Source organism: Cupressus sempervirens, chromosome 3 (assembly GCF_028749045.1).
Source record: "Cupressus sempervirens isolate cs-2001-9-10 chromosome 3, ASM2874904v1, whole genome shotgun sequence".
In the NCBI taxonomy this organism is placed as follows: Eukaryota; Viridiplantae; Streptophyta; class Pinopsida; order Cupressales; family Cupressaceae; genus Cupressus; species Cupressus sempervirens.
In genome coordinates, this window is record NC_143120.1 from 837365131 (window position 1) to 837437219 (window position 72089).

Here is a 72089-nt window from a genome sequence, read left to right on the forward strand (position 1 = left end):
GAAAATATGTAATAGTAATATATTCTAATATTGACAAAATATAACAATAGTAAATGAGATTGCATATATAATATAGTACTTTATATACAATATAATAATAATATCTTTTTTTAAATATTATATATATATATATATATATATATATATATATATATATATATATATATATATATATATATATATATATATATATATAATCAATTGATAATGAGCGGGAAAGGGAGCGGGCCTAGAGTTTTCAAATAGAAGGCTTCCTGTAGATGCGGATGCACTGCAGGGGCATCTGAGATTGGTGAGGGAGAAGGGAGCGATGATGATGAGGATGATGTGAAGCTTGGTGTTGAGGGAATCTAGTTTTGTGGGCCTTTGGAGGACTTTTTTCGGTTGGATCCGGCTATCTTGTTGTCTCAACGCTCTTTGGTTGTTGGTTTGAAAGCATGGGGTCTTCAGACTCATCATCTTGCTCGTGTGTGGTGCAGTCCAGCTGGGAGTTTTTTCCTTTGGGTTGGAACTCCTCTTGGCTATGGCCTTCTTTTTCTGAGAAGGATATGCAGAGATTGGGGTCTGGTATTCGATACCTTTCCTGCTGGAGACAATGTTGACGGGTTCCTTCTGGGTGTCGCTCCTTGTTGGGGACAACTTTCTTCTGAAGGTTGCTGTCTGGTTTTTTTGAAGGTTGGCTCTGGCCTTCTAGGTTTTTGGGGTGAGAGGTGTTCCGCCAGATGTGTAGCTGGTTGTGATGGCAACATGGGCAAAGGTGGGAGTATTGGGTTCCGAGGCTTGGTCCAAGGCCCTCATTCTCCTTGGTTCATCTTACCTTGGAATGACTTTTTTTGGATCAAGGCTTTTAGATCCTATGTCTTCCCCAGTTCTGGTGTGGAGTTTTACTATCTGCATGACTCTCCTTGTTGTTATGTTGGTAATGGTCGGGTTGGAATGGTTCCTCTCCCCCTCCATTTGCTGGATGTCAGGATGGGTTGCTACCTTCGGGGCAATCTTAGGTTGTGGAGGCTTATGCGGCTGGTTTCTCTTGGACACTACTAGTTTCATGCATTAGGCTCTTGTGTCCTAATGTTGGTTAACCATGCTTGGGTTCCACCACTAGTGGGTGGTTGGTTCTTGGGTGGGAGGGCTATTCTTTGTCCTCTCATTATGAATAAAATGTTGTTACAGAGGTGGTGGGCTTGGTTTTTTTGTCTCCGCTCCTTCTCGCAGTGCTTCTATGGAGGTGAAGCTATCTCCTATTGAGGTGGAGATCTTGTGTGAGTTGTTGGGTGTGGAGGTGACTCCTATTGCGGGGGACATTTTCAAGGCTTCTACTTTTGATAGGTTGGGGAGATGGTGGTTCCACCTTCCTAACCTTGATGTTTGGATCCTTGGTGGGAGGACTCCCCTTTGTCCTCTCATTATGAGAAAAATGTTGTTACAGTGGTGGTGGGCTTGGATTCTTGTCTCTACTCCTTCTTGCATGGCTTCTATGGAGGTGAAGCTATCTCCTATTGAGGTGGAGATTTGGTGTGAGTTGTGGGAGACTCCTAATGAAGGGGACAATTTCATGGCTGCTTCTGCTGATAGGTTGGGGGGTTGGTGGTTCCATCTTCCCAACTTTGTTGTTTTGATCTTCCCTTGCCCTGCTTCTGTTGTGGGGGACCCTTTCACTATTGAGGTGGGAAAGGAGACTACTGTGAGTTGGAAGATCTTTGAAGGTGTTGGCCTAAGAAACGGGCCAAGAAGGGTTTGGATCTTTGGTTCAGAGAAGAAAGGGCAGGCAACTTGCTCCCTTGTTTAGTTGTTCTTTTGTTTGATGTTGAAAGGACCTCCTTCTTCCTAGTCCTTGTCGTCTTGTGTTTGGAGGTATGCTTGAAGTTTTAAAGGGCGCTTCCAAGCCCTTGGCTTTTGTGATTGGATGAATGCTGAAAGTTTTAAAGGGCTCATCCAAGTCCTTGGTTCTTGTCTTTTGGTTATGTTCCACAGCTGTTTGGGGGCTTGTCCCAAGGTGTGTCATTCTCAAACCTTTGTCTTTGACGGAGTTAAGTTAATATTGTAGATCCTTGGTGATCTTGGATTTGGCACTAGAGACTGTTAATTCTGTTTAGCAGTATAGTGCGAGTTGTTTGTACCACGGGCCAGCACCCTCTTGCTGCTTAACTTAATAGAAAACAATATATATACATATATATATATGTATGTGTGTGTGTTGTCATATATTGTTAATAGAGATATTTATATAAATGTAATGAAATATAATTACATATTTCTTAGTCAAAAGAAACAATATAATAAATTCAACTTATTAAATTATTTTTTGATAATATATAAAATTTATAAATAAATAACAAAACTTTATAAATACACTAAGAATCATTTGACATCTGATATGTATAGAAATAAATCTATTATATTTATCCGTATGTCATAGAATTCATAGTTTCTACATAAAGAAGAAAAAGTCAAGTGTTTTTAAGGACCTTGTTTCTTAAGACAATCTATGACCTTCCATCACAAACCTCATAAAATTACTCCCAAAACAGGTCCTCAGATGCATTGCTGGTAATTAAAGAAGATGGTCGAGACCAGCAAGAACAGTGGCGTTGCTCCAGGCAGGATGAGAACTGTCATCAATATCAGCATGAGTATTTCCTCCAGCAGCCTGGTGAGATTCTCCTCCTACCGTAGCATTGCAATCTGGGCATTTTGATTTTTGCATTGGGCCACCGCATTCCCCTACAACATAGAAATGGCCATTTGGGCATTTATACCAGTGCCCTCTTCCTCCGACTTCCCTCATCATCACATTCACTACCTCTTCTATAACTTCTCGTCCACTTTCCAGGTTTCTTTTGATTTCTTCAGTTTTTGCATGGCCGGGGGTTTGCTCCAGAATAATTTTGCAAATTGTCAACCCTGTTTTAAGGTCTTGGCAGGAATGGCGAATTGACACCCACTGCAATAGTGACTCAATTGCTAACTCGTTTTCAGCTTTAATATTTCGATAACTGTTGTTGAAATTCACATTTTCTATGCTGGAAGCAAATTTCGGGATTAGCTCTGAAATTTTTTCTTGGATTCGAGCTTTATATGAACTGCGTTCTAAAATGAAGAACAGATGCTCTGTGGCCCGCTCATAATCCCTTAGTCCACTGAGGGCTTTAGCCATTCCCAAATGGGCTTCAAGAGACCCCGGATTGTACCGGAATACGTTATTGAATTCTTGAATTGCTTTGTCATAACATTTTTCCTTTAACATTCTGTTGCCCTTGTTCAGATTTTTAAACCCTAGAATTAACTTCTTGACTTCTTCAATCTGCTGCAGCCTTCCCTTCACAATGTTTGAATACCGCAGTGATTTTCTTATGGGTGTTCTACATTCAGGACTGCAAAGTGCAAACCATTTCGCAAACAATATGAATACTAATCAATAATTTACACAAAGTGCAAACCAAAACTAATAAAAACACGAGTTTTAAATATAGAAACTTAAACTAGGGAAATTAAACTCACCATTGTTTAAGCTTGACAGCAACTGCGCCAGGCTCAGCTTCAAGGACTCTCTCGTCCATATTCATCCATGTATCAAGTCCGCTTACTTCAAATACATGCTCACAGTCTATAAGATGAACGAATCTATCTGTGACTTCATACTCCTCCAAAGTCATCTGAGTAACGACATCAACATGCTTGGGATTGCAGGTCCTACAAAACTTGGGACAGGGCTCCCCACAAAGGCCTATACACGGGTGTCCGCAGCTTAGAATTTCCTGGCATGGCTCATCACACGGATCTCTTGAGCAGATCTCATGGCAGAGACGATCACAAGTATAATGTTGGCAATTCCATTCACATTTCTCCTTGCACGGAATGCATAGTGCTCCACATAGACGAGTACAACGACTGTGCAAGCACCGCTTCTCACAAGGATGCATGCACGGCGGACATGTTTCTGAGCAACCAGCCATGCATTGGTGACCACAGGGAAGGTCCCTGGAGCATCTTTCATTGCAGGGAATGTGAGAAGTGCCTTGCTTACATGCCCCACAAGTTCCTCTGCATATATGCTCACAACCAGGACTTAGAACCTTACCACAAGGCTCTTCACAGGAGAAATTAGCAGGGTCTTCACAGCAAGGCAAAGTTGCCTTATGGCCGCAAGGCAAATCCTTTTTAACTAATTTCAAACACGGTGAGCAGGGGCATCCACATTTTGACTGGCATAGGTGACCACAATCAAATATAACATCACATGGCTCAATGCAGAGGGCATTCTCCGCAGGACTAGAGCAATGGAGAACTAATTGATGACCACATTTAGGAAGAACTTTGGGTACTGGAACCCTGCATGGAGGACAATCTTCAGGGAAGTGACAAATCACCGTACACTGATGACCGCATGAGTTTTCAAATTTGTTAGGACAAGGCTTGTGGCAAATTATTCTATCGTGATTTGAGGGGTGGCACCTCCTTGGGCAAGCATGGCCACACTTCAACTGATATTCACAGGGCCTGCTACAACCTCCATCTTCCACTAGCCTGAAATCTTCAGCTTTTGAAACTTTTGTTTCTGTTTGGGGATGGTTATGACAAACTAGTGAAAGGGCAGGTCCAATGGATTTGGCAGTCCCCAACTTCTGAATAACTGATTCCCATATATCACTTTTAGAGGCTAATAGCTCTGCATTCCCAAAGATATATAGCCCCATTTTGGCTCTTGACAACGCCACACACACTCTATTTACTACTTTCAGAAACCCAATATTTCCCTTGGAGCCTCCCACCCCAAACATTTTATTGCTCCTTACCAGAGATAGTATTATGATTTTGCTTTCTTCTCCCTGGTAATTATCCACAGAACAAACTCGTGGACTCTTCAATGATTCAGGGCCCATCATCTCTATTTTAGTCCGACTAAGAATACGGTCCTTGAGATTTTTCTGAATCTCACTCATCTGACCTTTATACATGGTCAGAATTGTTATGTCGCTGTTTTCGTAACCTTGTTTTAGGAGATAAATGCAAAATTCCACAATGAGCCAAGCTTCCTGCACATTTACCTTGCTGCTGGCCTCACTTGTCTCTGACTCCATAGCTTTATGATCCAAGAAAAAGACATTGTTTTGAATGCCTTTAATATTCTCAAAATTCTTTACGCTCTCATGATCTTGCAAGAAAGGATAGAGGTCTGATATTAGTGCAGAGATTGTAGGCCTCATTCTTCTTTGACATCGAAGAGCCACATGCTCCACCCCACCCTTTATCAATCGCTCAAAGAGAGATATCTCCAGCTTGTGCTTGGTAGCCAATTCATACTCTGCAACAGATGGACGCAATTGCAAGTGATCTCCCAACAGAATGAGATGCTTAGTGAAAAACCCAAGACATGGCAAAATGCTTGCTTCTAAAACCTCAGCGGCCTCTTCTATTATAACTATTTCTGCTCTCAGGCCCTGAAGAATGTCATAGCTTTTAGCAGCTGCTGTGGTTGTCATACCTATTACATTGGATTTTCTTAAAATATGGAGAGAGATCTCATCCTCCAGCTGTTGCATCTGACTACATACATTCTTATAAGCTTCCGTTAAACGCTGAAATTCTGCTTTATTTCTTTCTCTAATTTGGTCCAACCAGTATTGAAGAAGCTTATTTCTTGAATTTTCAGATAAAATCCACTCATTATTAGACCATAGACTTTCATCCGAGGGAACATCTGTGGAATATTCATCTGCTTGCACTACACCCAGACCACTAGAACAGGCATCTTCATCTGCTGGCAATGCCTCATCAGCAGTGGTATCTTCATCTGCTGGCATTACCCTCACAGCACTACCAGCAGCCTCTTCATCTGCTGGCAATGCCTCCTCAGCAGCAGCATCTTCACCTGCTGCCGTTAACCCTTCAGCAGTTGTATAATCTCTAGATTCTTCATAGATACTGGAGCATTCACTACCGTGTCCACCAGATTCAGTGACCTCATCAGGCTGGTCTACAAGCGAAGCAAAAGTATTGCATGTGTCTAGAGCCATGGTTTCTGCAACCTTTTGCTTCCCCTTACTTTGGTGGTTCCTTTGTTCAGCCTGTTCTGCAATCTCTTCTAACCACATTCTTTGTAGGTTTTGAGATATCTCATCATTAGGATTGAGGGATTGAATACATTGCTTTAAGGACATGTTCCTTAGCATTTTCTTGGAGTGATGTTGTTGGTTCACAAGGCCCAAGCAGCGTTGAATCTGCAGCTGCAAGTTGATTTTTGTGTGTACAAGTTCTCTGTACCTTGTGCGAAGTGAGGGGGGAATGGTGACTCCACGTCTGACTTCCTTCAAGTTTCGTTTCTGCATAATTTCACTTGAAGACCTACTTCCAAGTCGAATGATGTTCGGTTCAATGGGGTAAAGGGATTCCAGGAACTGATCAAGTGCATGGTTTGTATAACAGATCACCAGTATAGGTCCCTGCTTCACATTAGAAAGAAGAATGCTGGCAATCTTCAAGCCAACATAAGTTTTCCCAGTACCAGGAGGGCCTTGGATAAGAGCCAGCCTTTTTGTTATGCCCTGTTTTACAGCTTCCATCTGGCTTTCATCCAGGCTACAATCCCAGTGAGGCCATACCTCTCTCAAGATCCAAACTATGCCTGTTCCCAAGCAGCTACTGATGTTTGAAAATGTACTCTTGAAATCATAAGCATCCTGTTGTTTCCTCAGTTTAACATAAGAAGGTTCCAAGACATGAGATTGCAATGATAACAAATGCTCCGAGAAAGGAAGCTCTTCCATTTCAGGCCTTTGAAGACATTTCAAGACATGGTGATAGGCTTCAAAATAAGCTGAAGTGGACTCAATCATTTCATATGTTTTTTCAATTTGTAAATCTGCGGGGCCCTCTTCGCTGCTTGGGATGAGCTTTAGAACAAGAATTCCCTTTTCTTGTTGTTCCTTGACGATTCCCCATAAATAGGTACAGAAACCGTCACAGGAAATGCAGACCAGTGAACCAAATAAGAGCCGGTCTAATAAACTCCACTTAACTGCTTTATTCTTAGAGATTTCTAATGAAATGCAATGTTGCACACCCTCATTCCCCACCTGTAATCGAATGAATTTTACTTTTGTATACCTTCTTATGTTGCTTGGGATTAAATTCTTGCGGAAATCCTGAATTGCCCGTCTTACTGATGTGAAGCAATCTTCACGGATCAAATGGAATTGTGTTGACAGATATTCATCCACGCTATTGTAACTCTCACACACTCGATTTATCGGTACTTTTCTGGGACGAGGGCAAGCTATTTCCTCCTCACTTGGTATTATTGCACACGTCCTAATAGATTCCTGCCCACATCCAACCAGTGGTAAAATTCAAATCAAGAAACACCATAACAATACAGGCCATAATAGTTTTGCTTCAATGCATTATTTGACAACTAAGAAATTCATTTTAGATTTTGTGAACATAAAACCAAAGATCATAACTAAAACATAGTTAATTGTCACGGCACATTCAGGTAGAATGTTAGGTACTTATGCATTGTTAAGCTTTGGACTTGAGCTATAAGAAATAAATTTGGTTCTCAGAGCGTCGTCACCTCTGTTCTTGAAAGTATCTTTATTATTTCAATTTTGTATGAACTTGTTAGTTTCACAAACAGTTTATATTTTATGTTAGAAACCGGTCATAAACTATTCCTTAACTAACAAAACAAATGAAGAATAGACTCATGCAGGGGAATTACATTGGAGGAACTACTGGTGCTTTATATGGTTCTCCACGTCCTGGGCTAGCTTTTTAAAGATCATTCAGGTGGATGTCATGGAAGGGTTTGTGTTTTTATTTTGATTTTGAGGATAGTTTCATTATGCATAGAGCTGAAATAATTAGTTCTGCGGACAACCTTTGGCTTGGATCTCAATTTCATGTATCCAGACTTTTGAAAGGTGAGGATGGTGGATTGACAGTATGCCCTGCTGGTCTCTCTACGGCCAGTGCATTGCATTCTCCTCTAGCCTACATAACCCACTGTACGAGGTGTATTTGGCATTTATTTAATTCATCTGTATAGAGCAGGGCTATATAGAGGCTCAGTTCTGAAAATGAAGTATTAACCATGTGTTCTTTAGCTTCAATTCATAAAGCTTGCTGTTTATTACCAGTTTTAGTGGGGTATGGACAGAGCCCTTTTCTTTGCTCAGCCTATTCTAGCCTTATGGAGAGTTTTTTGTGTTTGCAGAGGCTGACATACATCACTTATTAAGATTGGACTCTGCTATGGCAACACGATTCATTGGTTTTAATTCACCGAGTTTGGGTGGTAACAGAATGTCTTAAGAGAAGCTCAACAGTGATTGGATGAGTCTCTGTGGAGTGCAAAATCATAGTGCTGCTCTGGCTTCCAACTCTAGCATACGAATATGAGAATTCGAACTGCAACAAATTGTACACCTTTTCATTTTCTTGAACAGTTGACCTAAATTTATACAATTTCAGATTGCATTAGGGTTGAAAGCATATTCACCATGGCTTTCGAGCAAGGACTCCCTAGTTATTTATTTTCAGTATATTGAATCACTATTGATAGAAAGAATGATTGAATCATCCTTTCATTACTTTGATTGTGCCTGTAATTGGATTGTTAGTCTACTAAGTCTTGTAGATATATTTTGGTATTATTTATATATTTTAGTGGTCTCTATGTTGTTTAAGTTGTTTGTTGTAATCAGTTGTTTTTTTTTTTTTTTTTTGAAGTAAAAGGGTTTAAGTTATTTTGTTTTAAAGGAGGGTATCTAAAAATATAATAAGAATAATAGCATGGATGCAAATTTATCTATTTATATTAATTTATATTCATCAAGTCCTTCATTAACAATTCTTTTCATTCAATTTAAATATAGCATATATACTATTTGAAAGAGTAAGCTTGAAGATTATGATATTTGGAACATTTTAAAGGGGTAAAGTGTTAAGTTGCACTTACCATAAATATTACATGCAAACAAGTTCTACTATTGTATCTCTTCTTTCCTATATCTATATATCTCTCTACCAATTGAGAGCTCATGAACAAAACAAATATATGCAAAAATTGATGATTTTTTTCTTTTTTTCTATTTGACCTCCCACACCTCTTTAGCATTGAGATTGCACACTAGATGTGTTTGCTGATCTTAAACCATTCATTGTATAGCATGTTGGTATGTGTTTCTATTTTTGGGAATAATTTTATATTATTATAAAGATGAAGCTAAGGGAGGGGATTTTTGGTTGGGAAGCTTTGACATTTCTTCTATTAAACTAACATTTTATAAATAACTTTGAGCAATTTTTTTGGTTATATATTTTTATAATTTAGTTACATTGTGGTGAAATTATATATGTATTATAATTTGTTTGGTTAAGGTAAAATGAAGATTTTGGAAAGGTCGAGTATTTTCTACAATCATAGAAAATCAAAACCTATTTTTAAAAACCATAAAAATTACTCACAACAAACAAAAATAATATAATGTCATAATTTATTATTTAAATTGCATACTCTTCATTAATATTTTAGAAGTAAAAAATTAACATCATTATTCTTAAAAAAACTTTCAAATCATTTTCAAATTTTTACCAATTTTTTAAAGAACCAAATGACCACAACAAACAATTTGGTTGGGTTCAGTGGGAAAGGTGATACTCGATCCTTGCTTTGGAAGGAATACCTCTCTCACAAGAGCAATTTGCCTACATAGTTCAACCAATACAAAGCAGGCTAGGGCATACTCAGGTAGTTTCACAGGTTTATTTTCAAACCCTCCCACTTTGATGTAGGTGAAGCATGGAAATTGGATGAAGAAGCTACCATTATCATTTACTAATTGCATGGCCTCCTTGGACATCCTTTTGTTTGGGTTCCCTGCCAATTCATAAGTTAATTAGCTTGTAAAACCATCATTGACTCTCCTAAAAATTTTGTAACATCTTTCTCTGTATAGATGGGGATGATACTCATAGATTCTCACATTTTCTGTGTATGGTTATGGTGTACAATCCCATTTATTCTCATGTGCATACCAAATAGTGGAAGAGATACAAGGTCATGTAGAAAACTCGATTAACTACTTGGCCATTATTCATTTGGTCATGCATTTCTTCCATTTTAACTTCTTCCCAATCTTTTTTTGGAAAAAGGGGTAAAAATTTATTCAATCAAGTCCAAATTATAGAGCAAAGGCCAAAGGCCCACAATAACACTACATATTCATGTCTTCCAATAACAGCTAATCAAAAATCCCACGATACTCAAAAGGTAACTCATCCCTACCACTAATATCCCAACTAACCACATTCTTTGAAGCCAACTTTGCCAAATAATCCACCACTCTATTCTATTCACGAGGGATGTGATGAAAGGAGACAGAGTCCAAGGAACTACAAAGACTTAGAATTTGTTTGGTCAAAGAGGCTAATTTCCAATTAACATCCTCCAAACTCTGGTTATTTAGCATGTCCACAACAATTTGAGAATCAGACTCACAGATGATCTTCTTCCAGCCTAAAGAGCATCTTCTCTCACAATAATCTTAATAGCAAGGGCCTCCATCAGATTATTAGAGTGTTGACCCTTGTAAATAGAGAAGATAACTTCTTCCCAATCTCAAAAACAAGTGCCTCCTAAAATAATTTGGATAAGAAATAAACCCAGTCTTGGAAGAAGAAAGCTTGATTTGAACCTCTTACTCTATGTAGATGTATAATGAAATCCTTAATAAGTGGAATCATATGCTCTCTAGTAAGAGATATAGGTTGATGGCCTGCATTTTCACCATTCCAAAATTTTGAAAAATATTGTGAAAATCAGGTGAATGTATACAATTAGAGTTTTCATGTATTCTATTGCAAAGTTTTTAGCAAGAAAACCCTAAATTGGTTAAATCGTACCCTAGGTTGGGTTAAGATTTTAAGTTATCCTTTATGACTTAAGGTTATATTAAAATGTTTTAACCATGTCATGCACATAGCTAATAATATTCTATCCTATTGTTGACACTTTACTTTTCCTAAATCTTGTATCTGAGTAGGAGGTTGTCAGTCTTGATACGAATATTCCTTATTCTTCCCTGATCTCAAGACTAATTGTCAAAAGTAGAGTTAGTAGTCTATGAAACAAATGTCCCAACCTTATGCCCAAGGATCAAGCATATCATCGTAAGTTTATTTTGTGAAGGTGAAATTATTTCCTGATATTACATTCCAAGGGCTGAGCATAGGTTCATAAGTTGAAGTCCTTATGTTAAAAAGTGAGTCCGATGATACAATCTAAAGGGAAAAGCTTAGTGCGTAAGTTATGTTGCAAGAGTCATCCAAAGATACGATTAGGGTTTGAGTGTAAGTGCATAAAAGGTAATTCCCTTAGAGTATGAATTCTCTTGATCTTACATTCCAAAGGAAAGCATAGAATCATAGGTGTGTTATAAAGGTTGTTCAATGCTACAATTAAAGGTTAAGTGTAAGACCATAAGGTTCATCTTAATGCTTTTGAAAGTTACAACTGAAGTTGAACGTAATATCAGGGGATCATTTTCAAATAGCTCCAATGCTACAATGAAAAGATACTAACTGCTAGCGTAGGTTTGCAGCTTCAAGGGGGATATAGTAGTTAAGGTCTTTGACTATATGATAAATTCTTGAATGTAAGATCTGAGGTCTCTAGCAATAAGGTTCATGGGGTTATGATGAGAAGAAAGATCCAATGGAGCATAAGATTGGAACCCTAACAAGAAAAAGTGCATAAAGTGATTTCACAAAATAGAGAAGGACAAGAGTTTCTAGCCAATCTGAAATTTTGGCATAAAATAAGAAGGCTTAATTGGTTGTTAACATCACCAAAGTTTTGAAGTGACACTCCTAATGTAAGATCTGGATCATTGTGCATGCAAACATTTAATGGAGTAAATGAAGTTGATGGAGCATGCTCATACATAAAGACATTCTCTGTGATCAAGAAAACTACCATTTGTACAAGTTAGAGAAATCATTGAGTTGCAAACTGTTCAAGCTATCAAACTGCTAAATTGTTTCTTGTGAATTTTAGAATCCAAGGTTTATTTGTAGAGAAAAATGTCTAAGATTGAAGGTGATGAGGGACAATCCAAGGGCGTGGAGGTAGTCCAAGCACCAATTTCAAAAATGGGCAAAACCAGGCAGAGAAAGATGAATAAATATGCAGATGAATGGGCTCGACTCTTGCCTAGATCATCAAATGTTATTTTGGCAAATAGCCACAGTTTCAACAATCCATTATATATATATATATATATATATATATATATTGCAGAGATGCCATATGCCTAGACACAAATGGGTACGAGTTGTTCATGTTTTATATAGCAACAGATTAAAGAAGCCCCCAACCTCAAACCCATGGTAGAGGAATTTGGAAAAGCTCATATTTCCAGAGGTATATGTAGATGTAGATCTACTAAAAGCCCTCATAACATCATATAACCCTACAAAAAATCCTTCCATAAATAGGATAGGAGCATATTGTGTACACTTGACCATGCTTCTTTGATTGAAGTTTTTGGGCTTGGAGGCCAGATTAGTCTAGAGGTTGACATCTAGGATTTCTATGAGAAGTTTGAAAATAATGTCAACTTTTATACTAGCAAGGTGATGATCCACCACATTCATATGAGCTTAAATTAGTTGGAGACATCCCAAAGAAGGTGGATAAGATGCTCCCTGTGAACAAGTTCCAAAATTATAAGTAGAATACAATTTATGGCTTGCATAAGGCACTCGAGAGTGATGGTTTAGATATGGTGTATGGAGGACCTTACCTCATGGCTCTAAATATTCAAGACTATTTCACAAATATTGAATATGATTATGTGAAATATATCATTGAGAAAATGCAAGAACAAATTGTAGCTACCCAAAGGGGAGAATTTGGAAACTTCAAATTCCATAATTATTCATTGCTGATGCATCTCATTTTGTACAAGAATATTGGCTACTTCAGCACAAACTTTATAGATTAGACTTTAGATCTTGATGAAGATTTTCCAATGTAACTTTGGACCTAGGCATTGTTGAAGTAAAGGGTTAATTTAATTTAATTTATTAAATTACCTTTATTCCCTTCTTAAGATTTTCCTTTATGCACTTGCATTCATATTTAATAATTAAATAGTTATTATTGAATGTCATTTACCTCTTAGGGTTTCCCCCTTCCTCTTCTTTGTCTTTTCTTCTCTGTGATAGGTTCTTGCATGCAGGTGTTCTTCCAGTTTTATGGATTTGTATTGTTCAAATCCTTCATGGTATCAGACCCTGACCTACTATAGCTTGTTCTTATTTGGAGAAAAAGAAGAATGAGGGTTTGAAAAAATAGATCTTTCTATTTTTGGGTTTTTTCTTAATGAAAATAGGGGGGTCTCTGAATTTCAAAGCACTTTGAGGCGAAACAAACCTCATGGTTGGATCCAAAAGACATCAAAACCCCTAATTTCATATAAAATTTGTTGATTTTGGACAATGTCGACTAGGGAGGAATATTTTGTTTTGCATAACAAGGTTGTCACAGCCTTTGGTACACAATCCAAGGGATATGATATTTTTTTAATTAAAAAGAAGTTTTCAACCACACAACGATTTACTAACCATGTGACAGTGTTCCTCTAACCACCTACGACTTCAACATAATCGCAACGACACTACCACGACATCACTACAGCACCGCTTGCCCTGTGTCATCGCTCAACCTCACTTTGTCACTCCACCCTAGGTCGTTGCTCCACGGTGCTTAGCTCTTACACTTTTCTCCTCCTCGTAGCATCACCAGTCCTCCACCATCAGGTCGCTCACCTCCATTTGCTAGTCTACGGTCATGTGGCAAAGCTAGGGGTCTTAAATTTTAGCACCTTATAGGAAATTTTTGGGCTCAAATTTATTTTTTGCAAATAAAGAGCACCTGTTGGCATTTTGGCTCTAACTTGAGCATATAGAGGTATTTTTTGGATCCAAAAAAGAGCAGTAGAGAATTGATTCCAAGATAGACATGATGGTGAAGCTTTTTTTTTTTTCTAGTTTGGTAACTATTTTTTTTGCTCGAAATTAGATGATGTTTTCTATCTTCTAGGGGGGAATAACTTGCTTTTCTTAGCTTTGTGTTTCAATCTGACAGAAGCATCAAAAAGCTCTTCTCGAGCAAATTATCTGTTATTTTCATCATAAGTTTTCAAAGGTACATGTGAATCTCAAACTGAATCTTTTTTGCTCTTTTCTTGTATACACATTCCTTCTAGCAGCTGGGGTTCAATTTTTTGCATTGTATGAGGTGTTTTGTATTATTATTTCTATTAATTACATCAGTAAACCATTAATTAATTAAAAAAAATCCAACACCTTCTAAAACAATGGTCGAGACCTCTTCTTGTCTAGAACTTCTAATACCTCATACACATGGAAGTCCTTGATGACATGACTTCTCTAGTAAAAAAGGTTGTGGTCTTGTTTAGACGCAGTGCAACCAGTTTTACAGAGGCCTTTTGAGGTCATATATCACATGAATAAGATGGATGAGGCAATGGCGTTGATTTCTTTATAGGTATTTGACAATCTATAGTTTCATCTCTATGGATGCAATACCCCTCTAGCTATGTGGACCAAGCTTGATGACTTGTTTGGTATAGTGAATGAGTTTAGGACAGTTTAGATTGAGGAAGAGCTTACCTCTCTTGTACTAGATTATTTTCCTTCCATTGAGGACTTCTTGATGAAGTTCAAACAATAGAGATCCTTATTGCAGGATCGTGGGAAAACCAAGACTAACATTGAGTGCATTTACCTGATTCTTTCTAAGCTTTGTGGAAACTTTCATATTTTTGCTTCTACTTGTCATTCCACCATGGATGCTTTGGGTACTAGATTTACCCTACCATCCTTTGAGATTTTTTGTGATCATTTGACTCAAAAGCAATCTAAGCTCTCCCAGTTATTCTCTCATAGGCTCATAGACATGCGTTGGTAGCTCAACCATCTTCTAGGAAGAAGGAAAAGAAACATAAATCACATCCTATAGAGTCTCAGATTGATTCTAGCCCTTACATATCATTAGGTCCACCTCCTCCCGAGGGGAATAAATGAAAGCCAGATAGACCAAAGTGTGCTTATTGTAATAAGCCCAATCATGATGAGTCACATTGCTATGAGAATAAGTTAGATGACTATACCAAACAGGCTTTAGATTTGATAGCTCTCCTTCAGAAGATAAACATTGATATTCCTTCTACTTCTCATAGATCTTCATCATCATCATTTCAATTAGATGGTAAAGACATAGGAAAGGGTCATGCACTATGTGCAACTACTATTCCACATTCTTTTAGATGGTTATTGGATTTAGGTGCTTCATACCATATGGCATCTTCTTAGGATTTGTTCTCTTCTTTTGTGGCTTCTCCTACTCCACACATTTTGATGCAGAATGACATTGTTATGACGGTATGTGGGAAAGGTTCTATTGACATTGATGATGGTACATTTCATGATGTACTATGTGTTTCATATTTTTCCTCTAACCTTCTCTCTATTTACCATATTACACACACTGGGACAACAAAGATAGTTGAGTTTTCACAAGATTCAATGCACATCAGAGATAGTGAGACATGCAATATTATTTCTATAGGGATTGTTGACTAGTCTTCCCGCCTATACTCTTTCTCTCATTTTGGTTGACCATCTCCACTATCAGAGACCCACTCTCCTTCTTTACGAGAGACTACTGAGGTGAAGTTGGGTCACTTGAACTTATGTGTTAGTCCTGAGACTAGCGTTGTGGCTTCTACACATCCACCTCCTATTCAGATTCCATCTATTTCATAGGATTACTCTTCAGTATTGCCTACCATTGTAGCTCCATTCATTAAGCCACCTATTATAGTTGTTCAGGATACATCACAGGACACACATCTCCTCTTAGATGATAGATTCAACACACCTATTATCCCACCTCCATTGGAGATTCCATTTCAAGATTCTCATGCATTCTCCTTTGAGCATTAGCTAGGACTTTCAACTTCACCTTACATTTAGGGGTTTCATCCTTGTTGTCCACTGCCTTTTTTTCTTTTAGATTGGAGCCACATTGGTCTGTTCATCAACACAAGAGGTTTGTCATTCTAAGAGGTCTATGGAGTCTCAAGCCTCTATCATGGGGGATTCATTGTACTTATAGTTTTGAGAGAGTCTCTTGAGACATATCATTTATACTTTTTCTTTCTATCTCTTTTTGGAGTAGGGTTTTTCTCATGTGGTTTTCCCTATTTCTCTGTTTCATATAGTTTTGGTTGTGATTGGGTACCTCATCAGGCCTTATTGTCGATGTAGACACCTAAAAACTTTTAGAAAATAAAGTATTTTTATTTTCTAAAAAATTCCTGATGACATCATCATTTATTAATTAATTAATTAATTAATTTTTATGCCATTAAATCCCTTTATCTTAATTAAAAATATTTAATTAAGGAATCCCTCCCAAAAATGTTTAAATCTTATTTAAACATTATTTCCTTATTTATTAATTATTTAATTAATAAATTGACCAAAAAACCCAAAATAAATAAAAAAATTATTTTTTGCCCAAAACTTGGCCAATTTCCTTAAGACCACTAACCTCTTCCAAAATCTTCTAATCCTTCTTTAATTTTGATTAAAGGCTAATCCCATCATTTCCTACCCCTAATCCCAACTCAAAATATTTAATTAAGATTAAATATTAATCTTCATGTTTATTAAAAAAGTTTTAATAAATATCTCCTCAACCCAAACCCTTGAAATAAATAAAAATTTATTTATTTCCTAAAAATCTAATTTATCCTCATCCTAAGAAGTTCTAGACTCTTCTAGAAAGTCTTCATCCTCATCCTAGGAAATTCTAGACTATTCTAGAAAGTCTTTATCCTCATCCAAAGTCTAGACTCTTCTAGAAGATGTCTTTAAACCTAATCCTAATCCCCTCCTAACCTTGTCACATTCCCTTAACATGGGTTAAAACTTAGTAACCCAAGCCAAAGTTAACAAATATCTCCTCCTTCACCCACCCTCATTAAATGCCATCCACTTGCCTATCTCTAAGCTAATCCTAAACCATCCTAATCCATCCTCTAATCATTTGCACAATCCTAAGCAAGCTTAAAACCCTCCTAATCAAGCCCAAGTCGAAATTGCTTTCATCTCCCTCAAAATATCTCAACCATAAAACTTTATGAAGCCCATTAGGCCATAAATGACTCTTCCAAGCCCTTTTATTGCTCTTACAAGCCATTATGAGGGTCTTTATGAAGATTTTATCCCTTGAGCTTCCTTTGTTGACTCATCCTTCCCCTTTCCTCCATCCTCTCACCCTATGACATGTGTCACTCCCTGATTGGCTGTAAGGAAGCACAATCCATGTGCTCTCTTCTCATGCAATCTGAGCCCTCCATGAGCTTTTTCCCATCCTTGCATCTTAGCCCTCAATCCCTCAAGCCTCTTGCCTATAAATTGGATCCTTCCCCTTTGCAAAATAACACAATCCATGAAGTAAAGTCATAATGCCATTTTACATCAAAACCATACACTCACACCCAAATTCCAACTCCATTTGAAGCCCTTTTTGAAGCATAAAGCTTGAGCATACATCCTATCTATTTAGACAAAGCCACTCAACAAGAGAGCTTCTTATTGAGAGAGCCCATTAATGGCTCATATTCTCAATTGAGAGCTCATCTTAGTCTATCTTGAAGTTTATGAATTTTGTTTAGTTTGTAGAAGTTTTATTTAAATTTGGTTTCTATTAGCATACTAACATTGCTCATATACATTTTGGCACGTCCGGTGGGACCCCACATGGGTCATCTTCATTAGCTTTTTTTGTCAAATTTTGTATGTCATTTGCTAATTTTGGCTAATTTTGCTTATTTTTGTGATTGGTAGGATTGTATAAATTGATTTTGTAGGTCCAAATGAGCATGAAGAAGATAAAGGAACTCATAGTCTATCTCATAGTATTTGCAGATATTTCAAGCTTATAGGTGGACAAAGCACTTGGAATTCTTCTTCCTCTTCTTGTCTATATTCTTCTTATTCCATCTACTTCTTCTTCTTCTTCTTCTTGTGGGAGATCTTGGCCATTTTTTTTTAAGGAGGAAAAATCATACACACTTCTTTTTAGTGCTTAAAATGAACCCCCAAATCATACTTAAATCCATTAAAAAATAAAAAATTTGCAAAAAAGAAAAAATCTTTTAACAAGTGAAACTAAACCAATCCAATCATTTGCATCCTTGCAACATCAAAGTTTTAGATGCATTCATGCAAAGTTAGGAACACTTCATTTTTGAGAATTTAAAAAGAACTTCAAGTTTCCATTTCAAAAGGTTCAAAATCAACACTAAGTGCACACTAAAATCTAAATCAAACTCAAAGCATCAATCAAGGATAAAATGAACCTCATTTGCAAATATTTTAAAGTTCTTTTAAAAATCTCATGAAAACAAAGAGTCCTAAATGGTTGCCAAAAATTGTCCTAAAAGCTTTGTTATTTGTTCCAAACAAATGTCTTGTTGCAAAATCTTGAATGTTTCTTAGGTTTTTCATGCATCAAAACAATCTAGGAATATCATTTTTGGGCTTAAAATATGAAAACTAGAACAAAAAATCTTGAATGAAAACCAAAGTCCAAAGAGTCATTTTCACTTTTGAGTCCAAAACAATCTTGAATGGTCTAAGGTTAAAACAAAGCACTTCAAAGTTCTTAAAACAACACACAAAATCTCAATCTTGAATGCTCAAAGGAAAAAACTTGAATGTTTAATCACTTGTCTTTGAATGCATGTTGCTAAAATCACTCTTGAGTGCCATGGATTAAAATCAAGTTTTTTTTTTTTTATGAATGCATGATTAAAACAACAAATCCAATCTTGAATGCCATAGATCAAATAATCATCTTTTGGGGCATAAAAAGAATCCACATTTTTGAAATCTTCTAAGTTATAAAAACTAATAAAGATGCTTTGAGTAAGTTTGTAGTTGGACTCACCCTCTTTAATCACCCATCAATTTAACCTTGGTTGCAATCTCAGTGCCATCTATGGGGATGGGTCTACCTAAGAGGGTGTTAAGTGCTCCACAAAGATCAAACTCCACTCACTTGGGTCTTTAGTAGTTTTTCTAAGTTAGAAAATCCCTTGAATGCACATTAATCTCGCTCACACTTCATTTGGGCATAAAAATTGGACAAATCTTGACGTGGAGGGCCTCCGGGCGCGCGCTTGGCAATCGAGTTTCACACATCTTTGTTTTGGGCTTAAAGCAAACTCACACTCAATCTTGAATGCCTAACAATCAATGAACATTGCATGGTTTGGATGCATTTTCAAAGGCTCTCGCATTTCTTATGTTGACAATCTCTCGACTTTCATTATGCTGACGATGCTGTCAAATCGGAATGAACATTGTATGCCATAATCACAAGTGTCTTCAATCATAGCTTACAAAATCTAAATCATCAATTGGAATGAATGCGTATCTTTTAAAGCCCAAGATCATGTATGTGGTCTTGTTTTACACTTTTTAGGAGGCCTGCTTGGGGATTTCATCACCCCTTGGGACGACCTCAAATCTTGGGGATTTCATCACCCCTTGGGACGACCTCAAATCTAGCGTTCCAACAGAGTATAAAAATTAGGAGGTGAATCGAAAGACACCTCTCTTGGAATCAAGATTTTTGTCACTCGGGCTAAGCCTCAAGAAACTTTATACCCTTGAGAAGTGAAAGAGGAGAAGTGGGTTACCGCTCCTCTCGGCTGTGTGACGTCTTTTTGGTTTCATCTACGGATTTGGGCCTCATGTACCTTGCGTATATCGAGGACTCCCTTGCTATAAAAAATTTCATCCTTGTAGAAAGCTTCCTAGGATGTTGGTGTGTTTGATGTGCTTGCTCCAAAATTTTCGTCTGCTTGTTTGTTCATAGCTTTTGAATGAATATTTGCCAACTTTGGTCAAAATCTCAAAAAAATAAAAATCTCCCAGCTCAAGGCATACTTAGCGTAGTCACTGCCTCATCAGAAAATCATCCAAGCTCCCCCGTTGCAACCGAATCTATCTAGTTCCTTGCTTTAGAACAATCCCAAATCCAAAGTCTCTCCAAATCACCCCCCCCAGCCAGCTAGCAACCCAATCCAAAATCACACCCAAGCCTTTAGAGAGTTGTTGTCATTCTGCTAGAATTTGCTATCCAATCAATCCGACCAATCCGCCAGCCTCACCAAGGTTATCCCTTTGATAGAGCTTTGTCTAGGGTAATCTAGCTTTGTCAGTTGTTATCCCTCATCACCTTGAGCTAAAGGTTGGGATCCACAAGTGGTCAATCTCGTGTCATGCCCATAGGATCATTAGTCTATCCTTAAGTTGACACAATCTCCACCAATCCAACACATAGGAAAGCAAAACTCTCACCTTTTGACAACATGCCCTTGAAGTATTCCATCCACAGGAAAGCCAAAAATCTCTAGCCAATCCTCCTTAGGTCTATCATACAGCTTTGACTCTCCCTAGGAAATCCTTCATCAGCCAATCCAAAATCTACACTTAATCCAAATCCAACCATGAGCTTCTGTGTTCATCCATATGCAAGACCCCATCCCCATCTAACTCATCATCAAAACATGAAATCCCAAACCTATCATGATGTGTTCAGTTGTATTTTCCTTGCTCCCACAAACTCCTATTCCAATGATGATGAAAATCTTGTTGACTATGATGAGTATATTGAAAGCCTTAGAAACATTCCCCCAAGCATCCCCCAAAATCCACATATTCTTCCAAACTATCTAGTCATGCCATCTGATATCCCAGCTTCTCCTCCATCACCCAATCAAACAAGCTTCCAATCTTCCACCCCCATCACACTAGCTATTCCTGTCAATCCACCTCCACCTCCGACACACTAGTCTCCAAGGAATCTCCTAGAGGAAATACAAGAAAAGCCGCCTCCAATAGTCGATAAGACATGTCATCTAATCCAACCATGTGAAGTAGTCAATGATGAAGCTTCCTCATCTATAATATCACCTCCATCTCCCATAGCTACCATCCCCATACCATCCATCAAATTGCTTAAAATCCTTCCACTTCCCACAAGCATCAAAATCCCACCACCCATCGAATCACTCCAAATCCCATCCACATCTCCTCCTCCAAGCATTATCCAAATCCCATATAATGAACCTCATGCATCCAATCCCATCCATTCCTGTCAAGATCTTGTCCAAAAGCATGTTGAAATATCCTCTGACAGAATAGCAGATCCTGCCATCCCACTTATTCCCCTACATGATCCACTTTTACCATCCCCTCCATATCTAAATCCTACCATCTTACTTACTCCATCTCAAGATCCCTTTCCCTCAGCCCACCCAACTCAAGATCCTATCCTCCCATCTCCTCTGCTTCATGATCATACATCTCCCATAATCCATGATGATAGGTCCATCGAAAAAGAACTAATTATCATATCCGAAACTCCAACTCCTTCAGCTAGTAATGGACTCACATCTTGTGTTCCAAATAAAGAACATCATATTGAAAAAAGAAATGAAAATGTATTTCTAGATGTTGGTATCCCCGCTATTCCTGCATGGTCCCAAGTCCTTCCATCTCCACCCCAAAGTTCCCATCCATCTTATTTCGCATCTATTTTGGGCCCTCATCCTACTCCTTATCTCCAACCCTCCATTTTGGGTCCATATATCCCTTATCTAAATCCCACACCCTTTCCATCCATTTTGGGTCCTTACATACCTAATATGAATCCTTTATCCCCTCCATCTATTTTGGGACCTACACCTTCCTCATTTCCATCTATTTTGGGCCCATATCCTTCCTTCCCTCCATCCATTTTGGGCAATTATATCCATCCATATCCTATGTTCCAATCTATCCTTCCATCCCCTCAAATCCACCAGCTAGATCATCAAAGGCACTCACCCTTGAATCCCTTCCAACCTTTAAACCCTATCACTCCATCAATTATCCCTCCATCTCCTCCATGCTCTTGTTCCCATCCCATGGCTAATAGAAGCATATTGGATGCCAAAATACAAAAGCATAAATCCAAAAATCCACAAAAATCCAAGTCTCAACATGTCCCTTCTAAAATACATGTTCAAAACAAGAAAAATTTAATCCCAATCAAAGAAAAAGTCAAGAGGCCACAAAAGCCCAAGCTAAAAAAGTCAAAAATCATGTGGATACCCAAGATGCTCATAAAAGAAATGCATCTCAAAGAAAAATCTCAATTGGCATCCATTCATGCTACTCAAAAAGCCTCATCCATCCATCCTTCATCCAAATCCCCATATAAGCATCCTTCATCCCCCCAATCCACTTTTCGTCCATATGCTTCTTATCCTAAATTTCCCATCCTCCATCTTCCAACTCTACTTTTAGTCCTTATCTTTCTCTTCCTCCATTTTCTCCTCAACCTCGCTCAAAACCATCTTTCCCACTACTTTATCACCTCTCAAGGTGTGTGCCAATGATGATCTTTCCATTTTCCTCATCCATTTACCCACAAGCCTTATGTCTTTGCATCCATTATCTGTCAAACTCCCACCCACCATTCCACTTGTTCAATCCAATCCTTTTTCATCCATTCTACCAACATCTATGAGCCAAAAACAGCTGAAGAAAGCCCAAATCATTCCAGCTAAGTCCAAAGTCAAAAAGTCAAAAAGTCAAAAAAATAATAAGAAAAATAAAGCGTCCATTGGTAAAAACTTGGCAATTCAAGCGCCTTGGACAAGTACCATGATGAAAACTTGGCAAACAAGCGTCATGCATAATCCCACCATCCCTAGCTTAGCCTATCACCCTCATGCTTTTGGTCATCTCTTGACATCCAACTCCATCTTCCAATCTATCCACCTATCCTCTACCCTCCATCTTCCATCTCACACCATCCACTTATCTCCTACAACTTCAGCCAATCATCCCAGCTATCATCCATCTCCCTAGCCCCTTCAACTTTTTCCATCCTAGCTTCAATCCTATCACATCCATCATAAGACCTCCTTCCGCATGTTATCTTCTGATTGGCGACACTATATTCCTTGGAGATCTTGTCTTGTCCATCCTCCCTTGTCATTGGTATCTAGCTCTAGGCTATCCTCATGCAAACCCAATGTCATCTCTTTATATCCATCATAATCCTAGCTATCTACTATCTTATCCAGCCATCTCATCCTGCTCCTCTAGATATCCTTGGTCACAGAATCTCTCCTCATCATTGGATGCATCCTACCAAATCCATATCTTTTTCTATCACCCCACCCTTAGCTTTCGCATCTTGCACAACATCGAACCATCCCGCTATCCTATCATCCTGAGCTTTTGCCTGCTTGTAACTATCTTGGTTAGCTTCAGCTTGTAAATATCTTGGTTCATTAGCTTGTACATCCTCTTTAGCTTAGTACCATTGTATCTATCCAGCTTTTGTGTCAGTTTCTCCTTGATCAGCATCTTGCACACATCACACATCTTGGTTAGCTATTCCAATGCATCTTTTAGCTAGATTTCCTGTCACCAAAGTGTTATCGTTCTTAGTTTAGCTCGCCAGATGCATCACTCATCCAAATCCATCAGCTTAGGTGCTCTTTGATAGATCCTTGTAGGATATAGCTTTCCTCATGTCTGATCTTGGTCCGTTAGTACCTCATCCTACCCATCTTGTTGGCAAACAGTTCTCTTTTGGATTTTTGCTTTCTTTTGATTTGGAATCTTCCCTTTTGGGTCTTGAAATATCTTTTCCAAGCAATATTTTTGTTCCCTCCTCCAAGTTGCCACGATCTTCCATATCATGGTATACTACGAATGGGGCAATTAGAGCGTAAGGTCTTGATCATGTCTTTTGCTTGTTTTCTTTTCTACTTGTGGGTTACCCAGTGTCATTTCTACACTGCTTCCTCTGGGATTCATGTGTGATACTGGGGCAATCCTTGCGTGTTTGTTTTGAGTCAGTTCGTCAGTCCTCTAGATAGTTGGTGAAAAGGCCTTGATGTTCTTATTAACCTTGCCAATTAACCAATAGTCCTATAGCAAATAAAGTGCTCAACTGCATGGTGGTACTTCTCTTTGAAGTATCCCCCCGCTCAAAAAGCTTCAATGGTTTTTTCATCTCCATTATCCCCCATCCATATCCAACATCCGTCTCTCCTACCCCAGTTTATGCATCAGTATCTCTTTGAATCACTCCTCACCTTTAGCTTTAGGGATCCACAATCCTAGTCCTAGGGATCTCCGAAACCCATCTTCCACCAATCTGACTCTTTGAAATCCTATTGCATCAGCTTTATAATCCCCTCATCCATCTCCCTATCCTGGATTCCTTTTTATAGCGCTCTGCTCCTTCATCCTCCACCTTCCCTAAAGTCTTAAGCTTGCTTCCTCTTGTGCATCTAATTCTCCTTTATCATTCTCCCATAGTGAGAGTTTGAGTTAATTCAGCCCCTTCTCTTTGCCAATCTGAGTTTCCTTGCTCATCTGAGATTCTTTTACTTTTCAAGAAGCCATCAAGCCTCACTTTCTCTCCCCGCCGCCTTCTTGAGGGGGCATCTCACAGTCCATTCTCTCCTCTTCTGCTCTAGCCTTGGGCATCTTATTTTCTTATCTTTGATTCCATGCCACTTGCGGCATCACATCAAAGAGGGGCAAAATGTAGACACCTAAAAACCTTTAGAAAATAAAGAATTTTTATTTTTTGAAAAATTTCTGATGACATCATCATTTATTAATTAATTAATTAATTAATTTTTATGCAATTAAATCCCTTTATCTTAATTAAAAATATTTAATTAAGGAATCCCTCCCAAAAATGTTTAAATCTTATTTAAACATTATTTCCTTATTTATTAATTATTTAATTAATAAATTGACCAAAAAACTCAAAATAAATAAAAAATTTATTTTTTGCCCAAAACTTGGCCAATTTCCTTAAGACCACTAACCTCTTCCAAAATCTTCTAATCCTTCTTTAATTTTGATTAAAGGCTAATTCCATCATTTCCTACCCCTAATCCCAACTCAAAATATTTAATTAAGATTAAATATTAATCCTCATGTTTATTAAAAAAGTTTTAATAAATATCTCCTCAACCCAAACCCTTGAAATAAATAAAACTTTATTTATTTCCTAAAAATCTAATTTATCCTCATCCTAAGAAGTTCTAGACTCTTCTAGAAAGTCTTCATCCTCATCCTAGGAAATTCTAGACTATTCTAGAAAGTCTTTATCCTTATCCAAAGTCTAGACTCTTCTAGAAGATGTCTTTAAACCTAATCCTAATCCCCTCCTAACCTTTTCACATTCCCTAAACATGGGTTAAAACTTAGTAACCCAAGCCAAAGTTAACAAATATCTCCTCCTTCACCCACCCTCATTAAATGCCATCCACTTGCCTATCCCTAAGCCAATCCTAAACCATCCTAATCCATCCTCTAATCTTTGCACAATCCTAAGCAAGCTTAAAACCCTCCTAATCAAGCCCAAGTCGAAATTGCTTTCATCTCCCTCAAAATATCTCAACCATAAAACTTTATGAAGCCCACTAGGCCATAAATGACTCTTCCAAGCCCTTTTATTGCTCTTACAAGCCATTATGAGGGTCTTTATGAAGATTTTATCCCTTGAGCCTCATTTTTTGACTCATCCTTCCCCTTTCCTCCATCCACTCACTCTGTGACATGTGTCACTCCCTGATTGGCTGTAAGGAAGCACAATCCATGTGCTCTCTTCTCATGCAATCTGAGCCCTCCATGAGCTTTTTCCCATCCTTGCATCTTAGCCTTCAATCCCTCAAGCCTCTTGCCTATAAATTGGATCCTTCCCCTTTGCAAAATAACACAATCCATGAAGTAAAGTCATAATGCCATTTTACATCAAAATCATACACTCACACCCAAATTCCAACTCCATTTGAAGCCCTTTTTGAAGCATAAAGCTTGAGCATACATCCTATCTATTTAGACAAAGCCACTATACAAGAGAGCTTCTTATTGAGAGAGCCCATTAATGGCTCATATTCTCAATTGAGAGCTCATCTTAGTCTATCTTGAAGTTTATGAATTTTGTTTAGTTTGTAGAAGCCTTATTTAAATTTGGTTTCTATTAGCATACTAACATTGCTCATATACAGTTGAGACCCAAGTTTGCTTTCAACATTGTAGTTTCCTTTCTTTTTCATTCATTAGTTATTGCTGCATTGTTGCTTGTCTTAAGGGGGGACATTAGAGTAAAGGGTTAATTTAATTTAATTTATTAAATTACCTTCACTCCCTTCTTAAGATTTCTCTTTATCCACTTGCATTCCCATTTAATAATTAAATAGTAATTGTTAAATGCCACTTACCTCTTAGGGTTTCCCTTTTAGATTTTTCAATCTCCTTATATAGTGATTTATCAATTGTAAATTTTGTTCATCTTTTCAGTTTGATAATATGATTTTCCATATTTTCAGAGAAAAACCCTTGCCTCTTCTTTGTCTTTTCTTCTCTGTAATAGGTTCTTGCATGTAGGCATTCTTTGGGTTTTGTGAATTTTTATTGTTCAAATCCTTCAGGTATGGGATAGGCATTACTGTTAGTCTAGCTTTGTGTCATTTTTCAATAATTTCAATTCTGTTATGAAAATGTTAGGTGCCCACCAAGATAGGATTCCAAAAATTATAAGGAGAGTGTTGAGGCATACCTATTTAAACGATGATGCTAAATTAGATCATAATTGGGGAGATGCATTATTGGTTCAAAAGATTCCAATCATGAGAGTTTATGCTTTCCCTCAACCCCCACATATATTGCCAAGATATATACTACGAGGTTAGAAATAATGAAATTATTGTCGCAACTCATCATGATGGATAGGGAATATCTAGGCCCTAAATTTCAAAAAGGAGCCTTCCTATGTAGATGTTATAGGATTCGATATTTTACAATTGGAAAAGAAGCTATTGATCAAATTCATGAATTCTCGAGACATTATAATTTATCTTTTGCACTATACATAATTTATGATCCTAAGAATGTAGTCAGGGATGCTCTAAAAGAGATAAGAATTAATACTCTCCCAAATAATAAAGAATTTCCTGAAGAAGACATAATCAGAGACAATTTGATTGAGAGTGATGTAGAGGATAGACTAATACAATTTTAAGACATTCAAATGGTAGAAAGGGAGTTGAAGAAGAGTGACCCTGATTTCAAGGGTTTTTGTTTAGATGTTGCCCACCCTTTCAAACTTGAAAATTATTGAAAAATTATTATTACATCACGTCTCAATTGCCACAAGACCCACTAGGAGAAGAAGAGAGGATAAACCCAGACTCTCTTGAACCAGATGTAGAACTGGAAGAAATAGAAGATCAACTTGATACATCTGCATGGGTAGAAAAGGGAAATAAGAGGCAAAAAATTGTCCATATGCTTGAAAAGATTAAGGAAAGAAAATTGCAATGAATGTCTGGCAAGAGCCAATATATTTCTGACATGAGACAAAGTTTCTTACAAGAAAGGGTAAAGGTAACTAAAAGTTCCTTGACAAACTTGCAATTGAATACAATAAGGTTGGATGATAGGATCATTCAAGAAAAGAAGTTCCTAGAAGATGATGAATTTATCAAATCAAAATAGTTCAAAAGCTTCTTGTATAAGGTTAAGTAAAGTGAGCTAGCATTGATGTTAAAGCTAGGGGAGTCAAAGGAGAAAACCAAAGAACTCATTGAGAATTTGTTAACTTGTGACCTTGACAATGAAATCATAATAGTGAGTGAGACATGAGACCTCATACAAAGTAGTGGTATGCTCCTAGTGCATGGATGGGACTTGGGAACAACATTTCTGTTGGATCAGATAAGAAGGCAAGAAAAATCAATTTCTTATGAAGCCTTTGGAGCACAGGGTTTACAAAGAGGCTCTGATTTTATTATTGAAAATAAGACATTAGTTCTATGGAGCTTTTCTCTTGAAACAAATAAGCCCCAATTGATGGATGTGCAAGACACATGAGCTCAGGGTAGTGCCATAATATGGATATTGGATTCTACCACTAGTAGTAAAATCTCAAGTGCTTTGAAGCACTTTTATTTCATGAATGAGACCAAAGTTGGAAAAATTGAAGATCACCTTGCCCAAATTTTTAGGTAGTACATTGACACTAGAAAGTTGTATGAAGAGGTGCTTAAGAAGAGTTATGTGTTAGAACAAAGGGTGAAGGAGCTGGAGAATAAAATACAATAGTTAGAAAGTGAGATTGCCACTTTAAAAGAATAACTCAAAGCTATGGAAGAAAATAAAAGTGAAATGATGGCTGGGGAATTAGAAGGAGAAAATGAACAAATTGCACTGATGACATAAGATAAAGAAGTTGAGACTGAGCAGGCAATTGTTGTGGTGGAGATTGAAGCTCCAAGTTAGAATGATCAATTGAAGGTGGATGCACTAAAGGGAATGTTGAATCACATATTAGAGGTATTGAAAAGAATATCCTAGCATGTTCATAGTATCTTCATCTCCACAAAGTGTAGAGTATGTATGTAATGAAGCTTTGACATGGCTCTCCCCTACTTTTAATCAATGGGGCCCATACATCTAATTCTTTGACAGATTAATTATTTTGATGGCTAAAAAGATAGAGTTTCTAGATAATTTTTTCATAGTAAAGGAGGCCTTGGAGATGGTGAAATAATTGATGGGTTTCTTTGCTAGCAAGTCATAGGTGATCCAAGGTAAAGTGAAGATAATGAGTGAAGGCATTAATATTTTTATTCCCCCCATTGTTGATAATGAAAATAAGTTGAAGGACTAGAAAGAGTGGTCAACATCCTCTAATCACATCATGACATTAGAAAAGGTTGCAACTATTTTTGATGGAGATGTTGATGACAACTTGTTCTATGATCTGATTAATTCTTTGTTCAAAATTGGACTAGATATGAACAAATTTGTAATATAATCAAAGGCTATCATAGATGCCCCGTGGAACAAGTTTGTTAGTGATCTAGAAGTTATTAGAGGCACAAAGTGGCCAACAAAAGGATAAGTTAATGTGTGGGAAGAAGTTGGTGAAATAAAAGCCTTGCCTACGGGAAGTAGTTAGAAGACATGCTAATGAAGACAAATAAAGAAAAAATAGAGGAAGGATAGGAATCATATCAAGGTATCTTACCTTTACATTTACTTGTTGTGGATACACATACATTAGAAACAAAGAATATACCTAAACATGAAGATGCTAGCTGTCAAATTTTGAGCTATATCCCATTTCTTTCTAGTTACAAAGAATGTTTGTTATTGTTTTTGTCTTCTCCATAACTTGTTTTTGAGTCATGTAATGACATGTGGCTTACCATATCTGAAGCTTGTTGCAATCCTTATTTTTTAAAAGGGTTTCTAAGATTGGGAAGAAGGTTCTGAATTAGAACTTTGTGATGAACAATATCATTTGAGTCAGTCCAGTATTTTATGTTAAGCCTTGATGTATTTAGCTTATTTTCAGTAGAAGTTTGGAGTTGATCGAAGTATGGTTTTAGTCTTGTATTTTTTCATAAATCTCATATCAAAAATATGTATCATTCTCAAAGAGATTAATACAAGGAAAGTTGCAAGATATCTATGTCTCAAAATTGTGTCTTCATTTTTCATGCTTTTATGACTTTGAGAATGAATGAAAAAGTTTCATTTAATTCAAATACAATTTAAATGAGTTGCATGTCATTTTAGTGTTGCTTTTAGTTTAAGGAATTAAGTAAATGCTTTTGTGAAATGATAGGGTCATTTAGGGTATGAAAGGGATATAATAAGTATAGAATTTGGAGGTCAAAAATTGATACATTTAATTGCTAGTCAATTAAATAGATCAATTAACATTAATTGATCTATGACTCTATTTTGGAAATGTATTGAGTAACTGGTCATTTAGTTGAAGAATCAAGAAAATAAATCTTATCTTAGCATGAGCTAAATTTTATAAATAAAAAATCATTCAAAGTTGTTGTCAGAATGGAATATAAAGTCGGTCATCACTTGTTGCAATAACTTGCCAATTTTACTACTGACTATTATTGATTTGTCATTTAATTTGCAATTCCAAGAAGTTTCAAAACCAAAATCTACTGTAGTGGATTTGTGAAAGAAAAATATTATACAAGAATTGTCAAATCCTTAGGTTGACCCACCTTGGTTTAGCATATCCTAAAGAGTAGATAACATTTAAGTGCTTTGTTAAGTTGATCCAAACTCAAATAGGATGTACCAAGCATGGGAAGTAGCTAAGCCCTAGGTATTATGTTATTTATTGTTTCCCTGGTATTAATTTTAAATTTGCTAAATTAGTTTCACCAACATAGGTAACCCAGAACTGCCCTCCTGGAACATCAACAACCAATTCCTAGATATAACATTTCCATACTGTGACCTTCTCCATGAATGGAGAACCAAACAATGCAATAATGTTGTCTAAGTTCCAGGCCAACTTCATAGGGATTTTCATGAAGGTCATAATGGTTTCCTTATGGATAAAAACCAAAACATCCTAGTTAACCTTCCTAATGCACTTGTGATGGAAATCACTACCTATTTATACATTCATGGATCAATTTAGGACATAACACAAATGAAGAGAATGTAGTAGCTTCATCAAGTCCACTATTAATAGTTTTCTCCAAAAAGGGAGACTAGTCAAGATTCTTATCTCTTTCCTTGAAATTTGAACTAGGTCATAATGGGTTAGGGATGTATCTCCTCATTTAGGGAAAGAGAAAACTAAACTGGACTAATTTTTTAAAAAATTGAAAAGTAGTTTTCATGATTGTCGATGGCACTAGGGCCTTAGATAAACCCAATTAAAATTAAATTTCAAACCTTCTAATCTCACTAAACCCAATTTCCCACTTAGATAAAGAAATTTCCTCAAAATTCCCCTCCCTATTTATATGAATTATAACAATGTCCTCAAACTCATGTAAAAGCTCTCTATCTGTAAAACAAAGTTCTCTAAGTGCCAAGCAGTAATCATGTTCTGCCTATTTGCCTCAACAACAACCATAGAATCCCCTTCTACATGTAGCTTAGCCACTCCTATTTTTTTGGCACACTAAATAACCAACATTGTAGCCTTCATCTCTGCTACATTATTGACTCATATTCTAGTCTTTTAGTACTAGAATAAGAGTTTCCACTACATGATTTTAAGCTATAACCCTTGTACTTAACAAGCTAGGGTTCTCTTTTGTAGCTCCATCAAAAATCACCTTTACCTACCCTTCTTTTGGTGCCTCTCATTTAACTACATCCACCTCATTTGTTTTACTATACCTCTACTATCAACAATATACATTCATAATCTTAATACCTGACCATTGTTTCTAAATCAAACTATCAAATTTTGAGAAGGTAACCATGGATAGGCCACCCTTGAGGGTATCAACACTCATAAACTCTTCAATTAAGTGGTTTGTGCACCACAATAGATTCTCCAAGGATTCCTCTTTCTCCTTAAAGATGTGCTTGTTCCTCTCCTTCCAAATCCCTCACATCACAATCAAAGGAATAACCTTCCAAACACTGGAGAAAACAAATTTCATGATAAGCCTTGGCCATCATTCAAAAAAATATTTTTATAGTAGGCATCCATGGACTTTTCCACCCTAATCCACATCTTACCATTTCCCAACATGTCGTTGCTTCCGAATAATTAAGTATAAGATGATCAACCAATTTGTCATGTTGTCTACACATAAAATGTATACTCAAACAAAAAACCCCTAATCTGCTCCTCTACTCCCCAATTGGAATTCTTCCTTGCATGACCAACCATGTAAAGGAATTAGCCTTTGGAAGACAATCCTTATACCAACACAAATCACCAACTTCAAATTTGTTCTCTCCCCTTCTAGTCAACACACCATTCCCCAACTTCACTGAGTACTCTTGCGAAGAAGAATCACACCAAAACACCATATCTTCCTTTTGTAGTCTACAAAATTTCCTATTCTTAAAAATATTACTTAACATCTCTCCTTGTTATGTTGACAACTTGTCCACTCTACTAGTCTTCCACTTCCAACCTCTACCTAGAGGGCTCTCCACCTCCATGTAATCAACTACTTTATCCCCCATCACTCTTAAAGAATCTTTTTAATTTCCACATATTATAGAGAATTAACCAATATCGGGTAACAATTCCAAGAATCCTCCCAAAATTTAGCCCTTAAACTATTCCCAACAATCCAAGATATATGGTTTGTGATAAAAAAATTATGACATTAAAAAATTCCATATAGCTAAACTTGTTGGAGGATTTTGAATAGTCAAAAAATTGTTAGCTTCTCTCGATCCCAAGTATTTTGCTTGGAGGATTTTCACCCATAATTGATTAGGGAATTGATAAATGCTCCAAATGATCTTAGCTTTGGGAGCCTCATTAATCACATTCCAATCTCTTAATCCAAGCTCCTCCTTGATCCTTAAATTTACAAATATTCTTCCATGCTAATGAGGAAGCTTATCCTCATCCCCTATTCCATTCCAAAAAAAATTCTCATTTTGTGCCCTATCACCTTAATAATTTCTTTGGGAATATTCAGGCACATCATAGAAAATATAGGGACAATAGGAATAATAGATTTTAATACCAAGATGTGGCCTATAGAAGATAACCCTCTTCCCTTCCAACCTTCCATATTTTTTAGGCATTTATCTACAAGAAAATTCCACAGGTCAACCTTATTTTGATCTTGAAACAAAGGAATCTCAAGATTTCTACTCAAAAGAGAGTCACACCTTATGTCAAGAATTATACAAATAGCCCTTTATTTGTGCAGAGAGGTTGTAAAGAAGAAAACCTCAAATTTCTTCCAATTAATCTTTTGTCTGGAAACTCTTCCATAAAAATCAATAGTCTTCTTCATAACCCTTACCTCTCATTCCAAGGCTTCATTTGCTAAAAAAGTATCATCCAAAAACTGAAGATGTTACACATGCTCAATACCTTTAGCCACCTTTACACCTTTTCAGGATCCATCCCGTCTCCTACAAACAACCAATTTGCTGATCACTTTAGCCCTAATAATAAATAGGAAAGAGGAAAAATGATCACCTTGACAAATGCCATTATCCGAAGAAAAAAAAACTTGCAAATTATCATTTACTAAAATTGAAAAATAAGGTATAGATCTACAAATTCTTACCCACTCTACCTATTTTGAATCAAACCCAAAATTGACTAATACTTGCAAATGAAAATCACGATCCACCTTGTCATAAGCCCATTTGATATTCAACTCAATCATCATTTTTTCTAACTTCATAATCCTAATAGAGTGGATAATTTCATGAGCTATGTTCACCCCTTCATAGATGGAATGACTTGGGGAGAAACCACTTTTCTTAGTTGAGATATCAACATCTAAAACCTTCTTCAATATATTTTCCATGAATTTTGAAATAATCTTATACATTGTGTTACACAGGGCAATTAGACTAAAATCCTCAAAAGCTTCCACAAAATCTTTTTTGGGAACCAAAGCAATAAATGTATTATTTAAATCTTTCAAAATAAAACCCCCTCTACGGGACTCTTCAACAACCTCCAAGATGTCTACCACTAAATATTCCCAAAAGGCTTGAAAGAAAAGTGTTAGAAACTCATTTGGTCATGGGGTCTTATCTGTACCAAGCCCCATAAATCCTACCTAACTTTCTCCATTGAAACCTTTTCCATTAGCATTTTATTCTATTCTACAAAAATTCTATGTGGGATGCCATTAAGCACTCGGTCAACCTCCTCACAATCCACAACCTCTTCTTGTCTCTTTCTTTTGAAAAAGGTAATAGTCTCCTCATTTGTCTTCTCTAAATTATGTAAAACCTTACTTGCTCCATCCTCGATGTAGTAAATTTTATTACGAACCCTGCGCATCTTCATTGAGTTATGAAAAAATTTATATTATGGCCACCCTCATTTAATGAAGTCTCCCTTGAATTTTCCTCCAAAAGATCTCTTCCCTAGATAAGACCTCCACATACTCCTTTCTTAAAGTTTTTTCTAGTTTAAAGTCGTCTTCATGTATCCCATTTAATATAACATTGTAATCTAAATTTTTAAAATATTCTTCTAGCTTCAACTTTTGATTGAAAATATTTTAAAAGTGCTCCCTATTCTAGATATTCATTTTTTATTTCAAAGCTAAAATTTCTTAAAGAAAATAAAGGGTTTATTACCTTCCACATTAGGAGAGTTCAACCACCAATTCTTGACCAGATTTGAGAAACCATCTACTCTCGATCACATTGCTTTAGACTTAAAGGGGTAACTTTCTAGAGAATAATCCTCTTGTAGATGCAAACCAATTGGAAGTGATTTGAGCCATGCACTAGTAGGATTTTGGCCTAACATATCCAACGAAAACTAGCCCAATTTCCTGCTAGAAAAAACCTATGTAATTTCTCTGCTATGGTAATAAAGCCTACCCTTCGATTAGTCCAAGTAAACTTCCCTCTAAATTGAAAGTGATATCAAACAACCCATTGTCCACGACAAAGTTGCTAAAATCAACTTGACTAGGAGATAGCCATCCTCTTTTGCCCTTCTTTTCTATTGGATTGAGGATGACATTAAAATCCCCCCCAATGAGACAATTTTATCAATCAAATCTCACAACACTCCTAAAAGAATCCTCCAAAGATCTCTTTGAAATATGTCCTAAATCAGTTAATAAATCTTGAACAAATTAAAAATTTCTCCCAAATTGAGCTAACTCTCACCCATTTCTTGTGATACTCTTGGTGAACCAAATCTAAGACCACCATATATTCCTTCCACAACACACCCAAACACCCAGATGATCCTTGATCCTCCATCCAAGAGCTTTTCCATCTACTAAAACATATTTTCATCATATCAAAATTTTCCTATTTAATTTTTGTTTCTTGTAAAAAAACAATATTAGGTATTACTTGATCAAACCCACACTTGATCAAGTGAAACATGTTAGGGGCATTGCACCCCTGACATTCCATAATATCAACTTCATTGCATTTAGGAGGAGGCAAAGCCTCATCCCGATCTAAGTTTACTCTGACCAACAACAATTCCTACTTGGAATAATTGAGTTTTTGTATTGTTACAACCTCTTTTCCTTTGTTCTCCCGCTTTGAATTTAGGATTCCTTGTCTAATACAATGTTCATTTATCACAAAGCAGAAAATCATCCTACAGACCTAAAAAAATCCTCATCATGACCATCCTTTAACTCCACTTCTGATTTAGATTCCACAATATCTCCATTGGATTCCTTGACTGAGTTAAATGAACTTTCCAGATTTCTAATAGAGGAAATTTGGATGTCTTTAACATTACCAAACCCCATATCATCATCTTCTACCATACTTTTCTTCTCCCCATTAGCCACCTACTCCCCTCCTTCTTGACCTTACTTTTTTGGCTTCTTCATCTTACAAGACTAAAGAGCTAATTGTCATTGACCATCTTCTATCAATAACATTTTTCCTTCTAGGCTATGCCATAATTTGTGAGGTTGTGGCTCACCCAGGTTTTGGCCTAAAACTCATTTCCCTGTTTGAAGGGAGAGAGCCAAAATTTCCATCCTCTATAACTAGTCACTCCAAGCCCTCCGAAACCTTGTCCCCTTCTGAATAAACTTGCTCTAGGATACCCTCCCCAATCAACCACTCTTTAAGAGATCCCCCATCTTGGCCTCATTCATGTTCAAACATAAGTTCATCTTTTCATTTATTTTCATCTCCCACTTTAGCTACTGAGCCTTCATTAGCTATGATATCACACTCCCATTTAACTACCCTTTCAAGATGTTCCTTATAGGTTGTTTATGCCTACCCACAATAGCTTTCTAATAGAAAAACATCACACCTAAATAAAATTTTCTCCACTAGTTCTTTTCCTTTAACCATAATGACACATCCCTTTGATTCATGTTCTTCACTAAGGCATTTTAGGAAAACTAGTAACTATTCCTCTATCAAAAGGGATTGTTTCCACATCCCTTCAGATGAGTCCATTTCTACCATATCTAGCATCGAATGTCATGCTTTCCATTCAATATAGATGCGAGGAAACATCTAAAACATTACACTATCCACCATCTCCAAAAATTTTATAGATCTTCCAAGCTTATTCCCTATGAGAATATAAGATTCATCATTACAATACTCCTACAACAAGTTTCTCAAGCCTACCTAAATTGGATAAGTTTGAATAACCTCCTTCATTGGATCAAAGTTTTTCACCCATGGTTCATATAGAAACCCTTACCCTCAAGCATATATGGGCCACTATTTAGAGTGTAATCTCTATCCTGGGCACTCTTGATAGTAACCATATATAAAAGCCATTTTCCTAAAGCCCTTAACTTACCCCCATTATTTGATACACAAATTCTTAACCTTTTTATAGTCAATCATCCCCCTCCCCATTTGAGGAGTGTTCAATGTTGTTTGGAAGCCACCATTAACCACCCATTATCGTTGGCCACCCGTAGGCAACTGCAATATTTAATATTTAATATTAAATATACATACTAGGGTATTTGATACTTTAGAGAGTTCTAGGACCTCTATAAATAGAGGCTTTATGTAATGTATTTGGCAAGGGAATATGATTAGTTTTTTTTGTGTATATTTTTCTTTCTCTTTGTCTTCAGAAGCGGGGGATGAGATTTTGACTACTACAAGAAGAGGGAATCTAGGAGTTTTCATTGCATGTCTAAATGAGGGGTGCACCTATAACCATAAGTGATATATATGGGTAGATTTCCCTACATTGTGCCACACTGAAAGGGCATATCGATATACTTGTAAAACTAATTTAGTTTGGAGAAAATGTTAGGGTTGAAGATGTAGAGGGTCATACTACACTGTTAAAAGTGGAAGGAAAGAAATTGTTCACTTTTTGATGGGTAAAGGAGCAGAGATTAATGCAAAATGTAGTCAAGGAGAAACATCTATGTACATGTTAGCTTCCATGGGATATGCTGGTATCTTTAGGTGTCTACTTAATGAGGGAGCTAACACAACATCTCTTCATCATAAACCCATAATCCCAACCTTAGTCTTGCATATTCGAGACACATTCTCTTTACAAAAATAGACCATATGTCTACTAGTTAAGAGTTTTCAAGGTCTCATTATATAGACATGTCAATTTAGATTTTGTAGAGCTAGAAATGTTATTTGAAAGGTTCTGACAAAGAAATTATCCATGATTTTTTAAAATTCTTAATTGACATTTTGTTTATAACATCATACTAACTTGTGTTCTTCTTTCCAATTATTGGGTCCAACTTGGATTAATTTTTGAATTAAAACAAAGTGACTACTTTTGCATTGAATCGTACTTGACAACCATTGCTAGCTTTCTCATATGTATGGTTGGCGAAGATTAGTGCTAATTGCATGATTTATGGGAGATAACAACTTAATTGTAAGTGTTCTTGTACATATCCATTTGTTACTATGATAAAGCTATTACTAGCATCTATCCTTCTCGTATCTTTTCATCTCAAGAATAATAACAAGTCTTTAGGGTTAATAGGTTATAAATGGAAAATATAATTTACTACACAAAAAGTTTCTAATTTAATTTCCTAAAAAAAAACTAATTTGTCTTGAAGACCCTATAGAATTTTATTCAAAATGAATTGCCTGTATATTAAGACAAACAAGTAAGATAAAAAAATTAAAAAAGTAGGAAGCATATTGGTTGGTTAAATAATAGAAGCCCACTTAAGACTAAAAACAAAAGTTGAACATTCAATCAAATTTTAAGACTAAAAAAATGATAGTATTGTTAGCCATTTTTTGCCCCTTGTTTGTTCCAATGTTGCTAGTCTCATGAAACACCTAGGGTGATAGCCATGCCCTACGTTCTTTGAATTATTTATAAATGCCATGCATGCACAAAAGGGATACATAAAACTTTGGTTATATATTCTTTCTTTATATTCCTAGATTCCTTAGCTATCTTTCATATTGTATGTCAATATCTCTATGAGTATTTCAAGTCATGACAGTGCAAAATCCTTTCAATTACCTTGTCACTCTAGTTTATGATCTAACTGTTAGATGGGTTGCAAGGATGCAAAACAACCAAGTTCATAGTTAGTGTGACTTTATAGTGGTTGGTGCTAATGGCTAGGTTCATGTTGCAAGGGAGTGAAAATAGTCAACCGCACAATGGTAGTTACGAAGCTACAACTGATGGTTATCGCATCTTCGCATGCAATTAAGGTTAACCTAGGGTTAAGACTGCAAAGCAACGAAATGCTTTGGTCATATTTTTGTAGAGTTAAATGCTAAAATCTAGTTTTAGGTTGTGAGGAAGTGACAAGTCGACACCTATCCCCATGGGCCCCTCTCTTGTTTCCAAGCAATGTAAAAAAATGTATCTTCCAAACAATCATATTTAAACATATCAACATCTATCACTATCTTTCTTTTCAAAGTTGCATGAAGATTAGCCAAAGTGGGAATATGAGCATTGGACATGTGTCTTGTTGGGCCCAATTCATAAGAGATCCTTCATTGCATCGTCACAGGGTCAAGAGGGAGGTCAATGTGATCGGTTTTTGAAGGAGTGCCTTGTCAAATAAAAGAAGATAAATTGAACCAATATCACTTCATTGAAAAGCTTTAGTCTTTTAAGTTGTGAGGATGTGATGAAGGTAGTCAAGTGGCTATCATTGTTTTGCAATAGTTAGGAAAAGGAAATAGTTTGTGATTGCAAAGTGGCAAGAAATAGTTAAGTTGGTCTTCGTAGCCTCGCAGATCAATATGGTCAATAAGGTAAACATGTTTCAATGGTGCGAAGATTAAAAATAGTAGTTAAGGTCACTATATCGCAACATCGCTCACAGTAAAAAAGACCCTAAGTTCAAGTCGTGAAGTTGCTAAAAGGGAGTAGCAACAATTAAGTCAAGGTGATCGCATCTTCGTATGAGGTTAAGATTGAATTGAGATCAGAGTTGTAAGACAATGAAAAACTCATGGTCATAGTATCACGCAGTTAGGATTTGAATGAAGATCTAAAGTTGTGAAGTTGGGAGGAGTGTTTAACAATTAAAGGGAATAATCATCACACCATCGTAAGGGCTCAAAATGAAGTGGTTTAAGTTGTGAACATGCAAGAATGTGATTGAGATAGTTAAGGCTTGGGAATTCATAGCATCGTGAGAGTTAGGGTTAGCCCATGGTTAGTGCTATGAATTTGCAAAACACTTTGTTCACATCTTCATTGGGTTAATGCGGTGGTTAGATTTTTGAGTAGTGAGGTTACAAACAAGGAAAATGTTAAGACCAAGGCGGCTAGCGCAACATCACAAGGATTCATTGCAATTATGATTTTTGGTTGTGAAGCTAGGAAAAGAGTTGGCAGTCATCCAAGGCAGTGATCGCAACGTCATGTAGTTAAGTAAGCCTTGTATCTAGTAGTTACGAAGAGGCAACATAGTTAATGATAAAAGGCATTGTAGGTATAAGAAATGTTAAGTTCTAAACTATCATGAAGATGTGAACCAGTCAGTTGATGGTCATCGCAAGGTTGCATGTGCTAGGGAATCAAAATGATGGACAATTGTGAGACATCGTATGACACATAAAGGGTTTGGCATAGCTTTGCAAGGTCATGCAGTCAATGAAAAGATATGGTCACAAAACTATGAAATAGTTAAAATGACCCATCTAGCAAGGTCACAACCATAAAGAGGATATGGCCTTTAGTGTTTTGATCTTGCGATAAGTTGTCATTGTAAGATCATAAGAAAGGAAATGTCAAGTTGAGTAGGCCCAGCGCATGGGCATAAATAAATCAAGCATGTGCCAATATGTCTTTGAAGACACAAAATGACAGAGGGCCCCCAACCAATCAAATTTGAGAAAAGTACAAGGCATGCAAAGTTGAACAAGTTATATCAACGTTCCATTAAGGTGGCTGAGAATGCTAAGTTTAAAATTTAGATTTTCAGGAAATAGGAACTAGCATTGGTCAACCAAGAGAGATGAGCATTGGTGCTTGATCTATACAATGATGATGGAGATCTGATCTTCAAGGTGAAGTAATTTAGTAAGAAACTTAGATGAAATGAGGTACATTGTGTGACCCATCATGAGGAAATTCAATGTCTTGGAGACACATTGGAGAGATGTAGACTCTGCCAATGAAAGCATTTGAAATTCTTAACAGCCAAGGCAGTGGAGGACAAGTCAAATTAAATGAAAGACTTCTACAGCAAGTGTCACCATGTTGATTTTGCAACTATTGTCCTAGTTTTGTCCAAATACAAAAAATGCTTGAGTATAACACTATTGATATCTCTGTATTCATTCTTTCAATCAGGTTTTGACATGTGTCCTCCCATCTAAAGCTTGTTGTAATCCTTCCCTATTTAAGGATTTCCAAGATGTGGAGTGGAAGTTCTGATTTTTATGTAGAAGTAGTCTTGACGTGACCTCTTAGGAGGTCTTCATGATATTTTTGCAGATTAATTTCTAACCAGTTTTCTAAGAATTTTCCTTAGGGAAAAATTCACCCAAGACCAAGGAACTCAAATACAAGCACAAAATAGACCAGAGTATGATCAGAATAATTGTATAGTATTCAATTCCACGCACAAGTACATTAGGAGTGCCTATATAAAGGCCTCTGAGATGCATCTAGAATGCCTAGGAATCAACATCATGATAAGTCATACAACCAGGCACATGTCCACCGGATATGAGGTATCCTCCATTATGCATAGGAGTAAGTGCGATGATGAGAGGATAAGCCTACAATGGTATAGCACTCAAATTTATGTTGTAGACAACATGTGCTAAATTAGGAGTGCAAATAACTATGTTGTCTACATGACAACTTAGTGAATGATGCATACTCCAGTCTTGTAGACACCATGTGCTGAATTAGAGTTGCGTACTTTTGTATTGTCAACATGACAACTCATAAAGGTATGCAAACTCCTAAGTGTCTCATAAAATAAATAATAAAATAATGCATTAATCTAAGTAAACTTAAGTAAAGTGTAAATAGTAAATACCTTTTTAAATAGATCTAAAAATGACCATACCTGGTTCGCAAATCGGTACCTTCAAGTCCTAGTTTGTAAATTTTTTTGCCTCATGATCGACTTTTTCCTAGGGTAGGAAAATTTATAGTCAATCTTCATCGAATCGTCACTCTGGATGTAATGGCAAGGTTTGCTTTGGCTCTAGATGCTCCTAATTGTTGCAAATGCTCTAGATCTGAATTGGGTCCCTTCGAGAGATGAAGCAACAAGGTTTCCAATGGCTTTGTGATGAGAATCACCCTCAACTTTGATACCATGTAAGAATTTTCCTTAGGAAAAAATTCACTCGAGATCAAGGAACTCAAACAAAAGCACAAAATAGACCAGAGTATGATTAGAATAATTGTATAGCATTTAATTCTATGTACAAGTACACTAGAAGTGCCTATATATAAAGGCCTTTGAGATGCATCTAGAATGCCTAGGAATCAACATCATGATAAGTCATACAACCAGGCACATGTCCACCAGATATGGGTTATCCTCCATTATGCACAGGAGTAAGTGCGTTGATGAAAGGATAAGCCTACAATGGTGTAACACGCAAATTTATGTTGTTGACAACATGTGCTAAATTAAGAGTGCGAATAACTGTGTTGTCAACATGACAACTTAGTGAATGATGCATACTCTAGTGTTGTAGACAGCATGTGTTGAATTAGAGTTGCATACTTTTATGTTGTCAATACGACAACTCATAAAGGTACACAAACTCCTAAGTGTCTTACAAAATAAATAATAAAATAATGCAATATAATAAAATAATGCATTAACCTAAGTAAACTTAAGTAAAGTATAAATAGTAAATACCTACTTACACCAACAAGTTTGATGAGTATTATTGTGCTACTCTGAAGCTAGAATAAGGAACAGTTTGGAAGCCCTTGTTGTGTAAGCCATTGATCTGATGTAACTTTCGTGATTTTTTTTTGAATCCTCAAGTTTATGTCTCAGTTTTTATTTGCAAAGTGAATTTTGGAATACTTATATATGTTACAAAATGATTAAAATGATTAAAAGGATTAAATAGCTTTAAAAAGCTAAATGATTAAAAAGATCTTTTTAAAGCTACCCATCATTTTTACCATTTTTGAATATTTTTCAATCATCTAAAGTTTGTGTGGACTTTTTGATAAAAATAAAAAATTGTAGCAAGCATAAAGGTTGGTTCAATAGTATAACAATCAATCAAAAAGGAAAGTTGAACAATGAATAAATTTTTAAGACTTAAAAAAATTGATAATATAACAATAGACTTCAAAAAAATAAATTAAATAAGAATATGAGAGCATAATCATAACATTCTTACAATAAAAGTAAAAGAAAAGTTTGCTACTCAATTCTCATTTCTTTTTTAATTTTTAATTATTTGGTGATATAAAGACATGTCATATCAAAAAACATTATTTCAAAGTATGCATATTAGTGACTACAAAAGTTAAGAGAACATAAACTTTACTATTCAAGTAAAGTACCATATATAAGTTTTATGAAAATATTAAATGATTAAAAATATATGTTGAAAGCTATCCATCATTTTTACCACTTTTGAATTTTTTTCAATAATCTAAAATGGACTATTTGACACAATAGATTGAGGAAGACATAAGACAGGAAGACATAATATTATAGACAATGATTCAACAAGACATCTCTAACTAATGATACATTAGACACTAAGAAGAAATTAAGTTTGGAAAAATAAATCAACATTTATCTACCTAAAATATCTTTTAATCTTGTTTTAACTCTTTGTTCTCTAAACCTATCTGCTAGCTATTGAAAGAAACTTGCCAGTCTATAAATTCGTTATATGCTTGGCTTTAAGTGAGCACAAATCTCACCTGAGGAGCCTCTTCCGACTTTGTAACAAACTGAAGCCGTTTCAATTTATCTCGATACTCCACAACCTTCAAAAACTCGGCATAGGTTTCACGCTTGTCATCACCGTCAGGAAGCCCATCCAGTGCGTCTTTGAGAGCTTCAACTGCAACAAACTTCCACCCATCTTCAGTTCGGCTCTGCAATTCATGATAGAGATGAAGGAACGGCCATATTTCCTTTGCCTTGGGTCGTACCATGTTCGTAACATGTGCTTGAATCTGCATCAGAAACGCAGAGCCCACAAACGATCCATAAATTCTATTTGTATCGTGTTTCTGCAAACTATCTCTAATGTCATCTCTGGTCACAAGCTTAGCTAACTTGAGAACAATGTGGAAGGGCAGATTGCGGTTGTCAACAATCTGTGTGAGAGCATGGCGTCCTTCGTCTGAACTGAGATAAGAAATGAGATGGGTCGTGGGAATCCCATCTTGCTCATTCAGCCACCTCTCCATTTGTCCTTCAGATTGAAGGTCAGATGTGTAGAAGCGGTTATCGGCCATGGGACTAGAGGATTTCCAGTTAGAATTTCTGTTGTTCATATTCCTCTGTCTACTGTTGCTCTTGAATGGCTGTGACTGTGAACCAGACATGGTGATTTAACAGCTAGAAATCCAAGTAACTCCTGAAATAGAATGCTACAATCCTCCCAGTTATATGAAACACTATTAAAGTAGCAGACATGATGAGGAATAAAAGCTTTACTTGGGAATGAAGGCATCGGCCATTTGTTCCACTTTCCTGAATACCGAGCACATATTTTATTCTTATACCGAAAACAATATATTTTATTCTTATATTACATGTACGATAGCTTTCTATAAAGCATTGCATAGGCAGCATATATTTTCTGTCACAAAAAGCGTACGGTACTTCGAGCTGTTGGGATTGAGCTGTAAAGGAAAATGCCCACTTATTATTATTATTAAAGCCGTGAACAGGGATAAAAACATTTGATTTTATTGCGGGGAGACTGTGTTTCGGAAGTACGGCAGCTGCATCATTGGGTATCGTCCGCTTTTTAGTTCCATAGAACTCTTCAATCGGAAGGAATAATTAAAGCATGTGGAAGAGGTGTAAAGGATCTACAGGACTTCGGTTTTAAAGCATAAATGAAGTTTTAGATAATAGAATACATGGCGTTTATTCAATAGTATTTGAAACTCATAGTATATATATGGAAGCTTGTTTCATTAACTAAACTACAATCAACTAAAAGACAATAGAGAACGCACTCCTAAATTATTATTTGACATCTCGATTATTTAAATTAGTTGTTGATGATTTGCTTATGTGACCTAAAAAGATTTTTTAAAAATAGTTAGTTGTGGAGGATAGAATGGTTAAGATTATCTAAAGTATTGGTTTTTAACAATGACAAATTTGTTTTCTATCATATTAGTACAACATTTTTTTATTTATGATACTTATGATTTGCAACACATTTATAGAGAAGGCCGTGTGGTTGCTAACTCTATGGCAAGTTTGGGCTTGCATGTCTAAGGTTTAAGGTGTTGGCAAAACATGACTACCTTGCAGCAAATATCCCCACCTTTATGGAAAGGGAGGAAAATAATTCACATAGGGGAGAATGAAGTTTAATTATAAAACTACAATTATCTTTTTAATTGTAATGATAATTTCAATGAGGGAGTCACGGATGAGTTATGTTAGGATGAGGATTTCAAATGAGTTGAGGAAAAAGACGAAGGATTTGAGTAATAACTAGAAGTGGAGAGGCAAACTAATAATGAGACCTTATGGCAAGCTTATAGAAAAGATTAAGGTTGATTTTGTTAGAATTGGATTAATTGGTAAGGTGGGAATGTTTATAATTATGTTTGATTGGAGAGGTGGTGATACTCACATGGCAACCTTGTGGAGAATTGACGAAAACTTTATCACCATGCCCAATTATTATTATGACAACTTAGGACATTTTGGAATTACTGATACATAGGTTGCTTCTATTCTGAAGGAGATTTAAAGTTCTATCTTGGCTTCCAGTGTAAGTATTTTCTTAAGTCTATAAATCTCGAGATTTCAGAGTGCTTTGGTTTGGAGGAAGATATGGGTGGCGATATCCTTAGAGTTAAGCCTACCAATACGCGAGGAAGCCTTGCACTTAGATTATGCTAAAAGAGGGAGGGTTGGTTCCCTTTATGGAAGTTATGACAAGAATTACACTTTGCAATTTGTTAGTTCTTGGATGGATAGGAGAATGACAATTAATGGGATTTCCTTTTAGGTGAATGAAGAAATTATTGCTATGGTGACGAAGCTTTCGATGGAAGGAAGAAAGTGGCAAAAGGTGGCTAAATTTTTAGATGACATGAGCTTGAAAAATGTTTTTAGAGATGAGGAGGAGCCAAACAGACATAGAGGTGGTTTCCTTCGTGAAAAAATCTCTGAACAATGGAATGAAGTATGCCCGATTATTATGCAATAGCTTACTTTGGAGAGCAGATTTGGGGTTTCCTTTATTGAATCATTTCTGTAATCATGCTATATTGCATATCCCTTTTCTGTTGCATAATTTTGAAGATACAATTTTAGATGTTAGGGACAAAAAGAGAAAGGGCACAGAGTTTACTATTCTTCATTAGGGGCTTCTTCTCTGCCTGTATAATTTCCATATTGTTGTTTGCCCACCTAGGTGTGTTGCGGTTGAGAATATCTCAACCCCACAAAATCCTCTAAGACTTGGTTGTGGTAGTGGATCTAGGGCCCCCACCCCCAACCTTCACCTTCCCCTACCCTGTTGGGTAACTCAAACAAAAATAAACTTGTCATATCTGGTAGCCACGTTGTTGGTAAAAACCCCAAAATTGAAAAAATAGTGGATATTCATCTTGGGTATTTAAAAGAGGAGATTGGTGGAGGCCATAGAAGGCTAGGAAGATTGGAAAAAATCTAGGCTTGGAAATACACATTTGGAAGTGGATGAGGAGGAGAAAGATGTGGATATTGGGGAGGAGACCTTGGATTCATTAGAGGTGAGCCATATTAGGATGGAAGATGTGAGTAAGGATCCCTCCCATGTCTCTGCTAGCTTTACCATGAAGCCTTAAAAATTCATTCATGACTCACACCTAGGTTCGCAGAGCTCTAAGGATATCTCACCTATGACTACCTTCTCCCTTGGGAGGAATGATAAAAAATATAAAGATAATTTTTTTTTTCAACCCCCCCTATGTTACATGTTAAGGAGAAAGATATCCCCATAGGGAACTGTGTGGATTTCCAAAGTTTGACTGGTAATGTTGTAGATACTAGTAGGGAGTTAAATGAGCTCAAAGCCAGATTCTCTGCTTTGGACAAGAGCTTGAGAACCTTGACCAAATTTGCTATGAAAGTGAGTCTTGTTGCAACCACTATACTTCAGCTATTGTTGCAAGAAAGAAGACGACGACCTTGGTTCAGAAGATTCTAAATTATCATATGGGTTCCTCGCTAAAGACTAGGATAGTGTGTAGCTTGTAGGGAAGGTAAAGGAGAAGGCTAAGGTTTAGGCCTTCTAAGGTTTCTATTTTACTTTTGGTTATCTAGTTATGCTAGCATGTTCCAGCTTGTCATACTTTATATTGGCCTTGTATGGCTTTAAACTTTATATTTTTTTTAACTCTATGTGTTAGATAACTGTTAATGTGGCAAAGTTAGTTTTGTAACTATGCTTTATCTTTATAGTGTTGATGTTATGGTTATGATGAACTTAATGTTGTGGGTGACTCATAGGCTATTTTTATTTTTTATATTAAAGATTAAGGGTGGTTTGGTGATATTTCTCTAGTGGTTGGTAGTTTGTTGGTTCTGGACTACTATTGTATTGTTTAAGGGCCAATCCCCTAATTTTGACAGCTTTAATATGATTTTTTTTTTTTTTATTACTTCCTGCAAGGTACTATAGGGGAGGCTCATGCTTGAATAAGATTGTCTAATTTTTATGCATTAATTTTCTTTCCAATATTCATTATACGCAACTTGCTCATACTTTAAACAATTGTAATAAATAATTATCCATATTTTATTTTCATTGGGTTGTGACTTCTTGAAGGGAGTAGCATACACATACCAATAAGAGAGAACACATCACCATCTAAGTCTGCTAGCAGACAACAAATAAAAAAACCAATTTATTTAAGCCTCTTGATGAACACATTGTCTAATACATTTTGACGTGCATATTTTTTGCATTTTCAATGTAACACAATTAAACTATTTTTTTTCTTTTTCATTTTTTTAAAATAATTTTTTTAATACGATTTTTAGTTCAATTGTTTTTTGGCAGTGTACTATTAGGGCCCATTGGGCAGCGGGAATACAAGTGGAATAGGCATATGTAAATTCTTCAAATTTTGAATTCTTTTTTTGGATGCGCCAAATTAGAATTGGAATACGAAATAAAATAGGAATACTTATTCCAATTTTGGCCCAAAAATGAGGTTTTGCGATTCCACCTAAATAGGTGGAATTAGAATACGTATTCCTATTCCAATTTTATTTATTTTAGAAAACATAAATTTTTGGGTCCATGAATTCCCCATCAAATTTTGGTTGAACCAAATAGAGAATATGTACCCCCATTTGCTAATCCAGAATAGCTATTCCTATTCCCGAAGCGAAATGGACCCTTATATCATATTTTGATTTCACAATTTATAATGGTAGAGAGTGTGGAGCTTCTCTCATCATTGTAGGGTTTAATATTTGTCAATTTTTTTGGTTGCATATGAGTCTTGCTATTTCAAAGAAAGATGAAGAGATTCATAGACTCCTGTTTGCCAAGAAAACATGTGTAACACAAGCATTTATTTTGACATTTTTTGCATGCAAATGATAACTTAAAAAAAAAGATGTTACACACACATTCCTCTCTACCATCTAGTAAGTTGCTCAAATTGGTTATTCTATACTCTCTTTTAAAAAAAAAAATCATGCTTATCACTGTTTTCTTTTAGATTATTGTTTTCTTATAGATTATTGGATCAAATTCACAATAGCTAGACCTCAATGAAAATATATTGGTCCACTTCAGCACTAACCAAAAATTCAATCTCTAAATAAATTTTCATGTAACACGATGAAAAACAATATTACCACATCTTTAAATATTTTTGTTTCATTCCAATGCTCGTTGGCAAAATGATCAACTAATTTTAACTGATGTCTATGCAATATAGATGTTTGCCAATTTTCTATTGGCCAAAACAAGAGGCTTCACATATTTTCATGCTAGAGAAGGCATAGATGTAGAGGGAGGGGAAAAAATTAGTCTTGGTTTTACCATTTTTACACTAAACATTTCTAAATGTGTCAAACTCAGAGGAAATGAAATGTTATGTGTTGTTTCTCTTGCTAATGTTTCCTTACCCTTTGTTCTCAATTTGAGAGGAATGAATATTTGTGTTAGCTACAGTTTGATGTAGAAAACCTTTAATCAACAAAATTGTGGAGTTGAACAACTTGATAGAAAAATTGCACATTTCCTTAACACTTTAGTCTTTTCCATTCATTGATGTCTTTAATGTTGTTTAATAACTTTCTTTGTTAGATAAGATTAATCCAAGACACATCTTCTGACCTAGGTAAGCATAATGTCATGAGCTTTTATGTAGATTTCTTATTCTATTTTACCATGGAAACTTTCTATTTTTTATGTATCTTGTAATTGTCTATAATAGGCCTGGAATTTGAAACTTATCAAGCACGGGTCTGGAATTTTTTTTGGTTTATTGTTAAAGGGCTTAAGGCGAATAGTAGTTGTAGAGATATCGCAGAAAATGAAGTTCAAATGCTTATTATTGAAGAAGGGGAGGCAAAAATTGGCAGAATTGATATGGGTGGGGACCTGAATAGGCTGGAGCCCATGAAGATAGAGAACTTCAAAGATAGGATGGCCACCTAGTTTCTGCTGAAAGAAGGGGGTTTTTTGTCCTACATGCAGTCGATGGTGGGGTACGATGAGAATTGCACCCTCCAATTTGTCAATTGGTGGAGTGAGCACAAGGTCACCATCAATGGAATCACCTTCTAAGTGATTGAGGAAGTGATTTCCATGGTGACTGGCCTTTCAATGAGGGGAAAAAATGGAGAAAGGTCACTAAAACCATAGACAAGGCTAGTACGAATAATTTCTTTGTGGAAAATGAGGAGCCTGTTTGATATAGATGAGGGTTTAAAAGGGACAAGCTGCCAGCCCCATGGGACGATGTGTGCTTGGTTCTCATGAGATATATGACACTAGAGGGTAGGTTCAATGTCTGTTACTACTACCATTTCCCTTTGTTGAATCATTTTAGAAATAGGGATTTCATTTCTATCCCATTTTATCTTCTGCATTCTCTTGAGGATATTAGGGAAAAGAGAAGTAAAGGGAAAAACTATACCATAATCCATCAAGGCCTAGTTTTCCACCTCTACCAATTTCACCTTGCCATGTGTCCCCTAAGGGTGGTGGTGGTTGACAACTAGCACCACTGTCAGAATTCACCCTCGAGCACTAGTACTAGTACTAAAATTCACACCCCCCGCCCTTCCCCTTGTCTGGAAAACAAGAAAAAGAAAAAAATTGATACAACCGTGGAGCAAAAGGATAATAAGAAGATAAAAGTTGAAAAACCCATTGAGGTGGATGAAGAGGATTCAGAGGAGGAGGCTAGAGGTAAGGAAAGGAGGAGATCTGGAAGACTTGCCCAATCCTAGGCAAGGCATAAATAGAAATCAAATAGGTTCAGGGTGGAGGAGGTTGAGGAGGAAAACTCAAAAAATAATAAAGAAGAAAGGGAGGAGGAGGAAGAAGAAGGTAAGGAAGAGGTGGAAAGAAGTATAAACTCGGAAGATAATTTTGTTGATCATGCACAGACTCAGGTTTCTGCTGGTAATGCTGTTACCACGAAAGTTACACATGTGTCCGCAAGCTTTTCCCTCTAGCCCATAACCTTCTGTGAAGAAAGTAGTAAATTTGATACCTCCCCCATAACCATTTCATCCCTGACCAAGGAAAATTCTAAGGTTTTTACTAATCCAAAGGTTTTGTAGGATAAAATCCAGGTCCAGAAAACCGAGGAAACAAGGAAGGTGGAAATAGAAACCAAGGAAGTGACCGAGGAGTAGGTGGAGCAATATGTCAAACTAGAAAAGAGGGTTAAAGTTTTAGAGGAAGGGTTCTTTCCCTTCTCTAAATTTAACCTCAAAGTCACCCACGCTATGGTCACCACCCTCCAATTGCTAGCGCAGAAAAAGGAGGATACTGAAATGGATATGGAGGACCATAAGTTGCTCTTCGAATTCCTTGCTGATGACTGGTCTTGAATTTTGCTGGCTGTGAAGGGGAAGGAGAATTTTTTTTTTTGAGATTTTTAGTTTAATGGGATCCTCAGATCCAAGACTTTTATCTTTATCTATTGTTTTTGGTTTTCCTAGTATTCAGCTATAATTAAGACTTGGTGTTGGCTTGTTATGCCAATAGTTATCTGGATGAACTTTCATAGTATTAGATCTTCTGTACTTTTTAGTTTAGTTGTTCCTAGTATTATGTTATTTAGTTTCTAGTTGAAGGCTCTTTGGTTTTTTGAAGTTTTAGTTAGTTTTTTGCTTGCTATTGGACATTGCTAGTAATGTGCTGGTTACCAGCTTTTTTCTTGTAAGGGTTGACCCCCTAGTTTTGGTCGCTTTATATTTCAAAAATAGGCCTGGAATTTGACAGTCACCCCTGCCTATCAAGTGGATTTTTTATGACAGTTTGGTGATATGAATGCCTTTCATTTTATGTTTTAAGATATTTATTGATTGTCATTTTTTATCTTAATAACTTAATATCTAATCAATATGAAGTATAACTTAGTAATATTCACAAAAATCTCATATCAAAGTTTGTAAATTCATTCATTTTATAAAATAATATAAATTAGTAATATTCACAAAAAATCTCATATCAAAGTTTCTAAATTCATTTTTTTTATAAAATAATATAAAAATCTAAAAAATAATAGAAATATATGTAAATTAAGAATGTTTCTAAGTTTATATTTTGCATACTAATATTCTAAATTGGTAAATTTTTTGTTTATATAGTGTATTTTAAAAATATTGTCTATTATGAATTTTTATAGTTTATTAATAAACTTAAGTATCATATTGATGGTTTTATAAAAACTTAACCTATCAACCAATACGGTCCAACAAATATTTAACTTGTCATACATGGCTAAAAAGTGGAAAACGGTCAATATGGCCATCAAATTCCAGGCCTGGTCTATAACAGTGGTTTTGAATCCTCTATTGCAATAAGAAAGCAAACAAACAATTAAGAGTAAACAACTACAAAAGAGGAGATAGAGCCCCTAGAAATGGCTTCCTTTTCCAATGCATAACTCTATTAATTGAGTACAAATTTGAATAAATTATGACACTAATTAATTCATCTATTTGGTAAAAATGGTTGACAATTGAACTTATAGGTAGTGGAGTCTTTTTACTTGAGTTGAAATTGTTTAATTGTTAATGTGTATGGTGTTTAGGATGTAGGTAATATAATTTGATGACCATTGTAGGCTACTATCAATGTCTCTCCCATTGTTTAAATTTGAGAAATTAATGTCCATTAGGTGGAGGGATTAAATTTTGTCTTAAATATTAGTGTGCTTAAACTTATTCTTAAACTAAATGCACAAATGAATATAATTCTCATGTTATGAAAAGAGAATGTGCTCAAAATATAAATGATGAAGTACAATTCTCATTACAACGCCCAATGTCTCATGTCTGACTGGTTTCTATATGTTGCTCTGGGTAAGTGCACCAAGTTGTGGTGCCAAAAGGGGGGTATAAGTGGACACTTTTCTTTTCTTTTCTGAAATCAGCAATTTCTAGACTTCAACAAGAATTTAAAGATAGTTACGCTCAAAATTTTAAGATATGACAAAAACAAAAGTAGTAGTCCTTTGAATCTAGTTTCTAAAATACTAATATTTTTTTCAAAATGGTTTAGTCTTAGGTCCTCAAAAAAGGGGGCCACAGAAAGTGGTATTGTTTATTTCAAAAAAACATAACACAGTACAAAGTGTGGCTCCCTTAAAATTTTAACTCTTTTTTTGAAATTTTTTAATCACTCTGGTCAAAACTTACCTAACACTATGTAGTTTATCCCAGATTTTTTGGGTAATTTTATAATGTGTATTTTTTTTAATGATTTTTTAAATTAGACACATCTTAAAAACATGAAATATCTATGTGCTCCCCCTAGAAATGATTGAGAACTAATCTAAAATCAAAACTTTTTTTTTCAAAGTGTGTAAAATGGAGTCTAGTTTCTAAAATACTAAGTTGTTGCAAAATTCGATGAACGAGCTAAAATTTACAACCCAATTAGTACATGTTGGTTTTTGACAAAAAATGGACATACATTAAAAAGAAATTATAGATGAAAGGCTTGAAATAGTTCAAATAAAAAATAAATTATATGGTTATATAGCTAATATAGAGACCTACAATGTCATGTAACCTGATTTTATCGATGCTCAACCATGAGGAAACTTGAAGGAGAGCACACAAGAAAAATTAATTATTTTTTGAATGTTTGCAGCAAAACACGTCTCAGACTAGTTTACAGACTCCAAACCTTTGGGTTGGATTCCCAAGGCAAAACCAAACCTTAGGCTTAGTAGAATGCAAAGCTTTGAATAGTGCGTGCACTTTATAGCTTGCATGTGCTATTTAAAGCTTTTTAAATTTAAGTCTTAATAGAACATGAGAGCTTTAGTGCACACATGCTATTGAGACCTAAATAGTAAATAGAGAGGGAAGGAGAGAGGTAGAGCAAGAGCAAGAGAGAGAGGAGAGGGGGGGATGGGTGTGTGTGTGTGTGTGTGTGTGTGTGTGTGTGTGTGTGTGTGTGAGAGAGAGAGAGAGAGAGAGAGAGAGAGAGAGAGAGAGAGAGAGAGAGAGAGTAGGGGATGAAAGAGGGGAGAGAGAGTAGGGGATGGGAGAGAGAGGAAGTGTGAGAGAGAGAGTAGGGGTGGTAGAGAGAGTACGAGATGGGAGAGAGAGATTGAGAGCAAGGGATGGAAGAGAGAGGAAGTGTGAGAGAGAGTAGAGGTGGAAGAGAGAGAGTACAGGATGGGAGAGAGAGATTGAGAGTAGGGGATGGCAAAGAGAGTAGGTAGTGGGAGAGGGAGTGAGAGAGGGGGAAAGAGAGAGAGGAGGATGGGAGTGTGTGTGAGAGAGAGTAGGGCATAGGAGAGAGTGTGAGAGAGAGTAGGGGTGGCAGAGAGAAAGTAGGGGGTGGGAGAGGGGAGAGAGAGAGAGTAGGGGATGAGAGAGAGAGAGAGAGAGAGAGAGAGAGAGAGAGAGAGAGAGAGAGAGAGAAAGTGTGAGAGAGTACAGGTGGCAGAGAGAGTACGGGATACGAGAGATAGATTGAGAGTAGGGGATGGGGGAGAGACAGAGAGTAGGTGGTGGGAGATAGAGTGGGAGAGAGAGAGAGAGAGAGAGAGAGAGAGAGTAGGGGATATGAGAGGGGAGAGAGATGGGGGGATGGGAGTGTGTGTGTGTGTGTGAGAGAGAGAGAGAAAGAGAGTAGGGGATGGAAGAGGGGAGAGAGAGAGCAGTCTAAGAGAGAGAGTAGGCAGTGGGAGAGGGAGAGAGAGGGGGGATGTGAGTGTGTGTAAGAGAGAGAGTAGGGCATGAGAGAGAGTGTGAGAGAATAAGGGTGGTAGAGAGAGAGAGTAGGGGATGGGAGAGAGAGAGTAGATAAGGAGAGAGAGAGTGAGAGAGAGAGAGTAGGTGGTGGGAGAGGGAGTGGGAGAGGGAGAGAGAGGGGGGGATGGGAGTGTGTGTCTATGAAAGAGAGAGAGAGATTGGGGGATGGGAGAGGGGAGAGAGAGAGAGTAGGACATGGGAGAGAGAGTAGGTGGTGGGAGAGTGAGTAGGAGAGGGAGAGAGAGAGGGGGGGGATGGGAGTGTGTGTAAGAGAGAGAGTAGGGGATGGGAGAGAGAGATTAGGGGGTGGTAGAGAGAGAGAGTATAGTATGGGAGAGAGAGAGAGAGTAGGGGATGGGAGAGAGTGTGAGAGTGAGAGAGAGTGGGGGTGGCAAAGAGAGAGTAGGGGATGGGAGAGAGAGTGAGAGTAGGGGATGAGAGAGAGAGAGTAGGTGGTGGGAGAGGGAGAGAGAGAGAGTAGGGGATGGGAGAGGGGAGAGAGAGTAGGGGATGGGAGAGAGAGAGTAGGCTATGGGAGAGGGAGAGAGAGGGGGGATGCGAATGTGTGTAAGAGAGAGAGTAGGGGATGGGAGAGAGTGTGAGAATTTGAGAGAGAGTAGGGGGGTGATAGAGAGAGAGTAGAGAGGGGGACACATAGATAGAGTGAGAGTGAGAGGGAGTAGGAAGTGGGAGAGGGAGTGGGAGAGGGAGAGCGTGAGAGAGAGAGAGAGTATGGGATGTGAGAGGGGAGAGAGAGAGAAAGAGAGGGGGATGGGTGTGTGTGTGTACAAAAGAGAGAGAGCAGGGGATGAGAGAGGGGAGAGAGAGTAGGTGGTGGGAGAGGGAATAGTAGAGGGAGAGAGAGAGGGGGAGATGGGCTTGTGTGTAAGAGAGAGAGTAGGGGATGGGAGAGAGTGTGAGAGTGTGAGAGAGAGTAGGGGATGGGAGAAAGAGAGAGTGAGAGTAGGGGATGGGAGAGAGAGAGAGAGTAGAGAGGGAGAGAGTGAGAGAGAGATAGTAGGTGGTGGGAGAGGGAGTGGGAGAGGGAGAGAGAGAGGGGGGATGGGAGTGTGTGTGAGAGATCTAGAGAGTAGGGGATGGGAGAGGAGAGAGAAAGGGGATGGAAGTGTGTGGGTGTGTGAAAGAGAGAGTAGGGGATGGGAGAGGGGGGAGAGAGAGAGAGTAGCCCGAGAGAGAGAGAGATAGAGAGAGAGAGTAGGGGATGGGAGAGAGAGTAGGTGGTGGGAGAGGGAGTGGGAGAGGGAGAGAGAGGGGGATGGGAATGTGTGTAAGAAAGAGAGTAGGGGATGGGAGATAGTGTGAGAGAGAGTAGGGGTGGTAGAGAGAGAGTACAAGATGGGGGAGAGAGAGTGAGAGTAGGGGATGGGAGAAAGTGTGAGAGAGAGTAGGGGATTGGAGAAAGTGTGAGAGAGAGTAGGGGATGGGAGAGAGAGAGTGAGAGTAGTGGATGGGAGAGAGAGTAGAGAGGGAGAGAGAGAGTGAGAGAGAGAGATAGTAGGTGGTGGGAGAGGGAGTGAGAGAGGGAGAGAGAGGGGGATGGGAGTGTGTGTGAGAGATCTAGAGAGTAGGGGATGGGAGAGGAGAGAGAGAGTAGGGGATGGGAGAGGGGAGAGAGAGAGCAGGGGATGGCAGAGAGAGAGTAGGTGATGGGAAAGGGAGAGCAAGAGAGAGTAGAGCATGGGAGAGGAGAGAGAGTGAGAGAGAGAGAGTAGGGGATGTGAGAGGAGAGAGACAATGAGAGAGAGTAGGGGATGGGAGAGAAGAGAGAGTGAGAGAGTAGGGGATGGGAGAGAGAGAGTGAAAGAGAGTAGGTGATGGGAGAGGGAGTAGGAGAGGGAGAATGAGAGAGAGAGTAGGGGATGGGAGAGGAGAGAGAGTGAGAGAGAGTAGGAGATGGGAGAGGAGAGAGAGTAGAGAGAGAGAGTAGGGGATGGGGGATGGTGGGCTAGGGAGAGATTTATTTTCACATAGTGTGTATGCACTATGTGAAATAACCAAAAAATGGTCATAAAGCAAGTTTGGGTCTCTGCTGATCCATATTCTGCTTTTTGTCTATTGTTCTGATAGAAAACATGAGTTTCAAGCTATTGGAAGTTAGCAAACACTATTTGAAGACTTTTTGAAGCTAGCAAACACCAATTTTAATCATTATTTGAAGGCTTTTTGAATATTCTTTCTATAGAAAAGGTTAGTGCAGTTCTTTTTAAATATTGTTTGTTGATATATAGAGACAAATTTGATTATAATTTGACATGTTTAATATATAATGAATTCATTGGAATTTGTATGTTTGAATGAATTGTTATTTGGAAATGGTTAGAAATTTGGCAAGTTGTTTGATATATATTGTGTATTCATTGAAACAATTGTAATTTTTATATGTATTTGAATGATTTGTAATTTACAAATTGTTAGTAATTCATATGTTTGAATAATTTGACATATAGAAATCATCATCATGCCATGAAAGAAATCAAAAACTCAAACAAAGGAAGAGAGGGAGGCAGATCTGGCAATTAAAAGAGATAAAATGAAACTACTACATGAACAAAGAAAATTGCAAAGCAATAATGAAGAATTGACTTTCAAAGAGGAACAAGAACCATCAATACAAAGAAACAAAGAGGAAGAACTAGAAAGACAAAGAGAATGAATAAGATTGTTACGCTCAAGAAGACAATTGAATTGTAAAGCTACACCATCTTCCAATGTTGGAGTCATATCATCCTCTCATGTTGAAGAGACACTAATTTGTAGATCTGAAGATGTACACACTCCATCATGTCATGTTGAAGGCACAACATCAACATATCAAGTAGGTGATATTCCATCTTTTACATCTTATTGCCAAGACACATCATCTTCGGTTCAAGGTACACAAAACACTTAACCTTATATTGATGTTCAAAATGTTGAGTGAATGGAAGAGATTATAACACCTTCTAGAATTCATTTTAGAAGACCAAAATATTTGATTGATATTGATACTAACATTTTGAAATCAATGCCTAACAAGATTAGCAAGCGTACTTGTCAAAGAAAATTTAATCATATGTGGAAATTATTCTTTGAAGAATTAAATATTACAGGTCAATGCCAAGTATTTGTTGAAATGATGAGGAATTTGAAACTTAGGCCTATCATGAAGATTCTTGGGCTAAGAACGATGGATGATTCAAATAAAAAAGCATTGTAAAGAATCTAATGAGTGTTTATGACAAAGTGGGTTCTAAATCATGCACCAAAGATAGTAATATCACAAGATGAGTACTTACATCAATAATAGTAAGTACCCAAATGCAGAAAGCTTGACTCATGAGAAAGAAAAGAAAAAAATTGAAAATTGGTAGAGGTACTCTAAGGAGAGCCATGCTAAGGTGTGAGAGATTGGAAGATCCAACAAAAAATGAGTTATGGACATTTAGTAGTAGACTACCGTGAAAGGATAAATAAATTAGTGAAGCTTTGAAATCATTGATCAAATATTTTTGAAAAAATAACACACATGTTTCCCCTAATCAAAGAGGTGTTGTAAGAAGGAGAATTGGTAGCCAAAATTGTGACCCACATGTGAAATATTTTTTGGACTGAACTCAGACAGAATTTTTTGTAAAAATTACTGGTATGTATCCTCAAATTCGAATAAGTCAAAGATTTTTTGAGATGGGTAAACTTTTATATGTGAAGATAAATCACACATGCACAACTTATTGTTGTAGGATACATATTGAATTTTCTAACCATTTTGATGTTTTTATGCATATGTGTGTTTTTGCATTCTAAGTTTTTTTTGTAGGATTGTGACATGAATGAGCCACCAAGATCTTCAAGGGAATTCATATCCAACATTTTACGTGAAATAAGGGATGACCAACAATTTTACAAGAAATCATGGTTGGATAGTACATGCTTATTTTGTGGTTCTTTGCAACTTTTATCAACTTGTGAACATATGGATAGTACACATGCAATTAGAAATGAAATAGTAGATTACAAAAAATTTAAAACAGTGACATATGCTCTAAAAGATGGGAAACAGGGTAAAAGATGTGATTTAGTCATTGAAAATATTCCAGTGTATGAGTTCATGAAGATTTTTTGTGAAAAGATTATTTAGGAGTATGCAAGGTATACACATAGAGCTCGATGGCTAGATTTTAAATTCAAGTTGTGCAAGGATATGTTTCCACTAGATACTATTGTTTTGGTTTTAGACTTCGTAGAGAACTACACACTACAACCACAAAATGAGATGTAAGAAAAGTATTATAATTCTTAACAGGTTTCCATATTTGTTAACATAACATTCATGCTTTCACCTACAAGTACAGAGGATGAAAGGAAGATTTTGAGGGAGTACCATTTTTACATCAGAAATGATCGATCACTTTCTACAGAGTTTGTACATGGTTGTTTTCAACTATTTTATGGAGATTTAGCTAATAGGGGCATACCATATCTTCAACACATTATTTGGTTAGACAATTGTGCATCTCAATTCAAGAATGCACGAATGTTCTATTGGTTGAGCATGATGCACAAGTTTTGTAGAATTCAATGTATGTAGAATTTTATAGAGGTTGGTCATGGAAAGGGAGAGCATGATGGTGTAGGCACATGCATCAAAGAACCTTAACTCGTGAAGAACTAAAGTACAAAGATGGAGCAATATTAATAGATGCAAAATCCATCATCCAGTGGTGTAATGCTACAATGGGTTCAGGTAAGGAAGGTGAGTCTATAGTTCATAGATTTTTCTAGTTGATAGATAATACTAACATTGCATCATATGAGGATTGTTTCACACTAATAGGATCAAGTGAGTTGCACTCTTTTAGAAGCTCTGATGCAGGTTCATGGAGTATCCACATATAAAAAATGGCATGCTATTATCCATCATGTATAGAGGAAAATTGGGGTGACTGTGAGTTGACTAAATGGGTGGACAAATGGGATATATGAGTTTTGGACCCAATTGTCACCTATTGTTCCCCACAAGTACTGGAAATGGTAGAGATGGATTCATGTATTGACTTTGACCACTTGTCTGATCTAGTGCAACTTGGTAATATATATTTATATATCTTTGTAATTTCAATATGTAACTTTATAAATTTTTCTTAAGTATTTTTTGAATTAATGACCACATTTTGTACATTTGTCACTGCAGGCCATGTTTTTGTTGTTATTGCACCTAAAGACAATGAAGAAGGGATAAATTATTATTTGTGTCATTGTGTCCAAGCCAAACATAAATTGGATCACTCAGTTATAGATGGTGAAGGTTTAGAGTACCATATTAGTGTGATGATTGTAACCAACACATGGCTTAGATGATATTCTATGAAGAACCCTAACTTGTGGTTATTTGAGGATTGGCAAACAGAGAGGAAGATTCTTCATTATTTGAACCTTGTTGTCGCATCAAATGTCCACTTGATAAAATATGGTGAAAAACCACATAATAAGATTCTTTGGAAAGTTCATGAGTTAGATCACGAGGCAATACTTGAGACATTAAAATGTAGAGTAGATCCAGTTGGTTCATTAGATTGAATAGGGAGAGAGGGAGAGAGAGAAAGAGTAGTCAATTGGATCCTTGGTGTCATTGTAAGCAAGGATACCAAATTGAACCAAAGGTAAAATTTGAGGAATTTGAGTTATTTTGTATGCAATAAGCAATTTTTATGTCGTTAGATTGATTTAAATGCCTTAGGGTCTTTAGGCAAAGATTTGGGTGTCTAGGAGGTTATTAAAGCAAAAATGTCAATGTTGTCATGCAAAAAAAATGCAAAATGACAACTTTTCTTGCTAAATAATTTAAAAGGAAGTTGAATGTTGGCATAACCATTTGAATGATGGCTATGACCATTGGAGACAAGGAATACATGTTTAAAAATGTTGTACATGGAGAGGACAACATAGTTGTACAGACTGGTGAAGATTTACATGAATAGAAGTTTGATTTTCTGCCTTTTCTCTATTTTTTTGAGTTGTACAGACATGTACAGATTGGTGAATGAGATCAAATATGATGGTTGGATAGCTTGATGAACTAGGTCTCATTTTGCATTTGGTTTGAAGGTTATATCTTTTCATTTGCTTAAGTGATTGCAGTTTTTGTGAAGGTTGCTTATTTGGGCTTGAATTCAAGGGTTTTGGAAAACATGTGCCTCTAACTTGCAAACCCATAGTTGGAATTTAATGCCTCTTTGGGGGGTGCAAGTTAGGGGAGTGTACTTTTATATGGAAGAGTTTCAAACCTGGAGGAATTGGTTTGATATTTTTACCAGCTGGCCCTAGGCTAAACATCCAACCTAATTAGGCCTATTAGGTCTGCAGACTAAAGTGGAGTTTGGGTATGCTAGAATGGAGTCAGCCCTTGATCCTTTGGAGTCTTCAAGAACTAGGAAAAAGGTATTTGAAAAGGTGATAAGGTGGTCTTGTCCTTTGGAAAGTTTGGAATTTTTCCAAGGAAAGCTAAATTTTGACCTACTAGGATTTCTAGGCCTAAGTTAGGGATATTGATCCTTTGAAGGTGTTGGGGCCTTGAAAGTACATGAATCCTAGTGGTTTAGTCCTAGAAATTACAAATTAAGTCTAAGTTTGAAGTCTTGAAACCTTTTTACTTGTTTTTCCTTAATTGGCCTTGTTGAGGGCAATTGTCCCTAAAGCCATTTTTTTATCCAAGTTAGCCAAGAGCCCTAGGAAAAGGGAAGGACCTTAGGAGAGTGGAGTCCACTTGGATAAGTAAAGGTCATCATTTGGAAAAGGCTGGTAACCAAGACATCATCCTGAAGTGGGTTTGGGTACCCTTAGAGGTTTAAGAACCAAGTGGCAAAAGTAGGCTATGTGCTCTACATCAATAAGGGTCATTAGACCTAGGTGTGATAGCTAGGGTGTAGGAAGTCACAATGTATTTGGAAGAGTCACTAATTGGCCTAAAATTCAAGGCATACCTTACCATATGGAAATGATCAACTTAAGGGATAAGTCTCTAGCTTAGGGAAGGGTCCCTAGCATGGAATTGCTAAGGGATAGCCCATTGAACAAGTTGGAAGTGTTAGAAAGTATTTTGCATGTAGTAGAAGTTTGAATTATATAGGTGGGGATAGACAAGAGAATTAAACAATGCACATATTGTTTCATCTTAAATAACAAAGTATATTGATATTTGACTCTCTTTAAAAGGGTTCAAAGGTAGATTGAAGGTCATCATCAACATTATTTTTGTTTAACATTACCTTTCAATATGTTGCTCTTGATTTTTGCTTTGTATGAATTAAGTATAAATCTACAAAAAAATCCATTTGCATTGTGGCTCATGTCTCTTAGTGGTTTAGGAGAACTCTCACATGGAATGATGAAATAAGGGTGTTTGGGCCTCTTAGGTTCACCGTTAACCCTTTTGTGTGGCCCATTAGCTATTTGGGTATATTATGAACTCAATTCTCAATGAGGTCACAAGGGAACAATTTATGTAATTTGAATGCATATCCTTATAATCTAGGGTCTATTAGTTTTATTGGGTCAATCTAGACTCATTTGAATGGTTAAAATGCCTTTTAGATACTAAAATGTAAAACATGCATTAAAAGTGGAAAAGTTGCTATGCAACTTTGCAACTTTGCAACTTTTTACATAACTAAGCAAAAATGCTTCTAATCTTTCCTCCAAAAATTACAACCTTTCAAATATGGTTGGATCAATTGGGGAAGATCTTCATATAGCCCTTTCAGGTGGGTGGAAGGTACAATGTATGTTTTTGGCATTGAAATCAATACAAAGAAATTTGTTTTCTACATTCTAGGCTTTTTTTTGCATGGTAAAGTCATGTACAAATGCCTAGGGATCTGTGCTTGTTATGGTTAGATAAATATTTGAATCACCTTTCTAATTCAATTGGTTTGAGGTCTTCAAACACTGTAGAACTCAAGTTATTCCTATTTTAGTGCTAACAACTCGAAATTCAAGGGTTTCAAGGGTTTTTATTGAAATCAAGATATAATGTGAGATTTCACCATAGGAAAATTATGGCCTTTGGTGGAATCCTTATATTTTTAATGCACTTTAAGATGCTTTTTGTTTCAGGTGATAAGATGCAAGGAGAAGGAAGAAACATGATGCCCTAGATGCATATACCTTGTATGCATTAATACACAAACCTGCTATCACAACATTTTAAGGCCTCAAAACTCCATATTATCTGTAACTTGGTAATCAACATATTTGGATCATCCCTCAACATCTCCAATTGGTCTCATTTTTTTAGCACATGTTTAACTAGTACCTCCTTTGTAAATGTGGCCTAATTAGCCCTTGTGTCTAAATGTTGTCTCCATGGTTTTGGCAATTTGCTTGCTAATGTGATCTCTCCACTTTGGAATCTGATAGTACATCAAAAATAGGAAGTAATCTTGGTGTTAGCATTTTCTTTTCATGCTAAGTGTACAAGTTGCAGACCTAAGTCTCATCTACTAGGAATCTAAGAGGTTAATTAAGGAACTATGTCCTTTCCTTAGTTTGGGGTCTTCAATTCTAGTTAATATGCCTATTCTAATGTAAGAACATCATTTCTTGAGTCTAAGTTCTTGGTTCCATGTTTGGTGTAGGTTTCTTGTATTAAGCAATATTTTTTGTCAAGGTGCAAGTATGGGGTCTTGAGCCTTGTTTGGGCTGTCAAACCTTGTTAGGTTGTTCTTGTAGGTTTTACTCTCTCAATATACCTTGTTAGTACCCTGCCACTTGCATCACTTAGGCCCTTTTTTTGGTTTTCTTTGAATGCCCTTGCATTATCATCATAGTTACTAGTGTATACGTCGATATTTGAATCTCAACATGTGAATAGTTTGTCTTAGTTCTCATATGTAGTCAAGGTCCTTGACATTAATTACAACTCATAAGTTACATGCATTAACAAAATTAAATTGGGTCTCACAAACTTGATTACTAGTTTTCTCATGCCCAAGTGGTTAGTAGGCCTTAAGACCCAACTAATAAGTCATCCTTCTATGTTGATAGGCACGTATTGTAATCAAGTCTCTAGGAATTGATTGCAAGCATCTTCATATGTCATTGGGTTAAGTCTTGCATCCCTACACTCTAGTGTTGAAGACCTAATAGCATATCACCCTCTTAACACAATCATAGTTAAGTATTTGAGACTTGACTACATATCAACATGTATTGAACTTACAACTTGTAATGTAGCTCTAGGGCCCAATTACATATTGTATCTCTTCTACACTTGAAATCAAGTCTTTAGGGTATGATTACACATCTTCTTTATAGACACTTTTAGGCAAAGTGATGTATAGAAAGATGGGCCCTTCCAAGTTCTATGAGAAAATACTTCGAACAATTTGTTTTCTCAAAGGTTTTGGAATGCAACCTTAAGGCTTAAGTTTCCCAAGTTAGGTAAATGACTTATCCAAAGAATTCTTAGTAATATAATGGTTTGGAATGCCCTAATACACCCCAAATAACCAATTAACCAAATACAAAGAGCCTATTTCTAAGGTAAACTAATCATCCCAGCCTACTAGGCCTACAAGCCCTAATTAGCCCTTAAATGCTGTCCTGTTGCATTTTTCTCCACATTTTTCCATAACATAAAGAAAATAAATTGAATATTAGGATACCCATTTGGCTTATTTATAACATATAAAAATATTAGGTATGGTTGTTTTGGACCAAGTCTCTGTTGTTACACTATGGGCCACTTTTTAGGCATAAAAACCCCTCCATTTACAAAGAAACTATATAGAATAATTATCCCCCAACCATAAAAATTGGTAAAGTATCTTAATATGATTCTAAAGTGAGGATTCTTCAATTGTACTGAACCCATCAACACTCTTTATGTGCTTTTTATGAAACCCTCACCAAACCAGGCTAAAAACTATGACCTCTTCAAATCTGACCAAGAAATCATTTCCAAGACCTATTATTTGATCCTACACCATGTTTATGATGATTAATTTAACTATTTTATATAGAAACATGGTCTCCTTTAGGCAGAGCTCTTGCTTCTATACCCATTGCATCAAATTTTATGCATTTTCATGCACCCAAGCACTCCAAACTTGTCTAGTTGGATGATCATTTGCATCCTCTGACTATTCCCTATATTAGTATGAATAATTAAATATAGTACATGTTAATAATCCATCACCAATTCATAGTTAGAATAGAAAGGGGATGATTACATCATTTTTCTTGAAGGAAACTGGTGCAAGGCACCAAGGGAAATTGATACTGGTCCTAGTTTTGGATTTGGAACATTAATAAGAATGTTGTAATAAGACCAAAATGTAAGGTCAATTGGGCTCTAGGTACCATTATAAGCCAGAGTGCCAAATTGTACCATTGGGTCAAAAATAAGTAATTTTGGTGGTTTTTAAATGCAAATAGGATTTTTGTGATCCTTAGAAGGTTTTAATGGTCCTTAGGGTCATTTGGTCAAGTCCTAGGTGTATAGGAAGTTAGTTGTCAAAAATTGTCAAAAATTGTAAAAATTGTCAAGCGAAATTGCAAAAATGCTGACAACTTTGTAATGTGGTTGCAAAAATGGTTATATGTTGGCATAACCATTTGAAATATGGCTATGACCATTGAAGACATAGAGGACATGTTTAAATATGTTGTACATTGAGAGGACAACATGATGGTATGGACTAGTGAACATTTGCATGAATAAAACTCTGATTTTTTGCCATTTTCACTATTTTTTGTGTGTTGTATGGAACTGTATGGCTTGGGAGAAGGGATTAGTTAACATGGTTAGATATCTTGATGAACTAGGCTTCATTTTCTTTTAATTTGAAGGATTTATCTTTCCATTTGTTCAAGTTATTGCATTTTTTGTTCAAGTTGCTTGCTTGGGGCTGAATTCGAGGGTTTTGGCAAACATGTGCCTCTAACTTGCAATCCCATAGTTGGAATTTAATGCCACTTGGAGGGATGCAAGTTAGGGGAGTGTAATTTGATATGGTATTTAGGCCTAGAGGACAAAGTTTCATATTTTTACCAACCGGCCCTCGGCTGAACATCCCTATGTGTTTAGCCCAAATTTGTAAGACAAGTGGTGATTAGACTTCCAAACCAACTGATCTAACCCAGAAAAAGGGTGAAATGGAGATGTGGCATAGATAGGAAGAGTTCCATGTGGTTGTGCTGGTTCTATGAACCCATATTCTAACACTTTCTTTGGAAAGCCAACCTAATTAGGCCTATTAGGTCTATGAACCAAGTGGGAGTTAGGACATGCTAGAGTAGGTTCAACCCAAGATATTTTGGAGTCTTCAAGAACATGGTAAAGGGTTTTTTTGATACCTCATTTGGAAAGTTTGGAAGTTAACCATAGAAAACTAAAAAATTGACCTATTAGGATTTCTAGGCCTAATTTTGGGAATTTTGTCTTTTTAGGGGTGTTAGAACCATAAAAGTTCATGAATCTTTGTGGTATAAGCCTAGTGATGTTGATCCTAGCCTGCGTTTGGAGTTTAGAAACCAGATTTCAATTTTTCCTTATTTGGCCTAGTTGAGGGCTAGTGTCCCTAAAACCTACAATTGACCCAAGTTTTCTAAGAGCCCTAGAGAAGGGGAAAGACCTTAGAAAAGTGGAGTCCACTTGGAGAGATAGTGGTTAGCATTGGGTAAAGGCTGGTAAGCCTGATTGGCATCTTGTAGTGGATTGGGTGCTACTAGGCACTTAGGAAGCTTTTGGTACAAGAAGGTTGTAAGCTCTGCATAAAAAATAATGTGAAAATGACTATCTACAACACTTCAATTAAATAAATTAAAACTTCAAATTGGACCTAGGTGTGGTAGTATAGGTATTGGATGCTATTTATTTCAAACTTGCAAACATGAAGAGTTTTATTGCTACATTTCACCAATCTCACCATGTCCATGGTCATTATTCTCTTTTCATTCATGTTTGGGGGTATGTTCCTAGTGTAGAGCACCAAGGCACTTGGTTTATATTTTGGTTTTCATGTTTTTTTAACCTACTTAGGCTAGAATAAACAACCCTTAAATGAGAAGTCCATGGGTGTCAAAGAAAGACACCATTTTGTATGCTTAAGGCACTTTATGCAATTTATAAGCAAAAGTTTCTCATTAGGAAAATTTAGGATTTTTAATGTTTTTGGTCAAGAAATCCTAGGAATGAGTTGTTTTTAGTTGGTTTTAGGTATGTTGGAACCTTTTCCAAGTCCTAGAAGTGGAATCAAGTGAAGAATGTAAAAATTGCACTTTTTGTGCAAAGTTGCATTGTTGAAAGTTGTAAAAATTGCTCAAATTTGCAACTTAGTGGGAAAAGGGTTATAACTATTAAAATATTAGTTTTAACCATTAAAATATATATAGGAGATATATATACCTAGTTTTTGAGGTCTGGAGGGCATTAATATATGGATTGGAAGAAGTTGCAAAGAAAGAAATTCAGTTTTCGAGTCATTTTTACTGTTGTTTGCACACTGCATGAAATGTATAGACTTTCAGACTAGATGTGATGGAATTTTGAGATACAACTTTGAATTATCTTTCTTTTTCTTCTAGTCTCATCATTCTACATGTTTTCTAACTCAAGTTATTGCATTTTTAGTGAAACTAGGTTTTTAGGACAACATTTTGGTGCACACAACAAAAATGGCCCTCTAACAAAAATTTCCTTGGTTTAAATTTCATGCCTAGTTGGAAAATGGTAGTTAGTAGGGTCCTTTTTAAGATTTTAAGGTTTCAAGATTGGAGGATGTGTTTTGTGATTTTTCCAATCAAGCCCTAGATCAAGCACCATGAAGGATTTGACCTCTTGTAGCATGTTGATTTGTGAATGGTGGGAGTTTGGGAATTGGTTGTTGGTCTCGAATTAGTTTTGACTATTGAGTGTCAACACACTTAAGAAATTTTCTTAGATAATGCTGAATATAATATAGATGTCGAGTTATTCAAATGCTGAGAAGATAGAAAGTGTCGAGCAAGTTTCAACTATTGAGTGATTAATCGATGTCGAGCCAATATATGTGCCAAGCAAGAAAAAATTTCTATAGATGTCGAGCAAGACAAAATTTCTATAGGTGTTGAACAAGACAAAATTTCTATAGCTGCCAAACAAGACAAAATCTCTATATATGTCGAGTATTAGTAATCAGTAAGTGACGAGTAACATAGAATCAACATAAGAGTTTGTGACCTCACAAACTAAGATGTAAACCATTTTTGAGCCAAAATATGATGAATCTCAAAGGATTAAAAGATAAGATCGAATCTTTTTGATTCCCTATGAAATCAATATGAAACCAATTAGAAAAATGGAAATATTTGAGCAGGAAAGATGGATGAATCTCAATCGTAGATTCATACCTAATCCTAAGTCATGAAACTTTTTTAAGGAGGTCAAAACCCCATAATTTAGTAGAGTACAAAAATGCATGAGAAAGTATGCAAGAAGAGAATGCATGCAAGGAGAGAATACTAGCAAATTTTGAAGGAAGTAAAAGGGGTGAAAAGACTTAGAAGAAGGAAAACATTGTAGTATTAGTTTATAGAATAGAGTATCAACTCTTCAAAAAAAATCATATTAGAACAAAATGGATTGAACATCAATCTAGAATCATCAATTGAGGATTGTAAGTTATCAAATCAACACATTCTACTATACTTTCTAGCAATTGTATTAGGAGAATGAAAATCCTATGAAGATAGGTTGGTTTAACAACCATTTTGTAAATCTTTTAATAGGGTGACATTCCAAGTGAATGTTTGTAAATCCTTTAGATAGGTACACTTCTAATAGAGTGTTTGAGCCTTTAATAGGGTAGGCCTTTCACAGGGTAGAGCATTGATGATGGTCAAACTTTGTAACCTTGACAAGTTACATACTGTTGCAGTGATAAGTTATGGGTGTCATCCCCACCCTAGTTTTACCTTCTTATTTTGGAGGGTTTCTGGGTGATCAAATATTGTGATGTCTATTTTCATGTATGCCTTTAATTTCATCATAATTAGAAATGTTTCATTCATGTATTGATTTCAGTCAAAAGTTTTATAGCTTAAAGTTTGATACTTCTGATTCACCCCCCCTGTCAAAAGTATTCTTCCCACTTATAAATTCCAACAATTGGTATCAGAGCCAATTTCTTACAAGGAGAATCCTTAAAAATTGAAGAAAAGATATAGAAATGGAGATCTAAAAGCTTGGGAAGATTATATAGAACTAGGAGATTGAGATACATCTCATTCTACATTCTCTAGAAGAAGCTAGGGAAGAATTGAGGAAATCCCTAAAGAGAAGAAAAGAAATCACCATAGCTGAAAATGATACATAGTACAAGGATATTGACACCTCAAAAGTGCTTGCCAATGGAGATTCTAAGGAGTTTGATGCAGCAATTCTAGACCTAATGGAGAAGAATAGAGCTCAAGAAGAAGAGATTAGAACTCTCAAAATTGAGCAAGAATCTCAAGCCATGATTCTTTGTGAAGTGACTGAAAAAAAGAAGAGAGGTATTGAAGATAAAGCTATGATAGAAGATGACAAGAGAAACCTTGCCAACAGACTAGAGGAAAAATCAATTGAGCTTGCAAGATTTTCCAACATGCAGCTAGACACCTTAAGCCAGATGATGAATGCCCATCATGATCTAAATGTCAAGGACATTGAGATCTCCACACTAAAGATGCAGAATGAACAACTACAAAATGACTTGATAAGAGAAAAAGAAATTGTAGAGAGCTTCAACAGATGTAATGAGGCCATCAAGTACTTTCAATAGCTATTGGAGTCACCAAAATCTAGCAATGACACTTCAAGACTAGGATATACAAGCATTGGAAAAGGAGTCATCAAAGACTGCAGAAGAAAGAAATAACAAAGGTAAGAACAAAAAACCCACTTGTAATTTTTATGGTAAAAAGGGACATACCTCTAATGTATGTAGGGGCAAGAACACCAATCAACATGACGAACCTAAAAGCATGGGTCACTGTCACAAGTGCAATAAGCAAGGTCATCAGGCACATGACTGCAGGACTAGAACCATCAAGACACCAAGATTTAAAGGTCACTGCTACAACTGCAAGAAGTATGGACATAGAGCCTTTAAATGCAGATCTAAGCCTATGTGGACACCAAACCAACCAGCAAAGACAAATAGTCATAAACATCACTACAATTGGGACTACAACACTAAGCAGAGCTATCACTACTATCAAGAAGATGGACATATTCTTGAGAACTGCATAAGAACACACTTTAGTGGCAACTAAAATATATGGTTGAGTCAAACCACTTGCTTCAACTATCTAAAGACTGGAAAAATCAACAAGTATTGCCCAACAATATCAAAGTCACCCAACTCTGAGTTCAACAAGGGAAAATGAAAAGTTGATGTTGAACACATCAGAGGAGAAATGAATAGAACATGGAAAAGAAAAGATAGAAGCAACACATCCAATGGAGGGATCATTTCACCTAAAAGGTCAAGTGGTCAAACTTCATCCAACTAAGTAAAAGAAGTTATGAGGAATTGATATTTAAATGTTTTATCATACATCAGTTCCAATACTAAACTAGTACTAGCATGAATAAAGATGCAAAGTTAAATCTTCAAAATTTTCACATTGTTGCCGAGTAAGGAAAGTTGCCTTTAGATGCTAAGTAAAATCCTAATATGTGTCGACTTGTCTACCAAAGTTAGTAGAAGTTGAGTTAGTAGTGGATTCCGAGCGAGGGGAAATTCCTATTTTAAGCTGAGTAAGGGAAACTTTAGTATATGCCACGTGTTGGAAAATCAATGGAAGCCAAGTAAAATAAAATTGCATAAGGAGCCAAGAGGACAACTGTATATGCACTAAGCATTAAATGCTATGAAATGAAATGTATAAGGTCAAGTTTGCAATCATTTTTCATCATCACAAACACAGAGCAAGAGTAAGAAGAGCACATAAATAGTTTCCAAGTAGAGATTGATTCTTTTGCAAAAACTCCAACCAAGATTCAACATCATTTTGATGATTTAAGGTATTTACACTAGTGCTAAGCTATGCAGTTAAGCAAATTTTACATCTTGAAACCCTAGTTTGAAGAAATGGCATCTAGCTCTAGGAAACCCCAGGACAAGAAGTCATTTGAGGTTCAATTGGTTAATAATGAAGTTAAAAAACCAGACTTTAGACCAATTCCCAAAGTTGCATACAAAAATGACCCGCTTTATACGTTATTCCACCTAAAGTTGTGATGATGTAAGATGTTAGAAGGTGTTATAACTATAAAATAGGTGCAATTGGTGACATAGAGATTTGGCAAGCATATGAAAAACTTTGTGAGAATGGGATATTGAAGGAAGAGTTTTAGATTGTTGAAAGGAAGGGCTTAACCCATGCCCTAGATTTACCTACTGTATTCAAAACTAAATGGATAAGAATTGTGTTAAGTAGAATTCATGACAGATGCCTATGGTTGGAAGATGGACCCATTAAACTATCTAAAAAAATTAAACATAGAGTAATTGGGTATCCAAACCTAAAATAGCCAAAAATCCTAAGGAGTGATTCTAAAGAAGCCATAGAGAAGAACAACACTAAGGCAAAGTGGAACAAGAGAGGGATGAAAATTGACACCATCAAAGATCCTCTTGTATAATTTGCTATTAGGGTCATATCTCATAAATTCTATTAATCAAGCTGACTCAATAGTGTACCTTGTATTGCAGTTGACATGGGATACAAATTTTTTAAGAAGGATCATACATATGATCTAGCTGAATTGCAATTACAACAAATCATGGAGAATTTGAGAGCCATAAGAAGGTCCAAGGGTGCCCAATGCAAATTTGGAGCAATTTTGATATGCATATTCTTTTATGTACATAATGAATTCCCCTCTTTTGGAAAGGTAAGCTAGAAAACAAATAGGACAATAGCAGTATATGTGAATGAATATATAGAGTAGATGGGGGCAAATTTTAAAACTATAATGACTAGCTATTTTGAAGACTTTAAGAAGTCAATGAAACAAAGACTTAGAATGCCTGTCTCTCTTATTGAGTAGCACATCAATGACACATGTTTCTTAGTAGACATTGATTTCACATACATCTAAGTAGTAGTACCAAGGGTGAGATGGCTAAGGCCACTTGGATATTAAATTAATATTGATGAGACATCAAAAACAATCATAACATTGCCAACAAAAGACATTGACAAGAGTGCAAAACCTTTTGGCACCTTTGATGTTGTAAAATCCAAAGTTGAAGTGGAGTTGAAAACTGCTTCAACCCTGAAGAAAAAGGATAGATTGGTGAAAAAGCTTAAGGCTAGATTTGGTGAAGGCACAATAGAAGGTGAGGAGGATGATGAAGAGGAAGATAAAGATGAAGAAGAGCAGGATCAAGAGCCACTTACATTGATCCAAGACATGGGAGAAGATACAAAAGAGGTAGAAGGTGTTGAGGAGGAAGAGGAAACCAAGGAAGCACATACCAAGCCAAAGGTGAAGAAAAGAAAAGCATCCACCAAACCAATTGCCAAGCCCAAGAAAGTTGCTAAGCCTAGCCCAACAATGCCTACCACAAGGGCTAGTATAAGAGCCACATCAATGAAGGCTAAGGAGAAAGAAAAGAAGAAGGCCACTAAACAGGAAGGTCCAACCAAGAAGAAGCTAAGAAGAAAATATGTTTCACCTCCTGAATCAGATGAAGAAAGAATAGAATCTGATGACAATAGCCAATTCAGAGTGGTAAGTCACACCACTAAGTCTGATTTAGAAAACATATGTGATAACATTAGGGATAATGCAGACTTGTCAGGTTTAAAATATATTGATTTTAATAAGTTGAATAGAGAGGAACAAAACATGGTTGAAGAGTCAGTCTACACCATGATGGCAAAGTTCAAGAACACTCCACTTGAACTTGACAATTCAATGCCTAAGGAGTTATATTCCATTGTAGAAAATAAATTGCATTATTGCCTTAATATGGAAAAAGAAATAAGAGAGTCAACATTGGCTCGAGTAATGCCTAAAATCACTAAAAGAAAAATTAGTAAGGAAAATAAGAAGCATGGGAGAAAATTTGCACCCAAGTATAGAGCTTTTAGTATTTTTCAAAATAAAATTGAAGATGTCAAAAAGTCCGCTCAAATGTGGAAACTAATTTATGGCCTGACAACTATCAAAGAAGGAGAGGTAGATCCCTTTGAGGGAAGAAACAATGAAGAGGAAGAGGAAAATGATAAGGAAGAAGAAGGAGAAAAAGAAAAAGAAAATAATAAATTGGAGAAGGAAACACAAAAGGATGATATGGAAAATGCTGAGTAGTA

General features: G+C 36.5%; 1 protein-coding gene and 1 long non-coding RNA gene across 2 annotated transcripts; one reads left to right on the forward strand and one right to left on the reverse strand.

Annotated features, from left to right (window-relative positions):
- Positions 1-2378: 2378 nt before the first annotated feature.
- LOC149569385 (uncharacterized) lies at positions 2379-43723 on the reverse strand. The gene is made up of 3 exons (XM_089822106.1): positions 43004-43723; positions 3502-7322; positions 2379-3374 (listed from the first exon to the last, which is right to left on the reverse strand). Exons 1-3 carry the CDS (start codon positions 43634-43636, stop codon positions 2555-2557), a joined length of 5274 nt encoding a protein of 1757 aa, XP_089678232.1. The 5' UTR covers positions 43637-43723; the 3' UTR covers positions 2379-2554.
- LOC149569386 (uncharacterized) lies at positions 2516-8690 on the forward strand. Its single transcript, XR_016362742.1, has 2 exons — positions 2516-2653; positions 8219-8690. It is a non-coding gene; the product is annotated as an uncharacterized LOC149569386 (long non-coding RNA).
- Positions 43724-72089: the final 28366 nt, after the last annotated feature.

Coding starts and splice junctions, on each gene's coding strand:
- LOC149569385 (XM_089822106.1), bottom strand. CDS start 43,636: ATGTCTGGTTCACAGTCACAGCCATTCAAGAGCAACAGTAGACAGAGG. Junction 7,323..43,003: donor AGTCGGAAGAGGCTCCTCAG/GTGAGATTTGTG, acceptor GGATGTGGGCAG/GAATCTATTAGGACGTGTGC. Junction 3,375..3,501: donor GCTGTCAAGCTTAAACAATG/GTGAGTTTAATT, acceptor TGCACTTTGCAG/TCCTGAATGTAGAACACCCA.